The sequence below is a fragment of the Bufo gargarizans genome, unplaced genomic scaffold, assembly GCF_014858855.1.
Source record: "Bufo gargarizans isolate SCDJY-AF-19 unplaced genomic scaffold, ASM1485885v1 original_scaffold_1519_pilon, whole genome shotgun sequence".
In the NCBI taxonomy this organism is placed as follows: domain Eukaryota; kingdom Metazoa; phylum Chordata; class Amphibia; order Anura; family Bufonidae; genus Bufo; species Bufo gargarizans.
The window spans coordinates 2,696-74,784 of NW_025334394.1; the positions used below are offsets into that span (position 1 = coordinate 2,696).

At 43.9% G+C, this 72,089-nt stretch overlaps 1 protein-coding gene across 1 annotated transcript; it reads right to left on the reverse strand.

Moving 5' to 3' along the window:
* Nucleotides 1–6,354: 6,354 nt before the first annotated feature.
* On the reverse strand, nucleotides 6,355–38,156 carry LOC122923370 (E3 ubiquitin-protein ligase TRIM63-like). The gene is made up of 9 exons (XM_044274160.1): nucleotides 37,831–38,156; nucleotides 37,412–37,575; nucleotides 37,111–37,282; nucleotides 30,972–31,067; nucleotides 19,799–20,032; nucleotides 19,002–19,024; nucleotides 17,762–17,886; nucleotides 17,614–17,682; nucleotides 6,355–6,832 (listed from the first exon to the last, which is right to left on the reverse strand). The coding sequence occupies exons 1-9, from the start codon at nucleotides 37,987–37,989 to the stop codon at nucleotides 6,822–6,824; spliced, it is 1,053 nt and encodes a 350-aa protein (XP_044130095.1). The 5' UTR covers nucleotides 37,990–38,156; the 3' UTR covers nucleotides 6,355–6,821.
* Between the last annotated feature and the right edge of the window lie 33,933 nt (nucleotides 38,157–72,089).

Below are 72,089 nucleotides of genomic sequence, written 5' to 3' on the forward strand. Positions count from 1 at the left end.
AAAACACATTCCCCAACTTCTCCTGAGTATGGCGATACCAGATGTGTGACACTTTTTGGCAGCCTAGGTGGGCAAAGGGGCACACATTCCAAAGAGCACCTTTAGGATTTCACCAGCCATTTTTTTACAGATTTTGATTTCAAACTACTTCTCACGCATATGGGCCCCTAAATTTCCAGGGCAGTATAACTACCCCACAAGTGACCCCATTTTGGAAAGAAGACACCCCAAGGTATTCCATGAGGGGCATGGAGAGTTCCTCGAATTTTTCTTTTTTTGTCGCAAGTTAGTGGAATATGAGACTTTGTAAGGAAAAAAATAAAAATAAAAAAAATCATCATTTTCCGCTAACTTGTGACAAAAAATAAAAAATTCTAGGAACTCGCCATGCCCCTCACGGAATACCTTGGGGTGTCTTCTGTCCAAAATGGGGTCACTTGTGGCGTAGTTATACTGCCCTGGCAATTTAGGGGCCCAAATGCGTGAGAAGTAGTTTGAAATCAAAATCTGTAAAAAATGGCTGGTGAAATCCTAAAGGTGCTCTTTGGAATGTGTGCCCCTTTGCCCACCTAGGCTGCAAAAAAGTGTCACACATCTGGTATCGCCGTACTCAGGAGAAGTTGGGGAATGTGTTTTGGGGTGTCATTTTACATATACCCATGCTGGGTGAGAGAAATATCTTGGCAAAAGACAACATTTCCCATTTTTTTATACAAAGTTGGCATTTGACCAAGATATTTATCTCACCCAGCATGGGTATATGTAAAATGACACCCCAAAACACATTCCCCAACTTCTCCTGAGTACGGCGATACCACATGTGTGACACTTTTTTGCAGCCTAGATGCGCAAAGGTGCCCAAATTCCTTTTAGGAGGGCATTTTTAGACATTTGGATCCCAGACTTCTTCTCACGCTTTAGGGCCCCTAAAAAGCCAGAGCAGTATAAATACCCCACATGTGACCCCATTTTGGAAAGAAGACACCCCAAGGTATTCAATGAGGGGCATGGCGAGTTCATAGAAAAAAACATTTTTGGCATAAGTTAGCGGAAATTGATTTTTTTTTAGTTTTTTCTCACAAAGTCTCAATTTCCGCTAACTTGGGTCAAAAATTTAAAACTTTTATGGACTCAATATGCCCCTCAGCGAATACCTTGGGGTGTCTTCTTTCCAAAATGGGGTCATTTGTGGGGTGTTTGTACTGCCCTGGCATTTGAGGGTCTCCGCAATCATTACATGTATGGCCAGCATTAGGAGTTTCTGCTATTCTCCTTATATTGAGCATACAGGTAATGAGATTTTTTTTTCCGTTCAGCCTCTGGGCTGAAAGAAAAAAATGAACGGCACAGATTTCTTCATTCGCATCGATCAATGTGGATGAAAAAATCTCTGCCCAAAAAAAAAAGGAGGGGAAAGGCGTCTGCCAGGACATAGGAGCTCCGCCCAACATCCATACCCACTTAGCTCGTATGCCCTGGCAAACCCGATTTCTCCATTCACATCAATCGATGTGGATGAATAAATCATTGCCGGGATTTTTTATATTTTTTTATATATACAAAGTGTTTGCCAAAGCATAGGAACGCCGCCTCCTCCTCAGCTCGTATGCCTTGGCAAACGTATCTGTTACTGCAGAGGAGAAATCTCGTCTTGCAGCGCCGCATACACTGACTTTTGTGTAATCTGACAGCAGCGCAATGCTTCTGTCAGAATGCACATCAGTGCTGCAGCTGCTTGATCGCTTGGTCCACCTAGAAGGTAAAAAAAAAAAAAAAACAGGCCGCAACGCAATAAATTTATTAACATTAACTTTTATAAACTTTTGAAACAGAACAATAACTTTTTTGCTTACCGGTGATTTTTTTTTTTTTGTTTAGTTTTTTTTACCTTTATTGAACAAACCTCTCCTTCCCCATGGGACAATGTGCAAAGCGCAAATCGCCCAGAGATGCGGCGAAGTACATTATGCACTTTGTCCCAGGTGAAAGGAGAGGTTTGTGGCAGCTCTGTGTGAAAGGGCCCTAAGACCCCTGTGTGCCTGTCCTGTGTACGCAATCCCTATGCTAATAGTGTACCTGAGTGTGGAACTTGCGGAAACACTCCCCTATGCATAGGGCAGGCTGGTCAGGACAGTCAGGACAAAAAAAGGTGGTGTCACGCCTTATTCCACCCCTGCTACAGACACGACATCTTTTTCTTGGGGAACGTTGAGTTGGGGTACCAGGATAGACAGACGGGAAGTGTCTGCCATGTAGCCGGCTCACTACATCAGGGCCTTGGGGCACGGACCCTCCTGGATACAGGATTTCCGAAATGATCTCTTCCTGGAATTTTAGGAAGGATCCTGTTCTCCCAGCCTTACTGTAGAGAACAAAACTATTGTACATCGCCAATTGGATCAAATAAACAGACACCTTCTTATACCAGCGTCTGGTTCTGCGGGAAACTAAATAGGGAGCCAACATCTGGTCATTGAAATCCACCCCTCCCATGTGAAGGTTATAGTCGTGGACAGAGAGGGGTTTCACAATGACTCCAGTTGCCCGTTCAATTTGGACAGTCGTGTCTGCGTGAATGGTGGACAGAAGGTAAACGTCCCTCTTGTCCCTCCACTTCACCGCGAGCAGTTCTTGGTCACACAAGGCAGCCCTCTCCCCCCGTGCAAGTCGGGTACTAACGAGCCGTTGGGGGAAGCCCCGGCGACTAGGTCGCGCGGTGCCACAGCATTGAATTCCGACTAGATGTAAGTGCCGAAAGAGGGCCACGCTTGAGTAAAAATTGTCCACGTATAAGTGGTACCCCTTGTGGAGTAAGGGTGACACCAAGTCCCAAACAATCTTGCCACTGCTCCCCAGGTAGTCAGGACATCCGACCGGCTCCAGTTTTGAGTCTTTTCCCTCATAGACCCTAAAACGATATGTATAGCCTGTGGCCCTTTCACAGAGCTTATACAGTTTGACCCCATACCGGGCGCGCTTGCTGGGGATGTACTGTTTTATGCCAAGGCGCCCGGTAAAATGTACTAGGGACTCGTCTATGCAGATGTTTTGATTAGGGGTATACGCATCTGCAAATCTGGATGACAAATGGTCTATGAGGGGTCGAATTTTATGGAGCCGGTCATAAGCAGGGTGGCCTCTTGGATGACAGGTGCTATTGTCCGTAAAATGCATAAAGCACATGATGGCCTCAAAACGTGCCCTAGACATTGCAGCAGAGAACATGGGCATGAAATGTATTGGGTCTTTAGACCAATATGACCGCAATACATTTTTTTTAGTTAGACCCATGCTGAGGAGAAGGCCCAAAAAAAATTAAACTCGGAAACGGTGACTGGTTTCCACCGGAAAGGCTGGGCATAGTAGCTTTCCGGATTGGCGGTAATAAACTGTGTGGCATAGCGGTTGGTTTCTGCCACAACTAGGTCATAGAGATCCGCGGTGAAGAACAGCTCAAAAAACTGAAGGGCCGATCCTAAATGAGCCGTCTCCACGCGAACTCCAGACTGGGCGGTGAAAGGGGGCAATACGGGTGCGGCGGAATCAGGGGATTGCCAATTAGGATTTGCCAGCACCTCTGGGAGACTAAGGGTTCTACGGGCCTGTGAACGCGGTGGCTGCGACGGGGGAGTTATTGCACGTGCCACCGTACCAGCTGGAACTGCCCTTCTGGTGCTCGCCACTTCACCAGGGAATACGGCAGTGCTGGTAGAAGGTCCAGGCTGTGCTGCGCTGCTGGTGTATGCCGCACCATAAACAAGATCAGCGCTAGCACCACTCTGCTGCAAATGAGGATCATCATGCAGGGTAGGCAGAACTCTTACATGGGATCGGGTACGTCTGGCCGTAGCAGGGACCTCTACCTCGTCATCCTCACTAGCCGTTAGAGTGCCACTGCTGTCTACAGGTTCATATTCTGAACCACTGGATTCAGCGGATGAGGCGTCCCCATCGCTTTCATCCATCACGGCCAGAATCCTGTAGGCCTCTTCAGCGGAATACCCCTTGTTTGACATTTTGGGTTCACTAAATTTAGGGGGTATTCCTCTGAGACTACCCGGGAAAAAGAGCAAACCTACCTAGTAAAAAGGAGTGCTTGCGAAGTAAAGCTGCGATCGCTAATAAAGATCCAAAAAGCTCAAAAGTGATCTTTATAGCGGCGCAGCGATTTTACGGTGTTTTTGCAGTGATCAGAAAAAAAAAATTCTGTCACTGCGGCGGGGCGGACTGAACGCAAGTGTGCGCACAAGATCAGGCCTGATCGGGCGAACACTGCGTTTTTTGTAGAACCTAAGGTGACCCTAATGTACTTATATAGATCTGATTGCGATCAGTATTGATCACTTACAGATACTATATAGTACTAGTGCTGATTAGCGACAGCGATGACGCTAATCAGCGACTAATCGGTGACTGCGGTGCGGTGCGGTGGGCGCTAAACTACCTAGCAAGTAGCTAACTACCTGGCAGGGATGAGGGACCCTTACAGGGGGGGTGATCAATGACAGGGGGGTGGACAAGGGGGTGATAAGGGTGATCAGGGAGTCTAATATGGGTCATCAGGTGCTAAATAAGGGGTTAATAAATGACAGGGTAATATCTAATGTGTAGTGTGGTGTTTGGTGCTACTTACTGAGCTGCCTGTGTCCTCTGGTGGTCGATCCAAGCGAAAGGGACCACCAGAGGACCAGGCAGCAGTTATATCAGACGCTATTTTCAAAATAGCGTCTGACATAACCATTTTATTGGACGATTCAAAAATCTACAGCCTGCCAGCCAATGATCGCGGCCGGCAGGCTGCAGATGAACTTGTGAACTGCGCGATCCTGTGAACGCGCGCTCCTGTGAGCGCGCGTTCACAGGAAATCTCGGCTCACGCGAGATGACGCCGATCGGCGTTAGCGTAGCCTGGGAGCGCCGCAGAAATGACGCCTTTCGGCGTTAGAGTAGCGGTAAGTGGTTAAGTAATCGCACGCGCCTTCTCCAACTTCCCACTTAGGCTTCGGCCTGGTGCACCTGCCCTACCCCTATGAAATGGCCTGCCTCCTCCTCTGCCTGTCATTTTTAAAATTACCCTGTACCTAAGTCCCTAGAGACGAGCAGAATTTGTGGAAGCAGGTATATCGCAGGCCTCAATCAATAATTGGTGGAAACAGGTATATCGAACCCCTTAATCAGTATTTTGTGGAAGTAGGTATATCGCAGCCCTCAATCAATATTTGGTGGAAGCAGGTATATCAAACCCCTTAAATCAGTATTTTGTGGAAGTAAGTATATCGTACCCCTCATTCAATATTTAGTAGAAGCAGGTATATTGAACCTCTTAATCAGTATTTTGTGGAAGCAGGTATATCACACCCCTCAATAATTTTTTTGCCACAACAGTTATATCACACCACCCTGTTTATTTGGGGCAACAGGTATATCGCAGACCTCAATCAGTATTTTGTGGAAGAAGGTATATCATACCCCTCAAGGTTATATCACACCCGTTGCAATTAGTTGTTCCAATAGCGTTTGGCCCTCTATATAGCTGTGGTATCGCAACAGAACTGCACACAACTGCCGCACAATACAAATGCACTATAATATACTTTCTATGTTAGAAAGTATATTATAAGTATATCACACCCATTGATAGCACACCTATACCAGTCCTTAAAAGGATTTTTGTGGCCCTATTAGCTAGCGTTAGGTATCCCTAACAGTCTGTCCCTGCTCCACAAAGCAACCTCTCCCTGCACTGGCAAAGCACAGAATGTAAAATGGCTGCCAGATCGGATTCTGTTAAAGGGTGGGGGTGTGTCCATGTGCCGAAATGTCTAAATTGACTGTTCTGTCCCACCTGATGGATGTGTCATGGGTCAAAGTTCGCCGCAATGCAAAAGAATATGGCACCGGCGGACATCGACATATGTTCGCATGTTCAGCAAATCGCAAATGCGCAAAGTTCGCCGTGAAACAAACGCCAGGAGAACCGCAAGGCCATCTCTACTTATAAAGGTATAAGCCAGACAGGAACCAGGTTTTGCTAAACAGCTTTATTAAACAATAGGCTGTCTGGTCATGCTCCCAAATGTTATCTTAAAAATATTAAAGTTAACAAATTTCTGCAGGGAAAACAGCCAAGCATGCTTATCCATTGCCTCCCACAAACTATAATGGAGAGTGCTTTTGCATGCATGGCCAACTTGGGATTGGTGGGGTTTCCATCCATCAGATAGTTACTCTCTACTATCACTCTCTACTGTTGCACCATCCCTGTGCTGTGTGCATGATACTCTGCTGAGTGCACAAGGCCTTTCACACTACAGTCTTCTCTCAGTGAATAATCAGAATGGAAATGTAACCAGCTTTACTTGTTTGTACAAGCTTTACTGTTCTTTTAGAGAATAAGTCATTGTAAAAACAGTGGATTTGTATTACTATAAAGGCTGACAGTCATGTAGCGTGGCATCACACTTTACATCTCGGGAATGTATCACAACAAAATAAACATTTTATTCAAGTCATTACATCTAAAACACACTTGTAAGAATTGTGTAACCTAAATCCCATCACAGGACTCTTGACCGTGTGCAGATCAACCCACATGCAGAGTCATCACATCGAACATACTTAAAAATTCCAGTTGAACAATTATATACACCCTGGTCAGCTGACCCACAAGAAAGGTCCTCTGTGACTGGCAGCAGTCCTGAGTTCTATCGCCTGCAGGATCTTCATCCTCCTGACTCATGTGATGCCCTGTTTCCATCCTGAAGATTGGGCCATGCTCTTTACTTTCTCCTTCTGATTATTATTTTTTGCATGCTTTGAAATTATTGCTGCCCTGTAAACAGACAAGAATTTTACAATGTCAAAAAATATTAATATATAATAGTAATACAGTCAGTCCAGTCTGTACATATACCGTACATATAGATATGTATATAACCAACCATTTTGTTGCAGGATGGGGAGGGGGGAGGGATATGGCAAACCCAGCTTCCCAACGATGTGTCCTCACTCCTTCTCCTCCCAGCCTGCTGCTGTCCCTCATTGAAAACATCTGATTTGATACTGCCTGCAGCGACCTGCTCCCCTTACATCATGACAAGTGGTCATATGATACAAGGAGATCTGGTCATCACAAATCGGTTGTTTTCTATTAGGGAGCATAGCGGAGCATCACAGGCAGAAAGAAAAGGAGCGGGAGGCAGGTAAGTAAGCTTCCCTTTACCCCCCCCCCCCCCCCCACTCCATTCTTGCACCTTTAGGGCTTCCTGTACATTACTGTACTTTTTATCTGTGTGCTATCCACATTTTTTACAGACAGCACACTAACCCATTCATTTCCATGGGGCCATGCTGCAAATTAAACAGTTCATGTCCTATTCTGGACTGCATTGCAGATAAGAATAGTCATTTATATTGATGGGAGAGGGAAAAATGCAGAGTGCACATGAAAGGCATCCGTATTTTGCAGATCCATTTATAGATCAACATACAGACAGTCGTGTACATAAGGCCTTATAGTAAGGGTGCATGCACACTGTCTTTTGCAGTGTACATTTGCTGCATGCACTAGGAAAACGACACATGCACATAGGAGAAACTTATCCATAGGCTCCCTTCACCCAATGGAGGCAAAAAGATTGTCCTTTTGGCCTCCATTGGGCTGTTATATGCAGTGTACCAACTCCTCTATTTTATTAGAGTCTGGCTCCGACTCCTTCATAAACGGCCAATAATTAGCAATACATTTCCTGTAGTAAAATGGTAATATCGGGGGTTTTCTCACCATTATATCAATAATCAGGCTGCTTTGATAGAACATAAAGCAGATTTGTTGGCATACAATTTCTGAACAGATAAATAAAAGGATAACTGTCACATTTAGACCCTAATTTAAATTTTCATATATGTAGTTACTAATAACATGATATTCCAGAATCAGTTACTATTAGACTGACTTACCCCATATTTAATAAGATTCAGCCCTTAGCAACCAGTCTGCAGAAAACTGCAATTTCACTATTCGGTTAAGATGGCCGCCACTGCCCTCACCCTGAGGCTAATCCCGCCTGCCCTCACTAGCCAGTAACAATAGCCCCCTAAAAGTGTCAGTAACCAGAGCCCTCCCCCCCTTAAGGGTTAATCTCCTGCAGCACAAAGGGGTCCTCTTACCACACGTTGCTTTCATTTATACACTGAGCAGACGGCAGATCTCCCTTCCCTGGTCTGCACTGCTTCGACTCTGCATTCTCCAGCTCTGCTGAGTGAGGGAGCGTCTGCCAAGCGCAGGGACAGGGAGAAGTGCACACAGCCCAGGCACTGTTATCAGCTGCTGGGGAGGACCTGGCTTTAATTATTTACTTACAGTCCCTGGCTGTCAGGAATGTGACCTTGCACGCTGTGTGCTCCGTCCTTCAACAGATAGACGGACCATGCCTAGCAACCCTATTTTAAGCAGAGGTAAAAGTAGGCAGTACAGGGAACAAAACTTTGGAATTAAGGAGTAATTGAATACACAGTGAAAAGTTTAAATGGGGCCACCAAGGTGATATTAATCACCACAATCCAATACTCCAAAATATATATACAACAGTTATACTTTAAGGGAAAATTTCAACTTAAAAACCACAAAGCAAACTTGTGACATGGCTGGATAGGGATGAAAGCAGTTAGACTATATAGACCTTTGTACTGTACTTGTCAATGGCCGCAATTATGTAAAAAATGCTTTTTGGTGCTGCTGTGATGGGTCAAAGAGGTGTGAATAAGGCACTTAAAGGGTTATTCCCATATTGAAAAAAATGGATGCAGGGATGTCTCCGGCCCCATCGTCCCACCCGGGAGGCCGGAGAAAGCCAAAGCCCCGGAAGCTATGCTGTTGACAAAACTCTCTAGGGCCTCCTGGTGCCCTTGGTCAGAACAAAGAGGCCGGAGAGACCCCAGCAGACATGTTTTTTCACTCTTTAAGTGCTCCGGCCCAACACCTCTGTTGGCATTGCTACACCACACATCTTCTCCCTTCATGATTGATAGACAGAGCTCTCCGAGCCCTGGTGAAAATCTGTCCATGCACCATTAGTGACAGACAGATACAGCTTGTCAGTGACTGTGCGCAGTAAGAGCGGGTCGAGAGCAAGCGGTGTCCAGGGCACATCAGTGCCTCATTAACACCTCTTTGACCCTTCACAGCGCCAATAAAAAATTTTTTTTAGAAGGTTGCAGCAATCGAAAAGTACAATAAAGGCATGTATAGAAGCTATGTAGCCATGTGACTAGTTTTGTACGTGTTTTCTAGGTGACAGTTTCCCTTTAAATCCCTGTAAGTAAATATGCACTAACTGGCAAACTTTGTTATGCTTTTAATAATAAGACATCTATGTATTTACCCTCAGAAAAAGAATTGCCTTAGGGCTCATGCACACGACCGTATGTATTTCGACCATGTAACATCCGTATTGCATCAGTTTTTCTTTTTTCAGATCCATTGTAACAATGCCTCTCCTTGTCCGCAAAATGGACAAGAATAGGACATGTTCTACCTTTTTAGCGGAATGGCCATGCAGACATACAAAAATTAACATACAGGCCCCCCCCCCCCCCCCCAAAAAAAAAGGAAAGGACAAAAAATACATTTGTGTGCATGAGCAAGTCCGTTCTACAAAAAAATAGAACATGTCCTATTCTTGTCCATGGTTGTGTGCATGAGCTCTTCATGGATGCCTTGAGAGCAGAGAATAACCCCTCTACTACATTCTGTTGGTGGTAAAGCAGTGACCACATGGGCAACATCTCTGACAATCAAATAAGAGCCTTAGGCTACATGCACATCATGCGTATGCAAAATGTGGATAAGCAACAGTGTGACATCCGTGTTTAATCCATTTTTTTTATTTTTGCGGATCTGTTGTAACAATGCCTATCCTTGTCCACAAAACGGACAAGAATAGGACATGCTCTATATTTTTTGCGGGATTACGGAATGGACAAACGGAATGCGGATAGCACACGGTGTGCTGTCTGCATTTTTTGCAGACCCATTGAAATGAATGGGTCCACATCCTATCGGCAAAAATAACCCGGAACGGACACGGAAACAAAATACGTTTGTGTGCGTGAGGCCTTAGATTGATAGAACATAAATATATTTTATTATTAACATTTCTAAACTTCCGAAGAAAGTTAAATTAATTGTAATTAATAAGAGATTTTTTTTTTTTCATGCTGGAGTCTAAGTTGGTCCCTTTTTGTTTTGACTACAGCCAAAAATTGCCCGACTCCACAACTCCGACTCCACAGCCCTGACTATAGGTTTGTATATCTTTTTTCCTGTCTGGAATTTTAATAAACAGCAAACTAAGCTGCAAAAACCAGTGTCAGGCAGCTGCTGCCAAGGCCAATAAGATAATGGGTTGCATCAAAAGGGGCATAGATGCCCGTGATGAGAACATAGTCCTACCACTTTACAAATCATTAGTCAGACCACACATGGAGTACTGTGTACAGTTCTGGGCTCCTGTGAACAAAGCAGACATAGCAGAGCTGGAGAGGGTCCAGAGGAGGGCAACTAGAGTAATAACTGGAATGGGGCAACTACAGTACCCTGAAAGATTATCAAAATTAGGGTTATTCACTTTAGAAAAAAGACAACTGAGGGGAGATCTAATTACTATGTATAAATATATCAGGGTTCAGTACAGAGATCTATCCCATCAGCTATTTATCCCCAGGACTGTGACTGTGACGAGGGGACATCCTCTGCGTCTGGAGGAAAGAAGGTTTGTACACAAACATAGAAGAGGATTCTTTACGGTAAGAGCAGTGAGACTATGGAACTCTCTGCCTGAGGAGGTGGTGATGGTGAGTACAATAAAGGGATTCAAGAGGGGCCTGGATGTATTTATGGAGCGTAATAATATTACAGGCTATAGCTACTAGAGAGGGGTCGTTGATCCAGGGAGTTATCTGATTGCCTGACTGGAGTCGGGAAGGAATTTTTTATTCCCCTAAAGTGGGGAAAATTGGCTTCTACCTCACAGGGGTTCTTTTTTTGCCTTCCTCTGGATCAACTTGCAGGATAACAGGCCGAACTGGATGGACAAATGTCTTTTTTCAGCCTTATGTACTATGTTACTATGCTTCCATACAGAGCCATCCAAGTAAAAAGTATACCCTGTGGTATACATTTTTTCAAAATGAGAGCTAATGGAATGGGCAGCAGGTCACAAAAACATTGACCCATATTTTATTCACAGTTGATCACAGAAAACTGAAAGTGAGACATTTCACAATTTCATGAAAAAACATTAACTCGTTTAGAATTTGATGGCAGCAATGCATCTCAAAAAGGCAGGCCGCGTCTACCATTGAGTAGTATCCCCTCTTCTTTTAACGAGTCTCCAAACGTCTGGGAAGTGAGGAAATTAATTGCTGGAGTTTTGAGAGAAGAATGATGGAGGATTCTAGCTGCTCTACAGTTCTGGGTGTTCTCCATTGGTGAAAGCTCTGGAGTGTAGGCAGGCTAGTTCAACACCCGGACTCTTCTTCTGCAAAGCCATGCTGATGGGCGCAGTATGTAGTTTAGGCTACTTTCACACTGGCGTTTCTGGGTCCACTTGTGAGATCCGTTTCAGGGCTCTCACAAGCAGCCCAAAACGGATTCGTTTAGCCCCGATGCATTCTGAATGTCTAAGGATCCGTTCAGAATGCATCAGTTTGACTCCGTTCCGCCCCCATTCCACTCTGGAGGAGGACACCAAAACGCTGCTTACAGCGTTTTGATGTCCGCCTGACAATGTGGAGCCAAACGGATCCGTCCTGACTTATAATGCACACAATATGGTGCCATTGAAAACGGATTCGCCTCCCATTGACTTTTAGTGTAAGTCAAAACGGATCCGTTTGCATTATCATGAAATTTTGTTCATGGTAATGCAAACGGATCCGTTCTGAATGGATACAAGCGTTTTCATTATAGGTGCGGATTCGTCTGTGCAGATACCAGACGGATCCGCACCTAACGCAGGTGTGAAAGTAGCCTTAGCATTGTTTTGCTGAAATATGCAAGGCCTTCCCAGATAGAGATGCCGTTTGGATGGGAGCATATGTGCTAAAACCTCTACATGCTGTTCAGCATTGATAGTGCCTTTCCAGATGTGTAAGCTGCCCACACCATAGGCACTAATGAAGCTCCGTACCCTAACCCTGGGTTCACACCTGAGCGTTGCGCAAACGCGCGTTTTACGCGCGTTTTGGTCGCGCGTTTTTATGCGCGTTTTTTGTAATAGTAAACGCGCGTTTGACACGCGTTTGTGTCATTGACTGCAGTGTCCTATGGCCACAAACGCGCGTCAAAACGCCCCAAAGAAGCTCAAGTACTTGTTTGAGCGTCGGGCGTTTTACAGCGCGTTCGTACGCGCTGTAAAACGCCCAGGTGTGAACCATTCCCATAGGGAAGCATTGGATTTCATGTCTTGAGCGTTTTACAGCGCGTTTGAACGCGCTGTAAAACGCTCAGGTGTGAACCCAGGGTAAGAGATGCAGGCTTTTCCAACTGTATGCTGATAACCAGCTGGATGGTCCCTCTCCTCTTGAGTCTCTAGTACAGGCATCCTCAAACTGCGGCCCTCCAGCTGTTGCAAAACTAAGACTCCCAGCATGCCCAAACAGCCTACCGGTATCAGCCTACAGCAGGGCATTGTGGGAGTTGTAGTTTTACAACAGCTGAAGGGCCGCAGTTTGAGGATGCCTGCTCTAGTACATGGTGTTCGTGGTTTCCCAAAATAATTTTCAATTATTATTCATCTGACCACAGAACAGTTTTTTCATTTTGTCTCAGTCCATTTTAAATGACCTTTGGCCTAGACAAGATGGCTGCGGTTCTGGACCGTGTTTATATATGGCTTCTTCTTTACATGATACAGCTTTAACTTGCATTTGTGGTGTTGCACGGCAAACTGTGTTCACAGAAAATGATTTCTAGAAGTGTTCCTGAGCCTATGCAATGAAGTTTTTTTTTATTGCAGTTTAGCACCCGGATCGGGTGTGACCCTAGACCCCCCAGGGGTGCTGCAGCTTGCCCCCCGGCCCCCACATTTTTTGCATGCGCTGACTGTGGCCGGCACTCTTAGCGTTCGACCACTGTTAGCACATCGCCCAACCCCACCACTGATCAGCGCATTTGAATAATTTTTTTTGGGGGGGGGGGATTTTCACTTTTTTTTTTTTTCTGTTAGGTATAGGGCAAAGTCCGTGAACACCTGTCCCCCACACACATTCAAACTAAATAAAGTTTTCCACGCACACACACACTCCCCTATGGCTCGCCAGATGTTCTCGGCCGAGGAGGCATACGCCCTGCTTGCCTCCGAATCCGAGAGTCCCAGTGAGGACGAGGATGACCCCACTTTCCTCTTGTCATCCACGTCCTCCTCATCATCTAGCCCCCAAGGCGGCGGAGACGCCACCAGGAGGAGCAAGGGGACCGCCATGCCAGGGATCCTGTGGCCCACACTAGTACGAGCAGCTCTGGGGATCATACTAGTGAACTAAGTCCACCTGAGCCCCCTACCGGTGAACTTGTCTAGTGTACCCCAGAGCATTTTGAGCCCGTGATTCCTGATTTTGTTGGCCAAGCAGGAATCCAGATTCCCACAGTGGGCTTCACTGAATATGACTATTTTAGTCTTTTTTCCAGTGACCACTTTGTGAATCTGATGGTGGAGCAAACGAACCTGTTCGCCCAACAGTTCATTGCTCAACACCCGGGCTCCTTTTTGGCTAGGGCCGATGGCTGGACTTCGGTTAGTGCGGCCGAGATGAGGACGTTTTGGGGCCTCGTTCTGCACATGGGCCTAGTAAAAAAAACTGTGTCAGGCATTACTGGAGTAAGGGCGTCCTCTACCAGACCCCACTTTACAGTATGGCCATGACACGTACCCGGTATGAGGCCATCCGGAAATGCCTGCATTATGCAGATAATGCAGCATGTGTTCCCCTCCAAGGTGATCCTACCTATGACCACATGTACAAAATCAGGTCGGTCATCGATCACTTTGGGGCCAAATTTTTGGAGGCCTATGTACCTGGAAGGGAGGTCGCGGGTGATGAGTCTCTCATTGCTTTCAAGGGGAGACTCATTTTACGCCAGTATGTTTCCTCTAAGCAGGCGAGGTATGGCGTAAAGCTGTACAAACTTTGTGATAGTACCTCAGGGTACACTTACAAGTTTTGTGTATACCAGGGGTGAGATTCCCATATTCAACCCCCAGAATGTCCCCCCACTCTGGGTGTTAGCTGGAAACCTGTGTGGGACCTTATGCACCCACTGCTAGATAAAGGTTACCACCTGTACGTGGATAACTTTTATACTAGTATCCCCTTGTTCCAGTCCCTCACCGCCAGATCCACGTCCGCTTGTGGGACCATATGGAAAAATCAACGTGGCCTCCCTACCCACCCCCTCCAGTTCCTATCCCCAGGGGTGAGACCCGTGCCCTTACCAGTGGAAACCTGTTGCTGGTCATATATCAGTACGAGAGGGATGTCCTTGCACTGTCCACAATTCACGGTAACGGCATCACCCTTGTACCTGTGCAAGGTACCGCGGCAACGGTCCTCAAGCCCTATTGTACTGTCGACTACAATTGGTATATGGGAGGAGTTGATCTCTCTGATCCAGTCCTCAAGCCATATAACGCCATGCGCAAAACCCGGGCATGGTACAAAAAAGTTGCGGTCTACTTGGTACAGGTTACCTTGTACAACTCTTTTTTGCTGTCCTGGAGTGCTGTCAACACAGGGAAATTCCTGCAGCTCTATGAGGCAGTCCTCAAGGACCTGATCTTTTTTGACCAGGAAAGAGCAGGCCGGTGTACCTTGGGAACTGGAGGCGCCCAGATCGTCCCTGGCCAACACTTTCTGGGTGTGGTCCCCCATACTGGAAAGAAGGGACGGTCCCCCAAAAAGTGCAGAGTGTGTAACAGGAGGGGAATACGGAAGGACACCACCACTCAGTGTGACCACTGCCCCGATCATCCAGGCCTCTGCATTGACGGTTGCTTCAGGGAGTACCACACTTCCATGGAGTATTAAATTTATAATCCTCTTCCCCAATTTTAATTAAATTTAGCCACTGACAATAAAAAAAAACTAAGGTTCTCAGACTTTAGACACTAAAACAAAAAATAAAATTGACTCTTAGACTATGGAGATACTAATATAAATTTTTTTCGTTTATAAAATTATAATATAATGTAAAACCTAAATAAAATTAAAAAAAGTTGACATATTAGGTATCGCCACGTCCGTAAGAATCTGCTCTATAAAAATACCCAATGAACTAACCCCTCAGATTAACACGGTCAAAAACACTGCCAAAACAACTATTTAGAAACTCCAGAAAAGAAACGACACCCTTCAAGGTATTCAAAACTTATTTTACAAACTTTATTAACCCTTTTGGTGCTCCTCAACATTTTATGGCGAATGAGATGAAATTTCTGAATTTCTATTTTTGGTAACCTTGCCTCACAAAAATCTTATATAGAGCAACCAAAAATCATATGTACCCTAAAAATAGTCCCAACAAAACTGCCACCTTATCCCGTAGTTTCTAAAATTGGGTCACTTTTATGGAGTTTGTACTCTAGGGGTGCATCAGGGGGGGTTCAAATGGGACATAGTGGAAATAAACCAGTCCAGCAAAATCTGCCTTCCAAAAACCACACGGCGCACCTTTCCCTCTACGCCCTACCGTGTGCCCGTATGGGGTATTTCTGCAAACTACAGAATCAGGGCAATAAACATTGAGTTTTGTTTGGTTGTTAACCCTTGCTTTGCTACTGGAAAAAAATTGATTAAAATGGAAAATTTGCCCAAAAATTGAAATTCGGAAATTTCATCTCCATTTGCCAATAACTCTTGTGGAACACCTAAAGGGTTAACGATGTAAAAATCAGTTTTGAATACCTTGAAGGGTGTAGTTTCTTATATGGGGTCACTGTTATGGAGTTTCTACTCTAGGGGTGCATCAGGGGTCTTCAAATGGGACATGGTGTAAATAAACCAGTCCAGCTAAATCTGCATTCCAAAAACCACACGGCGCACCTTTCCTTCTACGTCCTACCGTGTGCCCGTACAGTAGTTTACAGCCACATATGGGGTGTTTCTGCAAACTACAGAATCAGGGCAATAAATATTCAGGTTTTTTTTGCTGTTAACCCTTGCTGTTTGCTGTTAACCTTTTTGGGATTAAAATGGAAAATTTGCCCAAAAAATCAAAATTCTGAAATTTTATCTCCATTTGCCATTAACTCTTGTGGAACACCTAAAAGATTAACAACGTTTTTAAAATCGGTTTTTAATACCTTGAGGGGTGTAGTTTTTAGAATGGGGTCATTTTTTTGTGGTTTTTATTATGTAAGCCTCACAAAGTGACTTCAGACCTGAACTGGTCCCTAAATTTCAAGATTTGCTTCTAAACGTCTAAGCCTTCTAACGTCCCCCAAAAAAAATATGTCATTCCCAAAATGATCCAAACATGAAGTAGACATATGGGGAATGTAAAGTAATAACTATTTTTGTAGGTATTACTATGTATTATAGAAGTAGAGATATTGAAACTTGGAAATTTGCAAATTTTTCCAAACGTTTGGTAAATTTGGTATTTTCTTATAAATAAAAATTTATTTTTTGGACTCCATTTTACCAATGTGATGAAGTACAATATGTGATGAAAAAACATTCTCAGAATGGTCTGGATAAGTAAAGCTTTTTTAAGTTATCACTACATAAAGTGATACTGTTCAAATTTTGCAAAAAATGGCCTGGTCCTTAAGGTGAAAATTAGCCCGGTCCTTAAGGAGTTAAAGGGGTTGTCCGGGTTCAGAGCTGAACCCAGATATATCCTTATTTTCACCCCGGCAGCCCCCTTGATGTTGGCATCGGAGCATCTCATTCTCCGATGCGCTCCCTTGCCCTGCGCTAAATTGCACGGGCTCTATTGTTTTCAATTAAACACTGCCGGGTGGAAATTTCCACCCGGCAGTGTTTTCGGTGATGTCACCGGCTCTCATGGGCAGGCTTTAGCACCGTTTTACTGGCTAGGGCAGCACTAAATCCCGCCCATCAGTGCCGGTGACGTCAGCAGGGTTCCTGGCAGCCCCATGGAGAGCCTCGTTATGTCACCGGATCTCCAAAAAATGCCTTTGCTAAATCGCGCAGGGCAAAGGAGATCATCGGAGCATGAACTGCTCCAATGCTTATGTCAGGGGGGCTGCCGGGGTGAAAATGGAGGTATGTCCGGGTTCAGCTCTGTACCCGGACAACCCCTTTAAGCCGAAGGGAAGCTGAGCTGGATAGCCACACATATGTGGAGCGGACCTAACATCGCCTTTTTATAATCAGTCATGTGACTTAGTTGCAAATTACACATCCAGCTATTTTTTTTTTATTAGTTCCACTTACCTTTTCCAGACTTTTGTTGCCCCTGTACCAACTTTTTATTTTAGATGTGATGCTGCCAATTTCTAAATGAGTTAATTTTTCTTATTGAAATTTTATTCGGAGTCCCAACTTTTTGTGAATTTTGGGTTGTACATGAGTGATTCAATGTCTTACCTTTAGGTCTCTCCTCTTCTGGCTCCTCATATTCCTCTATATCCTCCTCTTCCTCCTCATATTCACAGCCTGCATGAGATGTATTAATAAACCAAACAGAAAAGCAATGTAGTATTCTCACCCCTCATACCTTTTTTGCCACACTTACATGTACTAAAATCAAGCCTTTTCAAGCATTCAATGACATACTCAATGTCCAAAGTAAATTGGTCCATATTTTCAAAACCCGGTTCTGTCTTCTCAAGCTGGGAACCTTTAGAGGCTTCCAAGATTCTACAAGAGGAGAAATGGATGATCAATATTATTACAAAAAACAAAATTGCTGCACACCGTTATATATACAAACAATAGAGCTCTATTGTTTGTATATATAACGGTGTGCAGCCATTTTGTTTTTTGTAATTATGTTCGCTTCATGGATATGCACCTGTGATTTTGAAGGTTCTAGTCTAAATTTTCTTGCTGATCAATATTATTGTCATGCTTTAATATACTGTATACAGGATGTTATGTATTTAATTTGGCCCAAACTATTTGCATTGTAAATGTAATTGTGCAAACTTAATGCATATTTCCTGTATTCTGTTTTGATCATATCTGGCTCCTTTATGCCTAGATCTATTTTATATATACCATGGATCTTATTGAATCTTGCAGACTGGGATCCTAAGTTTGAATCCAACCATGGGGAACATCTGAATGGAGTATGCTCTAACTGTGTTTGTGTGTGTTTTCATTTCATACTCCAAAGACATACTGATAGAGAATTTAGATTGTGAGCCCCACTGGGGACAGCTAGTGAGAATGTCTGTAAAGCGCAATAGAATATGTAAGTTAGTAAAATAAATATCTACATCTTTTACACTGTCTTTCCCATGTCTGCAGCAATAATTGTCCAGGAATGCTTCTAGATTTTGGATCTCTCTGCTGTCCCTTCCAGCCTTGGCTTATCTGATACTGCTCACTCACTAGTAGAGTGACCTGAGGAATGTCATCTGTCTGTGGAACACAGCCAAGCCAAGTCAAGGGAAGCTGGTAAATGCTGCCCACCTGTGAAGATTCCACCCTTTACATGACAAAAAAGCTACTATTCAAGCTATGCTGTTGGGTAGTAAGTGTCTCATGGTACCTTACTATTCTATAATATTATAAAAGTAAAACTTCTAGAAGAGTCGCAAATAGGATAGCAGTGTCACCCTCAACTGAGTGCTTGGTTTTCCTGTTGCCTTGGCTGCCCTACTAAATAAACAGCCTGATTGTTTTTCTTATAGCATGCATATGACTAAACTGCACTGCAAAATTGGTACAAGTACTTCAATTCAGTTTTCATTGATTTCTTTATATGAATATATTTAAACATGCTTGTATAAAATTCAGAAAACACTCACCTTTTCATTAGCTGCTTGGACGTCTGTAAAAACAAAAACATTGGAAAGTTAAAAATAGCTTAAAAGATACTAATGGCACATACTGTACACACTAAGGGTCCATTCACACATCCATAGAATGGGTCTGGATCCGTTCCGCAACGTTGCGGAACGAATTCGGACCCATTTATTCTCTATGGGGCCGAAAGAGACGCAGACAAAACACAGTGTTCTGTCCGCATCCGCATTTCCGGAGCGTGGCCCCAATCTTCCGGTCTACGGCTCACGAAAAAAAAAAAACATGTTCTATTCTTGTCCGCAATTGCGGACAATGATAGGGAGTTCTATGGGGGTGCCAGACGGGTGTATTGCAGATCCGCAATACACCACGGACGTGTGAATGGACCCTTAGGGGGCTGAAATACGCTTAAATTAAACTCACCGCTATCTGCGACTTCACCTCACTCACGACGGGTCTAAAATTGTGCATGTAGCGTAGGTGGGGAAGGGGAGGGGCCGGAAGGCCCATCTCACTCATCATATTCTGTGCCTGGTTTAGGCATAGAAAATGGTCTAATTGTAAGCTAGAAAGCTGTCTTACATTTAGAACTAGAGCTGGATGTGCCAAAGTTATGGAGAGCCCTGCGCTATGGGGCTTTATTAAGACAGCGCCTAAAACGCTGGTCTTAATAAATGTGACCCTAAGAGCTAAAGAATCTTTTGTGTTAGTGATTCTGATGGTATATAAAATCACTGCTCTCTAGTGTTAGCTTTTATCATCACTATATCAGGTGATAATATGGTCTGCAATAACTTACCAGAAGGAAAGTAGCATGACCAGTCTGTTCCACCATTTCAAGTGCACTTTGCAATAGATTAGATGCGGATTGAAGTTGCTCCTGGTATTTAACAACGAGGGAACGTGCAAAACTCAGCTTTTCTTCCTCAGCTTCAGATATCCGCTGTATAAGATCTGCCCTTTTCTCCTCCATCACTTTGTTCAGTTCCACAAATAATTCATTGACAGATTCCCTCTTCCTTTGACTGCTGTCCTGTGCATTAATTAAAGAGAAATCTTTTAGATCCTGAAAATTCAAAGTACTTCAAGGCCAAGCACATCTTCTGCTCAGTCTAGAAGGCTCAACTGAACTCAATGTGGAAAATTAGGACCACACCTCAAAAAAATACCTAAACCCCCCCCAAAACAGAAATCCAACTTCCAAACATAAACTCAGTAATGAGTAGCTCCGCCGTTATTGTTTATCACTTCCAAAATTTGTTTCGGCATGCTTGATGCAAGCTTTTCCATGAGGTGAGTGGGAACATTTCTCCAAGTGGTGAAGACAGCCGCACGAAGGCCATCTACTGTATGGAACTGTTGTCCATTTTTGTAAACTTCCCTTGCCATCCATCCCCAAAGGTTCTCAATTGGATTTAGATCAGGGGAACGCGCAGGATGGGCCAAAAGAGTGATGTTATTCTCCTGGAAGAAGTCCCTTGTCCTGCGGGGATTGTGTACTGTAGCGTTGTCCTGCTGATAAACCCAGTTGTTACCACATAGACGAGGGCCCTCAGTCATGAGGAATGCTCTCTGCAACATCTGGACATAGCCAGCGGCTGTTTGACGCCCGTGCACTTACTGAAGCTCCATTGTTCTACTTAAGGAAAAGCACCACAGACCATTATGGCGCCCCCTCCACTGTGGCGCGTAGAAAACATCTCAGGTGGGATCTGCTTGTCATGCCAGTAACGTTGGAAACCATCAGGACCATCAAGGTTAAATAAAAATAAATAAAAACTTTCTTCCACCTTTGAATGTCCCATGTTTGGTGCTCTCTTGCAAAGTCCAAACGAGCAGTTCTGTGGCGTTCAGAGACGATGTCTTTTTGTTTTTGAAGCCCTGCAGTCTCAGATGCCGTCTGATGGTTATGGGGCTGCAGTCAGCATCAGTAAGGGCCCTAATTTGGGTCGAGGATCGTCCAGTGTCTTGACGGACAGCCAATTGGATCCTATGGCTCAGTGCTGATGAAATTTTTTTGGGTCTTCCACTTGACTTTTTTGTTCCATAACCCTCAAGATCATTTAAGAAATTCCAAATGACTGTCTTACTGCGTCCCACCTCAGCAGCGATGGCGCACTGTGAGAGACCCTGCTTATGCAGTTCAACAACCCAACCACGTTCAAAAAGGGAGAGTTTTTTTGCCATCACAACATGTGACTACCTGACAGAAAATGACAATGAATCCACATCTTTGCACAGATTTGGCCTATTAAAAGGCATGTGGTCCTAAAATGTGGATCAGCTGAAAAACAGCCTGTTTCAGTTTAATCGTTATTTTCAATTAATTGAATGCTCAAAAAAGGTTTTGTCTGACTCTCATTTCTTCTCGTTGCATGTTGAAGCTCTACTTGGAACCTTTCGGACTATACAAATGAAGGTATCAGACCGCAATAGGTCTACCTTGTAATATCTGTATGTTTAATGGAATCCCTATCAGCTGGTAGGACTCTATTAGTCAAAAGTATTGACAATATAATGTCCTTCCCCGTTTCCATTTATTCTCCCACAATATTAATCCAACCCTCTTTAAAATCAAGTTATATGTGCATCACTTGACAATCTTTTATCGAAAAACGCCCATGGAGTATGTATCTTTAAACTTCAAATAGCATCTCTTTGTTGTTTTTTACCAACTACTCCCTTCCATGTACGTTTATTCGCTGGTACCTCCTCTTGGAGCGCATATCGTATGCGCTCCAATGTTCCGCACATGTCACTTCCGGTGTGTGTGACATACTTCCGGTGTTCATGCGGTTCACCTACGGCTTGCGTTCCACCGCCGACCAATAGCAGCGGTCGGCGCACGCGACCTGACGTACTTCCGGTTTTGCCTGGCCGGCGGTGGAGCGCACGCCGAGGATCATACACACCATGAGGTAACTAATTCATTTAATGTTTGTCCAGTGTATTTTAGCATATATATAGAGGTGCAGTCACAGGGAGTTCTCTGGACTGCATCATCTAGTTGGATTTATCAATAGAAGAGCCATTGTTGCTGAGGGCTATTGTGCCACTGCTATATAATATACCTACATCTTCTCTTTTTCCCCTGATGAATCCGGTCACAACTGAACTGGAGGAAACGCGTTGGGAATTTCAAATCTTTTCAATTTTTGGCTGTATGGACACTGGGAGCAATTTTTTACAGGGATAGGATAATAGGGAAAGCCACCGATAAGTGGGGTCGCCTCCTCTGGAGGTGATTCTCCCGCATTTAGGCGGGAGATTTCTCCGCTTTTAGGCAGAAGTATATAGTCTGATAGGGAATCCTTCTCCCCACCTCCTGCCTTTTTCCATCCTGCAAATAGAAGTACTGCTCTATTTTAAATTTTCTCAACAAAGATGCCAGTGGACCATCCCACTACACCTGCTCTGCTGTGGCTCATTTCCATATAAGAAAATATCATCAAACCGTGAGTGGGACTCCGTGGGTCCAATTTTGAGCACATGAGACTATTTATGTATTTTGCCTCTGTGTCTTACCTTACCTAAGTCCATATTGTTTCATTGTGCAGTTATCTAAATATACACATTGTATCTTGTGGGACTTATTTTTAAATAATAATCACTAAAAGTTATGTTTTAAGTAGGATAATTATTCAGTGACACGCAGTTTATATTCCTACATTCTATCAATATTTTCTACTGTGAATTCATTTCTTGTTTAGAATGGCTAGTTTCTTGTCTGGTCCGATTAACACTGACCAATGGTTGGCTGAGGCTACTCAAGTTTTTTCAGATCAAAATATTGACTGTATAGATACACCAGGTAACCTCAAATCCGTCTTTAAAGAACTATACGTGTGTTATAGGGACAATATCAAGTCCTGGTGGGAGACTCAGTCTCTAGAAAATTACATAAAATCTGAAATAGTCCCCAAAGGACTACGAATTTTTATTTCCCCTGCCATTAGATCCCAAACACCAGAGCTATTATTAAAGTGGGAAAAAACCCTGACAGAAAGCTCTCTCAATCTTATGCGTTTACTACTGACAGAGGAACGAGGAACCTTGGAAAGAACCTCTGCCAGATTAAACACTGCTATTGAGCAAACTCTTAAATTCAAGGAAGATCCTGACTTCTCTAGAAGAGAGAACAACTTACAGATCTCTGTTGAGAGATACCATACCTCTATAAAAGAGAGGAAACATAACCAATATAAAAAAGACCTCCTTGAATTTAAAGAAAAACGGGCATATAATAATCTAGGGGAAAAGCCCAAATCGGCAACAAAAGAAATCTCTTCCTCAGAACTAGATACCTCGGACACAGATAGATCTGCTGACTATAGTTCCCGAGGGAAGCCCAGATACAGAGGATCAAAAGGACCTAGAGGTCGCAGGGGAAAATACCAAAAATGGGGAACCAATACCAGAAACGACCCACATACTACATACTCAGAAGCATCTTGTTCATCTGGCTCTGGCTTGCCTTCCAATTTTTTAGGGTCAGGGGGGATCCCGTACGACCTCAGGGACCGACCCCGATTAGCCAAATAGATACATCCCAGAAAGGACAAATTATTAATCTCACCGACTATACCTTTTCAGATACAGAGATAGACATACTCACTAGGGGTACCTCCTTCGTGCCAACTACCAGGTATAATTCCTTTTCTTGGGTGAAGGACCTACACCTGTTCTGTCGTAAACTAAAATGGCAGAAATTTTTAAACACAGTGATATGGAGGAAAGTGTAAAACTTGGGATTCCATTGAATGAACTTCCTCTGGTCAGAAATTTGGCCGACCTTATGTCAGAGGGGGAAAGAAAAATAGGGGAAGGTCCCTTCACCAACCTTAAACCAAAAAGCACCAAACTCCCTCCCCCAACAGAAAATAGCTCCATTGACTTGTTTTTGACAATAGTAACCAAAGAGCTAGAAAAATTAGACAACAAACAGCCCAAAAATGGCTCAAATTTGAATAAAAATGAAATAGAGGCCATGATGCAAATTCAATCAAACCATGATATTATTTTAAAACCATCCGACAAAGGTGGCAATTTGGTGGCTATGAATCACCAAGAATATAAACGAATGTGTAATACCATCCTAAATGACAAAAATTACTATCAGATTCTTGGAGCCGACCCTACAGATATTTTACTAGGGACCTTGAAATCATCTTGATAGAAGCCCTAGAGAATAAAGTAATATCAAATGATGAAGTGAAATTCATACTAGTACCATACCCCCAAATTGCCACCTTTTACACTATTCCTAAAATCCATAAAGGACTAAGCCCATTAAAAGGACGCCCTATCGTCTCAGGTATTAATTCCCTTACACAAAATGCGGGTATCTACATTGATAAGATCCTGAGAGATTATGTCACAGCCCTTCCCTCCTACATTAGGGATACGTCCGATCTATTGAGCAAGATAGACGGTATACATCTTGAAGACGATATTCTCATAGCCTCTATTGATGTAGAGGCCTTGTATAGTAACATCCCACATGATAAGGGACTGTGTGCCATAAACCATTTCCTCAGGAGCCGTGGTACACAATATCATGCGCATAGTAATTTTGTTCTTGAATTAATGGATTTCATTCTCAGACATAATTACTTTCTTTTTGATGCCCGTTTCTTCCACCAGCTCAGGGGCACGGCAATGGGGAGCGCTTGTGCCCCCACTTATGCCAATTTGTTCCTGGGCTGGTGGGAGGACACTGTAGTCTTTGCAGATGAATGCCCTTGGACGTCGAGAATAGTCTTCTGGGGCCGCTATATCGATGATATACTGATATTTTGGAGCGGCCCCAGACGACTGTTCTCAGACTTTCTGGCCGATCTAAATAAAAACGATGTAGGTATGCACTTCACCAGTGAGGTGTATAACCAAGGTCTGGCCTTTCTGGATCTTTTTATTACCCTACAGAATGGGACTATTACTACAAGGACTCACAGAAAACCTACTGCAACCAACAGTTTGCTGAGGTGGGAAAGCCATCATCCTGAAAATCTGAAGTGTGGTATCCCTAAGGGACAATATTTGCGAGTCCGCAGAAACTGCACTACCCAGAGCGATTTCTTCAGCCAAGCTAAAGACCTAAAAAACAGGTTTAACCAAAGAGGGTATCCCGATTACCCCTTAAAAAAGGCCTTCAAGTCAGCCCTGAGTAAAGACAGATCGGATCTTTTGTCACCCACTCCCAAAAAAACAGATATGAATCCCATCTTTCGCATCATTGGGACATATGATACCTGTAGTAGAGAAGTTAGAAATATCTTCCAAAAATACTGGGACATGCTCCTGCTGGATCCTGACATCCATGATATACTTCCATCAAAACCAGCCATAACATACAGGAGGGGTAGATCTTTAGGTGACCGCTTTGTCCATAGTCATTACACAGCGCCCAAACAAACAGGCACTTGGCTAGATAGAAAACCCCTGGGTATGTTCCGATGCGGATCATGTATAGCTTGCTCATATATATACCAAACCAAAAACTTCACAAGCTACACTACAAACAAAACCTATAATATCCGGGATTTTGTAAATTGCAAAACAACTGGGGTAGTCTATCTCTGCGTCTGTGTATGTAAACTTCAGTATGTCGGCAAGACAAAACGTGAACTCAGAAGACGAATTGGAGACCACCTTGGAGACATAAGGCACAAAAGGGACACTACCATCTCTAGACATGTGCATGATCTCCATGGTGGAAATCCAAAATGTCTTAAATTCTGCGTTGTTGAGGTCATTCGTCCATCCCCCAGAGGAGGAGACCTCGACAAGAGAATACTACAAAAAGAGTCCGAATGGACTTACCGTTTAAAAACGGTGAGCCCCTCCGGACTCAATGAAATTTTGTCATTTAGCTGCTTTATCTGAGTATGGCCTTGAATGGCGTTACTTTATAATATCTAGTCTTATATATCATCGATTCTACCGTGTTCTCATAATAATTTTGTGGACATGATCCAATTGATATAAAATATAGGACATTCATTTTTGATAACTTGATAAATCTCATTGCATTGATCAGAACTATTGTTCACCAATTTCGGACTATACAAATGAAGGTATCAGACCGCAATAGGTCTACCTTGTAATATCTGTATGTTTAATGGAATCCCTATCAGCTGGTAGGACTCTATTAGTCAAAAGTATTGACAATATAATGTCCTTCCCCGTTTCCATTTATTCTCCCACAATATTAATCCAACCCTCTTTAAAATCAAGTTATATGTGCATCACTTGACAATCTTTTATCGAAAAACGCCCATGGAGTATGTATCTTTAAACTTCAAATAGTATCTCTTTGTTGTTTTTTATCAACTACTCCCTTCCATGTACGTTTATTCGCTGGTACCTCCTCTTGGAGCGCATATCGTATGCGCTCCAACGTTCCGCACATGTCACTTCCGGTGTGTGTGACACTACTTCCGGTGTTCATGCGGTTCACCTACGGCTTGCGTTCCACCGCCGACCAATAGCAGCGGTCGGCGCACGCGACCTGACGTACTTCCGGTTTTGCCTGGCCGGCGGTGGAGCGCACGCCGAGGATCATACACACCATGAGGTAACTAATTCATTTAATGTTTGTCCAGTGTATTTTAGCATATATATAGAGGTGCAGTCACAGGGAGTTCTCTGGACTGCATCATCTAGTTGGATTTATCAATAGAAGAGCCATTGTTGCTGAGGGCTATTGTGCCACTGCTATATAATATACCTACATCTTCTCTTTTTCCCCTGATGAATCCGGTCACAACTGAACTGGAGGAAACGCGTTGGGAATTTCAAATCTTTTCAATTTTTGGCTGTATGGACACTGGGAGCAATTTTTTACAGGGATAGGATAATAGGGAAAGCCACCGATAAGTGGGGTCGCCTCCTCTGGAGGTGATTCTCCCGCATTTAGGCGGGAGATTTCTCCGCTTTTAGGCAGAAGTATATAGTCTGATAGGGAATCCTTCTCCCCACCTCCTGCCTTTTTCCATCCTGCAAATAGAAGTACTGCTCTATTTTAAATTTTCTCAACAAAGATGCCAGTGGACCATCCCACTACACCTGCTCTGCTGTGGCTCATCTCCATATAAGAAAATATCATCAAACCGTGAGTGGGACTCCGTGGGTCCAATTTTGAGCACATGAGACTATTTATGTATTTTGCCTCTGTGTCTTACCTTACCTAAGTCCATATTGTTTCATTGTGCAGTTATCTAAATATACACATTGTATCTTGTGGGACTTATTTTTAAATAATAATCACTAAAAGTTATGTTTTAAGTAGGATAATTATTCAGTGACACGCAGTTTATATTCCTACATTCTATCAATATTTTCTACTGTGAATTCTTTTCTCTACTTGGAACCTTGTTAAGATCCAACAATGTAAAATAAGATTTTTTGCCATTTTTCAAGTGGTCTTAAACTTTTGATCAGGACTGTATATATATATATATATATATATATATATAAGGACGTATGTGTGTGAAAACTCCAACTCAAAAACCCAATCATCAATTTCAACGAAAGTTGGTATACACATCCCTTGCTACCTGGAAAGAAATCTTGCGTGCGGGGTCTCAGCTCTCTAGGACGTACTGTTCCCGAGATATTCCAAAAAATACACACGGTCACATGTCCCTTATTAGGTAATAGAAGCTCGCAGGTCCTACTCCAGGTTGACATAACAACTGATCACAGGTTTTAGCAGTTCACAGGTCCTGAAATAGTCAATCATATGACAAATGACGGCACAACTACACTGATACATGCATGGGGGCAAGGGCCACTATTAAACGGACGAGCGCTGTGGAGTTCACTGTTAAAGGGGCGGCCACTGTGAAAGTCACTGTTAAAAGGGTGGTCACTGTTAAAGGGTCGGCCACTGTCAAAGTTACTGTTAAAGGGGCGGCCACCGTGAAAGTCACTGTTAAAGGGACGGCCACCGTGAAAGTCACTGTTAAAGGGCAGTTACCGTTAAAGGGGCGGCCACCGTGAAAGTCACTGTTAAAGGGGCAGCCACTGTGAAAGTAACTTATTTATTATAAAATTGCAATAAATAAATACCCGAGCAACGCCGGGTCATCAGCTAATATATATATATATATATATATATATATACAGTCATGTGAAAAAATTAGGACACCCTTTGAAAGCATGTGGTTTTTTGTAACATTTTTAATAAAAGGTTATTTCATCTCCGTTTCAACAATACAGAGAGATTAAAGTAATCCAACTAAACAAAGAAAACTGAAGAAAAGTCTTTTCAAGATCTTCTGTAAATGTCATTCTACAAAAATGCCTATTCTAACTGAGGAAAAAGATAGGACACCCTCACATGTATTCCCTCTTAAATTGGCTCAGATCTCACACAGGTATATCACACCAGGTGCACATAATTAGTAGATCGTTACTCTGCATGTTGAATGAGGCTTGCCCTATTTAAACCTCAGACATTTAGTTTGGTGTGCTCCTGACTGTTGAAGTGAGAGTGAGCACCATGGTGAGAGCAAAAGAGCTGTCAGAGGACTTCAGAAAAAAGATTGTAGCAGCCTATGAGTCTGGGAAGGGATTTAAAAAGATCTCAAAAGATTTTGAAATCAGCCATTCCACTGTCCGGAAGATAGTCTACAAGTGGAGGGCTTTCAAAACAACTGCCAACATGCCCAGGACTGGTCGCCCCAGCAAGTTCACCCCAAGAGCAGACCGCAAGATGCTAAAAGAGGTCTCCAAAAACCCTAAAGTGTCATCTCGAGAACTACAGCAGGCTCTGGCTACTGTTGATGTAGAAGTACATGCCTCTACAATCAGAAAGAGACTGTACAAGTTTAACTTGCATGGGAGGTGTGCAAGGAGGAAACCTTTGCTTTCCAAGAGAAACATCGAGGCCAGACTGACATTTGCCAGAGATAAAGTTGACAAAGACCAGGACTTCTGGAATAATGTTCTTTGGACAGATGAGTCCAAAATTGAATTATTTGGACACAACAGCAGAGGACATGTTTGGCGTAAACCAAACACAGCATTCCAAGAAAAGAACCTCATACCAACTGTGAAGCATGGAGGTGGAAGTGTCATGGTTTGGGGCTGCTTTGCTGCAGCAGGACCTGGTCAGCTCACCATCATAGAATCCACGAAGAATTCTACTGTGTATCAGAAGGTGCTTGAAGAACATGTGAGACCATCAGTTAGAAAATTAAAGCTGAAGCGGAACTGGACCATGCAACATGACAATGACCCAAAACATACTAGTAAATCAACCAAAGATTGGCTGAAAAAGAAGAAATGGAGAGTCCTGGAATGGCCAAGTCAAAGTCCAGATTTGAATCCCATTGAGATGCTGTGGGGTGACTTGAAAAGGGCTGTACGTGCAAGAAACCCCTCAAACATCTCACAGCTGAAAAAGTTCTGCATTGAGGAGTGGGGTAAAATTTCCTCAGACCGATGTCGAAGACTGGTAGATGGCTACAAGAACCGTCTCACTGCAGTTATTTCAGCCAAAGGAGGTAACACTCGCTATTAGGGGCAAGGGTGTCCTATCTTTTTCCTCAGTTAGAATAGGCATTTTTGTAGAATGACATTTACAGAAGATCTTGAAAAGACTTTTCTTCAGTTTTCTTTGTTTAGTCGGATTACTTTAATCTCTCTGTATTGTTGAAACGGAGATGAAATAACCTTTTATTAAAAATGTTACAAAAAACCACATGCTTTCAAAGGGTGTCCTAATTTTTTCACATGACTGTATATATATATATATATGTATTTATTTATTTGAATTTTTTTGCTACAGAAATATAGATGAAAGCGATTTTAGATTTTTTTTTAATAACTCGATAATTAAATTATTCAGGTTAGTACAGTAGTGTGGATATTTTTTGAATTTAATGTGGGCACAATAAAATGTATTTCACACTAAATAATGGTGATTTTTTTTGAGGGGGAGAGTCAGGTAATTGCAATTAAAAATGTATTCTGTTTTTTAAATCTTACAATGGGATTACTATTTTATACGTTTATTATATTCGAATGCTTCTCACGATAATACATTATACTCGGTGTGTCCTAACACTAATGCGTCTAACACCAGGCTTGCATAGACAGTCTGAGTGGGCCCTTCTGAGTAGGTCCTTTGAACTTATGACTTTCAGGCTCCATATCTCACCATCCACTACAGCTTCGAACATGAGACTACCATCATTTTATAGACAATCATCTTGGCTATCTCATACATAAATTGGACTTGCAGATTCTTGTTATGTAACTGCATTGTTACTGTTTTTCTCCTGGAGGTGGAACAATCTTTTTCTTCTTGTATTCTACAAATTACAACCTGTTCTCATATTCCCTAATAGCTCAGTCTGTTATTAGGTTGATTCCCAAGCAAAGGGTCACTGGTTCGTATTGAGGAGCAACCACGAAGAAGATTTCCTAAGAAAAGAGAAACCGCCTCATCCAGCTCATCGATAGTGGTATCTCGCCAAGAAAATTACCAAACTGCATCATGTGAGATGTGATGCCATGACATTTGGAAGAATATGAAATGAAATCCATTCATCCATTCCAAAGCCAAGAGGTGGACGTCCAGGTAAAATATCAGTTACAATGCAGTTACATGACAAGAATCTGCATAACTAATCATATGCTAAATAGTTGCAAGTTCAATTTATGTATGAGATAGCCAAGAGGATTCTCTATAAAAGCTCGAAGCTGTAGGGGATGGTGAGATATGGAGCCTGAAAGTCAAAAGTTCAAAACGTTGTTTCCCTTTTGCTCGGCAGTTTATATGGATTTTTTTTTCTAATGAGAATCAGTGAAGATCTAAACCTAGCCTAATTTCTAAATAACACACAGGGACATATGTTTAAGAATCCTGATGTACAGCTATGCTGTATGACCATCCCAGTCTGGAACTGCATATGTCATATAACATACATAATATGCTGTAGCAGATATTTTGTCATTTCTACCTTTATTGTTTTACAGGAGTCCTCCAGTTGGCTTGTTATAGTCTGAATTCTGTCGTTTCCAGCAACCAGCATTGATATACAGCCATTGAGTTCTGTCTGTGAACCAAATAAAAGTAAAAACTAAGTTAATCTACATGCAAGAGAGTCAAAACATATATAATGTGGGCTTGAAAGTACAGGGAAATTACTGGAGACATGATGGGCACATGAATTCTTGTGCTGCTGCTATGTTGAAATCAGTCCTATGGTAGTAAATTGTATTGAAAATGAATGAGCTGCAGATTCTTTCCAAAAAGGTTTGAATGTTCTACATAACATAATAGCCGTTTCAATTTTGAACCTAGCAGAGGGTCTGATCCTGGAACCCTACTGATGTCACTATGACATGTCAGAGGATTTCCTTTTAATTTTGTTCAGTTTAACACGATTAAATGCATTTGCCTTTTTAAACAAATATAGAGGGGAAAAAAATATCCTGCACATAACCAAAGAATCGACTGATCAGTCATAATCATTTAACAATGTTATGCACATGGTATTTTGATAAGTATTAGAAAAAAATCCAACACGGCCAATTACCTTTTAAATAGGCATAAATCAAATGTCATCCACTAAGAATGCTCCAAGGTAGGAGACTTTAAAGAGGGATTATCACCAGAAATGCACTGTTAACTGAAAACTCATTAGCCAGCCCTCATAAAAAATAAAATAAATGATGTAAATACATTTCATTAATAATGTTAAAAAAAACATTGAGTCTTGTCTTCAGTATTCAGTATGCGTTCAGGCCAGACTTACTGCAGGAGTCAGGTCTAGACTTCCTGGTTTGGAGATCATGACGGTTACAGGCGACAGGGATTTCTCTGTTGCCTTATTCCTGCCTGTTTACTGGTATTGTTGGGGTAGTTGTTATGTAACTTGTACCTGATATTTGGTCAGGTGATTCTTCTTGCTTAGCCTAATTAATTTAGGGAAGAGTTTTGATTGGTTAACCTTCCCTTAAATGCTCATGTTTTATGCTCTTTTGTTTCTGGGTGCAGCGCGTTTGTATCCACAATCCTTGGATAGTTTTCTGGTTTCTTTATGTGGTGTCTGTGTAACTTAGGATCTGTAGTGTTCCTGTATTTCATTGCTGCTAGCATTGAGGTTATTGATAGTTGTTTATTGTCTGTTTGCTAAGTTTGTCTTTGTTTTATTACTTTACTGATCAGGATCAGTGTCTGTTCTTTGTCTATTCTTTTATCTTTGTTTCTGTTCACCTTTTTTCATCCTCTCTCAACCAGTATTCCTTTACTATCTCCCATGTATTTCATTGACGGTCTACCATCTCCTTCATCCATATTCCCATCATCATTTAGTTCCTTTCATCTATCGGTCAGTTTACTTCTTTGTACAAACCGGATTCCAAAAAAGTTGGGACACTATACAAATCATGAATAAATACTGAATGCAATGATGTGGAGGTGCCAACTTCTAATATTTTATTCAAAATAGAACATAAATCACGGAACAAAAGTTTAAACTGAGAAAATGTACCATTTTAAGGGAAAAATATGTTGAATCAGAATTTCATGGTGTCAACAAATCCCCAAAAAGTTGGGACAAGGCCATTTTCAACACTGTGTGGCATCTCCCCTTCTTCTTACAACACTCAACAGACGTCTGGGGACAGAGGAGACTAGTTTTTTTCAAGTTTAGAAATAGGAATGCTCTCCCATTCTTGTCTAATACAGGCCTCTAACTGTTCAATTGTCTTGGGCCTTCTTTGTTGCACCTTCCTCTTTACGATGCGCCAAATGTTCTCTATAGGTGAAAGATCTGAACTGCAGACTGGACATTTCAGTACCCGGATCCTTCTCCTACGCAGCCATGATGTTGTGATTGATGCAGAATGTGGTCTGGCATTATCTTGTTGAAAAATGCAGGGTCTTCCATGAAAGAGATGACGTCTGGATGGGAGCATATGTTGTTCTAGAACCTGAATATATTTTTCTGCATTGATGGTGCCTTTCCAGACATGCAAGCTGCCCATGCCAAACGCACTCATGCAACCCCATACCATCAGAGATGCAGGCTTCTGAACTGAGCGTTGATAACAACTTGGGTTGTCCTTGTCCTCTTTGGTCCGGATGACATGGTGTCCCAGATTTCCAAAAAGAACTTCGAATCGTGACTCGTCTGACCACAGAAAAGTCTTCCATTTTGCCACACTCCATTTTAAATGATCCCTGGCCCAGTAAAAACGCCTGAGCTTGTGGATCTTGCTTAGAAATGGCTTCTTCTTTGCACTGTAGAGTTTCAGCTGGCAACGGCGGATGGCACGGTGGATTGTGTTCACTGACAATGGTTTCTGGAAGTATTCCTGAGCCCATTCTGTGATTTCCTTTACAGTAGCATTCCTGTTTGTGGTGCAGTGTCGTTTAAGGGCCCGGAGATCATGGGCATCCAGTATGGTTTTACGGCCTTGACCTTTACGCACAGAGATTGTTCCAGATTCTCTGAATCTTCGGATGATGTTATGCACAGTTGATGATGATAGATGCAAAGTCTTTGCAATTTTTCGCTGGATAACACCTTTCTGATATTGCTCCACTATCTTTCTGCGCCACATTGTGGGAATTGGTGATCCTCTACCCATCTTGGCTTCTGAGAGACACTGCCACTCTGAGAAGCTCTTTTTATACCCAATCATGTTGCCAATTGACCTAATTAGTGTTAATTGGTCTTCCAGCTCTTCGTTATGCTCAAATTTACTTTTTCCAGCCTCTTATTGCTACTTGTCCCAACTTTTTTGGGATTTGTTGACACCGTGAAATTTTGAAGCAATGTATTTTTCCTTTAAAATGATACATTTACTCGGATTAAACGTTTGATCTGTCATCTACATTCTATTACAAATAAAATATTGACATTTGCCATCTCCACATCATTGCATTCAGTTTTTATTCACGATTTGCATAGTGTCCCAACTTTTTTGGAATCCGGTTTGTAGAAACTGCTGCATGCCAGTGTTGATACATTCTACATAATGTTATTGCGACCATCCAATTGTTATCCATTTCATCCCTACCATCTGTTTACCAGAAGATAGTTACTACATGGGAAAGGCGACTTCTCTAGGTGAAGTTCAGTTCTGGAGTCTTGAGAACAACCAGCATTGCTACAATGATATGCCTAGCTTATTCCCACAACAGCATACAGAGTCAGAACGAGTGTTGTCTCCTGCATCAATACAGCAGTTATAATCATCATCGGCTCTACACTAGGCATGCTACTGTAGAAAATCCAAACCAGGAACTTCAGACCCGACTCCTACAGTCATTTGCATCCTGAATGCAGACCTTGTACAAAAGTTGTTGTTTTTTATGACTTCTATTTACAAAGTTTTTTTTATCATTTTTTTTTTAGGGGAGTGTTCATTTTTCAATTAAAACAGATATTGCATGCCTGGTGATAACTCTTCTTTAATGTGTAAGGCTGGCTGGATAGCTGTCAGTTATCCGCCAACACGTATCTCTGCACACCTCCGCCCCCATGCAAATGTTCGTGGATGCTGAACAGATACATTTTCCCAAGAATCAAAGCACTGGGTAGTTAAAATCCAACTGCCTAATACTTATCTCCCCTGCCAGGGGAAAGTTGGGTTCAGCCAAGATTTATTGAATATGTAGGGCCATCTTAAAGGGGTTGTCTGAGTTATGAAAATGAAATATCTAGCACTGTAAATCTGATGGGTAGCAATATATAAAGGCTACTTTCTCACTCGCGTTTTGGCTTTCCGTTTGTGAGATCCGTCATGGGCTCTCACAAGCAGTCCAAAACAGATCAGTTTTGCCCTAATGCATTCTGAATGGAAAAGGATCCACTCATAATGCATCAGTTTGCCTCCGATCAGTCTCCATTCTGCTCTGGAGGCGAACACCAAAACGCTGCCTGCTTGATTAAACTGAGCCAAACAGATCTGTTCTGGCACACAAGGTAAGTCAATAGGGACGGATCAGTTTTCTCTGACACAATCTGGCACAATAGAAAACTGATTTGTCTCCCATTGACTTTCAATGGAGTTCAAGACGGATCCGTCTTGGCTATGTTACAAATAATACAAACGGATCAGTTCATGACGGATGCATGCGGTTGTATTATTGTAACAGATCCATTTTTGCAGATCCATGACGGATCCGCCCAAAATGTGAGTTTGAAAGTAGCCTAAGCTAAGCAAGTTTTAGGCAAAAAGAAAATCTATATTTCCTCATTTCCCTGGTTCTCTTCTGGCCCTTTGTTTACCTGTAATAACAACAATCTCTGCCCCTCCCCCTGTTCTGCAAAGGTAATGAATACAAGTGCTGCCCTTAGTGACATGACACAGCAGCATGTTGTATTTGTAGGACTACAGTCCCAGCTGTACAATGACACTGCTGATACACACAGGATCTTCCCCCTACCTGTTCTTGTGCAATGCTCTGCAGAACTCCTCTGTCAGCTCCTGTGCCCAGCATTTGTCGCCTCACTGCCTGCAGCTACTCAGTAAAGCCTTCAGCTTTTTCCTCAAGAATCCAGGGAATGAGCAATAAGCAGCAGCTGGCAGTGCAGGGGGGCGTGGCCAGCACAGTGACGTCTCGTGTACAGGCACAGATCTGCTCTCTCAGACTTGTGCACAAAACATCATCAGAGCAGGGAGAGAAGCTGATATCACAGGTCATGTGACCCTCAGTGAAATCTGAGAAAGCAGCAACTGGAGATAAATTAAGTGAAATGTAAAGTACTTTTATTTGCCCAAAGGCGGGAGGCAATAAATGAAAAGATTGAGACATATATCTCAAACAATCTGTTAAGAAAAGATTCTGGGGGGAATTTATCAAGCCTCCAGTTCCAGAAAAGTGGCAACAAAAGGTTGTATATTTTCGTGGATTCCTGCTTTTCACAAAAATGTGCCACTCTTTGCTCGTTTAGGCTACACTCACCACTTTTATAGTAGGTAGGAGGTATGAAATGCCAGTCTTAATGAGTTCCCCTCTCAGTGTCATTTGTGTTTTTTTTCATTTACATTCCTGCTTTTTCTATGTTTAGGAGTCAAATGGGTGGTCCCACTCATTGACTGACAGCCTTCCAAGTATAAGTGTTTAAGTAGAGATAGCTGTGAAGCACTGACAAGATAAATTCGCTGGACTACTAAACTCAGAATTAGGGCTCATGCACAGAAACGTGTGCACCCTGTGCCATGGACTGCAGATAGCGGTCCGCAATGCATTGGCACCGGCTATGTGTCCGCCATTTGCAAATATGGACCCATTCACCTGAATGGGTCAGCGGTCCACAAGTTTCAGTCTGCATCGCAAAAAAAATGAACACATTCTATTTATTTGCGGTGTGGAGGCACGGACCGGAATCCCATGGGAGCGCTCCATAGCTCTTCTGTTGGCTTCCGCTCCATGCCTCTGCTCTGTATCCGTCTCTCCGTATCAACTGAATGGATACGGAGCACACACGGCCGGTGCCCGTATATTGTGGACCCACTCTTTGCAAGCCGCAATATGGGCATGGTTCGCACAAGTGTGTATGAGCCCTTAGCAAGGATTTAAATCAACAAACTACTTGTTACACCAAATATTTTCTTTAAAACTGAATATCAATCTGCTTAGTTTATTCTGCTCTAGAAACCGCTGTCTGCGGATTGGTTACCATGTTCCATATAACAGGTTCCCTCTAAATTAAGTTTAAAAATGGAGAAAGCAATGCAACAGTCTTCAGCTTCAGAGTATCCGCATGTTTTAAAAGTTAGTACACTGATTGTACCCATTTTTATTAGTTTTAAAATAAATTATTTGGGGGATAGCTCCAAAAGAATATTTGATATTAATGCTGTATAACCATTAACGGCTTTCATCTAAAATGTCCCTCTTCAACCTGTTCTGCTTCCCACCCCCGCACAGCTGTGTCCCCTGTGAGACCTGGCTGCAGTCTCAAATCTTTCTAAAAATAATAGGTGACTTGGCTGGGATCTGCTTCTACGAGGCCTCTATTGAAACATTGCAAGAGCTCTCTATAGCACTGTCAGTAGTACAGCAAGACTACATGCATTTGTATGTACGTGCTACATCATACTGTGCATCATACGTCTAGACCGTTATGGGTCACTAACCTTCTGAGTTTGATATATGTTCTGGAGGGGAGAAACTTCGCAGTCTTTATGAGCCCCAAATACTTTGCACATGGAGCAGGTTGCTACTTCGCAAGTTATGCAGTAAATATTTATCCTCTCATCTTCATGCTTTTCGCACATCGGATGATTTTCCTTTTTTTTCTCAGGTCGACTAGTCATTTGTAAAGGAGAACAAAGGCGTTGTTAACAGACATAGAAATGGGATAATACAAAATGTTATGTTAAAAGCATACAGAAATAACAGCTTAGCTTTTGTGTATAATATTCTTGGGATGCTTACCTATTGCAGTCTTGTTTGTAGATATCTATTATGTTCTCTACAAGCAGGTTTCTCTGAAGCCCATAAACTCCATGACGGTCTAAAATGACCTCATGACGACACGTAGGGCAGCGAAATTTTCCACCAGACACAGAAGATCGTGTAGGCCAGTATGGGTTTCCAGCCTACAGTGATAGAACAAGTCAGTGTTAAAAAACAAATCTGTGTGAAAATCTCTATATCATGATAAAACAAAAACAGTATAAATTTCTGTTTGATATCTAAAAGGTAACAATATGTGCATCTGCACAGTGTATAAAAAAGCTATACACAAGGACAAAAGTCAAAACTGTGGTTCACATGACGCATTCATAAAACACATGAAATCTATGATCTATAGAGGATCCATTTTGGTACTAACAGGTCACATATCTCCTTACCTGAAATACATCATTGGCACATTTCCGACACAGGTTGTGTTGGCATGGCAAGATCACCACAGGTTTGTTGAACATTTCAAGGCATATAGGGCAAATTAGCTGTTTCTCCAAACTGTCCATAGGATTATTGTCCCGGATAATGTCTGCATTGTAATCCATAGTCCTTTATAATCCTACAAAGTCTATAGACTTGAAACTTTTTTCTTACTCTGATTTCTGTTTCTCCAGACCTGTGAAGATGTTTCTTCTCCGTATGTGACTTTTGTCGCAGAAGTCCTTCCTATGAATGTCTCTTACTCCAGGGTTAGCTTGTGTTTTCTCTGTTCCCCACTGTGACCATCCTATATATAACTTGTGTGCTGGTCACATGCATATGGTGGGGAAGGACATGTCACACATTCCTTTGTCTGTCCTGTAGGTTCAAGTTTCTTGTGGTCCCTGACAGTTCTCCGAGCTGTCACATGAAGCAATGAGTAATCTGTGGGAGCACATTCTGTAAACAGGATCGCCCTGCATTATGTGAACCTGTTTTTCCTTGCCAAGCATACAAACAGTTCCACAAAGGTCTAGATTTATGGCAACTGCATCCATGATCTTTCCAGCTTCTGATAAGACTGAAAATATATCAATCATTTTAATGAAATCAGTGTTTATATCTCCTGGAAGCAAACCTACATAGCAATTTAGTTTAGCTTTAAGTAGAAATCCCAAATAGTCTTTGTGTCACGATAGGTAGGTAAGCGGGGAAATAACCAAACACAGGAAAACAAACAGAACAAATGACTAGGGGCAAAAGCTAGGGAGAAAAGGGTCACCTCCTAGTGATCCCTAAAAGTTTTTCCTAAACTGCTGTGCCCATGTGCATACCCTAATGGTGGATATGCACATACCCTCGTACCTAAACCTATAAACCCTGGGCAAACCCTAAGCTGTAGGAAAAAGGGAAGAGGCAACTTGCTTCTTCAAACCCAGAAGAAGCAAGTGTCTCCCTAGAGGCCTAGATAAAAGACACAATGGGAAATAACAGAGAGGACTTATCTAGAGCAGAGCTGGAGCAGACGATCCACAACACATCCAGAGCTTACAGGAAAGAACTATAACCCACACGGGCCACTGAGGGAAGGAGGGATTAATAGCCTCACTAACAATCAAACCCAGTACACATAAGGGAAGGTGTATCCAGCTCAAACCCAAACAAAAAGAAACAGAGAAGTTAGACATGTGCAGCCAGTCTGACAGACCTCCGCACATTCACAGAGCAAGGCGTGACACTTTGTTTGGGATAGTAATTACTGTCTTTAGTGTATTATCAATGGAAATCTTTAAGGGTCTCTTATTTTTCTTTTTATGCAAATAAGATTTTAGTTGCACTGTAAGCAGGGGCTATCAAATGAGGGGGAGGCACGAGGTGGCAATTTGGTGTGGTTCACTGTGACACTGTGTTGCCGTGTAGGCTGCCTGCATGCACTCTTGCGTACTGGCTGCGGTTTACGTTTCCTTGTATGCTGGTTGCTTGTGTTTTGCGTACTGGCTGTGGTTTACCTTCCTTTATATGCTAGTTGCTTTGAGTGGTATATCCTGGCTGTGGCTTTCTTAGTATGTGAACTGTGTCCTGTGAATATTGTGCTCCTTGTGTATATATTGCAGTGCAGTTTACTGTGACAGTGTTGCTGTGTAGGCTGGCTGCCTGTGCACTTGCATACTGGCTGCAGTTGAAATTCTTGTGTATGCTAGTTGCTTGTACACTGACGAGCAAAAGGGTAACAAATATACAATGTTTAGAATTTTTGACTTTCAGGCTCCATATCTCACCATTTTACTACAGCTTGGAACGTGAGACTACCATAATTTTATAGACAAACATCTTGGCCATCTTATACATAAATTGGACTTGAAACTATTTAGCATATGATTAGTTATGCAGATTCTTGCCATGTAACTGCATTGTTACTGTTTTGCTCCTGGAGGTAGAACAATCTTTTTCTTCTTGCATACTACAAATTTCAACCTGTTCTCACATTCACTAAAAGCTCAGTCTGTTATTAGCTTGATTCTGAAGCAAAAGTCACTGTTTTGAATCGAGGAGCAGCCATGAAGAAGATTTCCCAAGAAAAGAGAAACCGCCTCATCCAGCTCATCGATAGCAGTATCTCGCCAAGAAAATTGTGAGTGAGTGCCTTGACAGTTGGAAGAATATGAAATGAAGTCCGTCCATCTATTCCAAAGCCAAGAGGTGGATGTCCAGGCAAAATATCAGAGTCAACAAGTCGGCTCATCACAAGGTCTATCAGTTCTGGCATGACAAACACGACAGTAATAGTGAGATCACAAACATCCATGCAAGCACTGTGCGACTTGCATTACACAAGGCTGGAATGTTGAAAAAAAGCAGAAGAAGTCTCAACTTCAATATCGTCATAAAAAGCGTTGGCTCAAGTTTGCAAAAAAGTACTTACAGTGTCAAGTAAAAGATTGGAAACAGGTGATTTGGAGATATGAGACGAAAGTCAATATGGGTCTGGAAATGGGTCTGGGGTGCAAGGGAAAAGGGGGCTAATTGATCGAGAAATGGAAGGAACTGACAAGTTTGGTGAAGGAAGTCTGATGATATGGGGTTGTTTCACAGCCAAAGGCATTGGGTACTTGACCAAGATTGATGGTGGTCTCAATGCTGAGCTATATTTGAGTATCCTGCAAGACGAGTTATTTCATACACTTGAGTACTATGGGTATGAAAAGGACGACATATTGTTCCAGCAAGACAATGACCCGAAGCATACGTCAAGATTGGCAAAGAAATGGTTCAATGACAATGAAGTAGAGGTGCTGGATTGGCCCCCACAGTCCCCAGACCTTAACCCAATTAAACACTTGTGGGTAGAGTTGAAGAAAAAGCTGTATTTGTACCCAAATTAGTCAACCAGTATGCACCAACATTGAGAACACGTAGAAGAGACCTGGAAAAAGATTTAGGTCAGACATACTTGAATCTGATCGAGACAATACCCAGAAGGATTCAGGCAGTGTTGAAAGCCAAAGGTTGATTTATGAAATTCCAACAAAATAATAAAAATAAAAATTTCTAATTTTAGGAGCTTTAACATGACGAGAATCTGCATAACTAATCATATGCTAAATAGTTGCAACTCTAATTTATGTATGAGATAGCCAAGATTATTGTCTATAAAATTATGGTAGTCTCACATTCAAAGCTGTAGTAGATGGTGAGATATGGAAAGTCAAAAGTTCAAAACATTGTTACCCTTTTGGTTGTCTGTGTATGCTGTGTACTGGTTACGGTTTATGTTCCTGTGCATGCTGGTTGCTTGTGTGGTGCATGCTGGCTGCGGTCTTCTATAGTGTGAATGGTACCCTGTGAATTGTGTTTTCCCTGTCTATGTAGGGTTAATGTTTCCCTGTGTTTGTGTCTGATTACCAGGTGGTCAGGATCCTTAATTGACCTGGCTATTTATACCTGTGTGTGGCATGCCTGTAGTTCAGTCAGTATGCTAAATGCAGGGTGCTTGCTGTCCTGAAAAGTGTGTTTTTGTCTCTGCTCTGACTTGTGTGGTCAGCCTGGTTATTCATCAATGTTTTCATGTCCTAGTCTGTCTGGGAATGCCATGCTCCCCATTCTGCATGGGTTCCAGGCTACAGTGGGATGCGAAAGTTTGGGCAACCTTGTTAATCGTCATGATTTTCCTGTATAAATCGTTGGTTGTTACGATAAAAAATGTCAGTTAAATATATCATATAGGAGACATACAGTGATATTTGAGAAGTGAAATGAAGTTTATTGGATTTACAGAAAGTGTGCTATAATTGTTTAAACAAAATTAGGCAGGTGCATACATTTGGGCACCACAAAGAAGAAATGAAATCAATATTTAGTAGATCTTCCTTTTGCAGAAATTACAGCCTCTAAACGCTTCCTGTAGGTTCCAATGAGAGTCTGGATTCTGGCTGAAGGTATTTTGGACCATTCCTCTTTACAAAACATCTTTAGTTCATTCAGGTTTGATGGCTTCCGAGTGTAAGAGGCAGCCCTGATCATCCAGCAACATTTCCAACACATATATATATAGCAGACTGTCATGTTTCCCTCCAGCCACCAGAGGCCACTGTGGCTGAGTAGGACAGTGAGAGGAGTTGTTTCCAGAGGACAAGGAGTTAAGTGTTTTTCCCGGGCTGAGCAGAGAGCCTGGGCTGAAGGTGGCTGAGTACACAGGAAGAAGGACGCTGTGCACTGAGAGGGAGATCCACAGGGAAGATTAGAGCGATTTCTCCCTGCCTGCTGTGACACAGTATCTGTGTGCTGTCTGCTGTAGTGTGAGGCACTTACCAGAGGAACTGTGAGTGAATTCCAGGCCCTGCCTGATTACACGTCCAGAGCTGCTGATTATCTCTAACCAGAGTTACAGAGACTACAAAGAGAGGCCAGAGCTGAGCCACGCTGAAGCAAGCAAGCAAGCAAGCAAGCAACCAGATCGGGACCCAGACTGTATCTGCCTGCATGTGCCGGACACCGAACTGTGAGTGCACTGATGCTAACCTGAACTAGGACATAGTGGAATAGGATTTAGTTTAGTGCACCGTAGAGGTGCACCCCGGGTAGCGGGGACAGATAGGACTATCTAGAAGAGAGTAGCCTGCTATTGTCTGTACTTGTGTTTGTGATTCATTTGTGTTCTTTATGCAAATTTCCATTATCTTTATTGTGAATTCTCAAGCTGTTCATATTGTAAATCTGCTTCTCCGGCAGTTAGAGTTCTCTTTTAATAAAGCCGGTTTCTACTTCAGCCTCCTTGTCTGCTGCACTGTACTTGAGTCCTGCTCTACGGTCTCTTCCTCTGCTGACCGTTACAAGTGGCGCTGCGAGCAGGGTACAGTTACAGAGATGGAGGCGGCTGAAGGCAATGTGCATGATGTTAATGTGAGTACCTCAGGCAATGGTGGAACCCTTGCAAGGGCCCTTCCTATTAGCACGTTGTTCAACTTGCTACCCAAATTTGATGGCCAGAACATGACACTGTCAGACTGGGTGACAAGGTTACAGAGTGCTGTTAGGATTTACAATGTCAGCCCAGAACTACAAGTAGAAATTGCTTTGGCCGCTCTCGAGGGTGAGCCCCGAAGAAATGTTCTCCTACAACCAGAAGCCATGCGCAATACATTGCAAGAGATGGTGAGATTCCTGGAAGAAATATATGGGGAAACAGCCAGTGCAGGGCACCTCCGGGCGAAGTTTTTTTACCGGATTCAACGGGAAGACGAAGGTGTCTCTCAGTACGCTACAGCCCTACAGGAAGTGTTGGCCGAGGTACAAAAAAAAGAGGCAGATGGGGTTACTGGCATGGGACCCATAGACCGGATACTGCGGGAACAATTTATTCTGGGGCTCTACAGCAATCCCCTGAAACAGGCTCTGCGGGAACGAGTCAGAGTAGACCCTACCCTAACCTTTCGACAAATTTTGGCAGAGGCCGTAACGCGAAACAAAGAAGACGGCTATGCTTCTGGAGTAATACGGACCCAGACCGTTACACCCCCCGGGGTTACAAGAAATGAGGAAGCCCTGGTCAGAGTGGTACAAGACTTGCAGAGCTCCCTGAGTGCCATGCACGAAAAGTTGACACGCCTGGAGAAACGGATAGAGTCGCGCCATACTACTGAGGCTGCCTATCCAGCCCGACAACAAACCTATCAGGCGACTCCGTGGGTTCCTACACCCGAATGCCCGTATGCTAGTTTACCATACCATCAAGCCCCTCATTACCCTTCAGTGGGGCCATTCAGCCAAGCTCTGAGGGCACCTCCCACTCGCAGGCTAAAAGTGGGCCGTCAAGGGGCACAGTGTTGGCGGTGTGGAGATCTAGGACATTTCGCCAGAGAGTGTCGGAATAATCCAGCTGGACGCCAAGAGCCGCCGTTAAACTACTGACCCCTGCAGTAGTGGGGCGTACTGCAGGGGAGGTGGAGAGCCAAGTTACCCAGCAAAGCTCCGAACACCTGGTCGCAGGGTGCCCCACTATACGAGCTGAGTTCGAAGGTGTTCCTGTCGACTGCTTAGTGGATACTGGGTCTCAGGTGACAACTATGCCCGAGTCATTCTTCTACCGTTACTTTCAAGCGCTGGCCAAGCCAGAACGAGAGACACTGGTCCGGGTTACAGCGGCTAACCAACAACAGATTCCTGTCACAGGGGTCGTGTGGATGAATGTACGGCTGTGTGGACAGGAAGTGGGGCGTAAAGGTATCTTGTTGGTCCCCGAAACGTTCAAAGAAGATGTGCCGGTGATAATGGGCATGAATATCCTGCGAGAATTGGATCAGATCATGTTCACCAAACGGGGGCCGGGTTACTGGAAACAAGCCACCCCGCACAAACCTACCCAGAAAGCATTTCAACGGCTAATCCGTTTTTGTGGAACACAGAAAAGTGTACCAGCACACCAGGCGGTGGGAACGATCCGAGCGCCAGGAAAGGCTACCTTCACCCTTCCCCCTGGTCGGGAGACCGTGCTGACGTTACCCGTGGGAACTTTCCGTAATCTTGAAGGCATGGAGGTGTTCGTTGAACCAACAGGCCTAGGAGAGCTGGGTCAGGACGTCCTGGTGGCCCGGACACTGGGAGTGGTCCAGAATGGACGAGTACCCATAAGAGCTGTGAATGTGGGATATCTAGAAGTTCCCTTGACGCCAGGGGTGGAACTGGCTCGTGTGTACCTACATCAGGGAGAAATCCTGAGTCAGAGAGAAGTGACTCTAGCTCCGGTAGGGGATGCTGGTCGGACCCTGGCAGTTACTGCCAGTGCAGAAGAGGCGCCGACCCAAGAATGGAATAGGGGAACCATCTTGGATCAAATGGAGATAGATGTTAAGGCTCTCAGTTTAGACCAACAGCGAGCAGTTGAAACCATGCTGTGGGAGAATCAGGCTGCGTTTGCCCGCCACGCCGATGACTTTGGCTGCACGAATGCTATCACACATGAGATACCGACGGGGGACACTCCACCAATTCGGGAGAGATATCGATAGATTCCGCCCAAGTTGTACCAGGAAGTGAAGACGCTATTGAAACAGATGATAGATTCCGGAGTGGTGCGGGGAAGCCAGAGCCCTTGGGCAGCCCCAGTGGTGCTTGTCAAGAAGAAGGACGGCACTATTCGATTTTGTGTGGATTACCGGCGGTTGAATGCTTGCACTGCGCGAGACTCATATCCTCTGCCACGCATCGAGGAGTCTCTGACGGCTCTAGGACGAGCCAAATACTTCTCCACCCTGGATCTAGCAAGTGGGTACTGGCAAGTACCAGTGGCTGAGCAGGACAAGGCAAAGACAGCATTCATACTCCCCATGGGGTTATTTGAATTCAACAGGATGCCATTCGGACTGACTAATGCCCCTGGAACCTTCCAGCGGCTGATGGAGAGATGCCTGGGAGACCTGAATTTTGAAGCCACTCTGATATACCTAGACGATATCATTGTATACTCTGCTACTTTTCAAGAACACTTGAATCGGCTAGGGCAGGTACTCGAGCGACTGCGATCCCATGGCCTGAAGGTAAAGCCAAAGAAGTGTCATCTCTTCAAGAGGGAGATCGAGTACCTGGGCCATAGGGTGTCCCAAGACGGAGTGCTACCGTCCCAAGACAAAGTGGCTGCAATACGACAATGGCTAGTGCTGAGAACACTGCGTGAGTTGAAGGCCTTCCTGGGACTGACTGGGTACTACCGGCGGTTCATCAAAGACTACGCAAAAATAGCGGGCCCTCTGAATGAGTTGTTGAGAGGAACGGCTGGGCAACCCAAGGGCCAAAGTATCCCCTGGGGACAGAAACAGGAAGAGGCCTTCCAGGCCCTGAAAGAAGCCCTGACATCGGCCCCCATCTTGGCTTATGCCGATTTTGATAAACCATTCATCTTAGCTACTGATGGCAGCCTCTACGGACTTGGGGCAGTCCTGTCGCAGGTACAGGATGGACATGAGAGAGTGATCGCTTATGCCAGTAGATCCTTGCGAGATACGGAGCGAAACCCCCATAACTACAGTTCCTTCCGGCTGGAACTCCTTGCCCTGGTGTGGGCTATGACGGAGAAATTTGCAGGATATCTGACAGGAGCTAAGATCTTCGTACGGACGGATAACAATCCCCTGGCCCATCTGGGTACGGCCAAGTTGGGAGCCCTGGAGCAACGCTGGGCGGCTCGCATCGCAAAGTATGACTTCTCAATTCGCTACCGCTCCGCTACAGAGAACACTAATGCTGATGGTCTCTCGAGGGTTACTTTTGAAACTCCAGTAGGGGATATGGATGAACAAAAGGAAGAAGATGAAACTCCTGACTTCCGCAAGTTCGCTCCCCCAACAGTCGCGGCCCAGACAAGTGGGGAGGCCCGTAAGCTACCCAAAGCATTGGGGAGAACTAATGAAGAATGGGGCAGATTGCAAGATGAAGACATTGGACTGCAGCAAATGAAAAGCTGGGTAACCCAGTGCAGGAAACCCAACAAAGAAGAAAGGACTGATCTGGATGCCGAGATGAAGTCCGTTCTACATCAATGGGACAGACTGGAAGTGCATGGAGCTGTTTTGTTCCGCAAGTGGCAACAGCCTGCCGACCTAGAGGCGAGGTGGCAGGTAGTGATACCCAGAAGAATGGCACGGGAGATAGCCAAAGAGGCTCATGAGTTTGGAGCTCACTTCGGGCCAGTCAAGACATACCAGTGGCTGCAGCGTTATGTGTATTGTCCGCGACTGGAGGCCACAGTTGAAGAAGTTTGCCGACAGTGTCGAGTGTGTGAACTCACGAAGAGTACAGAACAGAGAGCACCCCTACAGTCCATCCAGACCACAGAACCGCTGGAAGTGTTGATGATAGACTATCTTCTTGTGGGACAATCGTCAAGAGGTCCACAGAATTGCCTGGTCATGATCGACCACTTCTCCAAGTTTGCAGTAGTCACCCCAACTCGGGACCAGACGGCCGAGTCCGCTGCACGAGCCATTTGTCAAGACTTCATTCGGGTCTATGGGTGTCCAAAGCGGATCCATTCAGATCAAGGGGCGTGCTTTCAAGGAAAAGTGATGGAAGAGCTACATCGACTGTACGGCATTGAAAAATCCAGGACAACTCCTTATCATCCCCAAGGAAACGGAGCCTGTGAGCGCTTTAACCGCACATTGCTGCAAATGCTGAGGACGCTAGAGGAAGACAAGAGGGCACACTGGCCTGACTACCTGCCAGAATTAGTCTGGGCTTACAATAATCGTGTCCACACCACCACCGGTTACACCCCATACATGTTACTGTTCGGTAGGGCTGGTCGAGAGATCGTGGAATTAAACCTAGAACAGCCAGAAGACCTAATAGAGCGATCAACCACCTCATGGGTGAAAGAACACCGTCGGCGTCTCCAGACCATTCGCCGGTTGGCAGGTCAGCGGTTACAGGAGAGAGCTCATACAGACCGTCCTCCAGTTCAGGAGGTTCCATTGCAGCCTGGGGATCGGGTACTGGTACGAGAGAAACGTCCCAGAGGCAAGTTGAGTGAGCGTTGGGAAGTACAGCCGTATAAAGTGATCAAGAGAGTGTACCCTAATGGTCCGGTCTACGAAGTGCAGGTTGAGAATGAGGAATTTGCTTCACGGACTCTACATAGGAATATGTTACGGCCATGCCGGTCCAAAGATCCCGCACCTGTTCAGAGGACACCTCCTCCTGCCCCATACTCAGAACTTGTTATCTCTGATGGAGATTATGGTGAAGACTGGTGGACTGCTCCCAACACTGAAGAAGCCTCCCAGGTTACAGGTGATGAAGGCACTGTCACAGAACCATTGCCAGCCCGTAATGGAGAGGGGCCCTCGGACACACCCGAACCTCCTATTGTGGTGGATGAATCCAGACTGGCAGTTCCTAGTGGAGAGAGTCAGGTCGTAACAGATAGCCAGGACCTCCGGAGATCCAGTAGGCTTACTGCAGGGGTTCCACCAAACAGGTACGCTGCTGTGCGATTTCTCCCTGCCTGCTGTGACACAGTATCTGTGTGCTGTCTGCTGTAGTGTGAGGCACTTACCAGAGGAACTGTGAGTGAATTCCAGGCCCTGCCTGATTACACGTCCAGAGCTGCTGATTATCTCTAACCAGAGTTACAGAGACTACAAAGAGAGGCCAGAGCTGAGCCACGCTGAAGCAAGCAAGCAAGCAACCAGATCGGGACCCAGACTGTATCTGCCTGCATGTGCCGGACACCGAACTGTGAGTGCACTGATGCTAACCTGAACTAGGACATAGTGGAATAGGATTTAGTTTAGTGCACCGTAGAGGTGCACCCCGGGTAGCGGGGACAGATAGGACTATCTAGAAGAGAGTAGCCTGCTATTGTCTGTACTTGTGTTTGTGATTCATTTGTGTTCTTTATGCAAATTTCCATTATCTTTATTGTGAATTCTCAAGCTGTTCATATTGTAAATCTGCTTCTCCGGCAGTTAGAGTTCTCTTTTAATAAAGCCGGTTTCTACTTCAGCCTCCTTGTCTGCTGCACTGTACTTGAGTCCTGCTCTACGGTCTCTTCCTCTGCTGACCGTTACACGAGCATGGACAGCTCTCTTTAAGTCACACCACAGATTTTCAATTATATTCAGGTCTGGGGACTGAGATGGCCATTCCAAAACGTTGTACGTGTTCCTCTGCATAAATGCCTTAGTAGATTTTGAGCAGTGGTTAGGGTCGTTGTCTTGTTGAAAGATCCAACCCCTGCGCAGCTTCAGCTTTGTCACTGATTCCTGTACATTGGTCTCCAGAATCTGCTGATACTGAGTGGAATCCATGCGTCCCTCAACTTTGACAAGATTCTCAGTCCCTTCACTGGCCACACAGCCCCACAGCATGATGGAACCACCACCATATTTTACTGTAGGTAGCAGGTGTTTTTCTTGGAATGCGGTGTTCTTTTTCCTCCATGCATAACACCCATTGCTATGGCCAAATAACTCAATTTTAGTTTCATCAGTCCACAGCACCTTATTCCAAAATGAAACTGGCTTGTCCAAATGTGCTTTAGCCTACCTCAATCGGCACTTTTTGTGCTGTGAGCGGAGAAAAGGCTTCCTCTGCATCACTCTCGCATACAGCATCTCCTTGTGTAAAGTGCGCCGAATAGTTGAACGATGCACAGTGACTCCATCTGCAGCAAGATGATGTTGTAGATCTTTGGTGCCGTTCTGTGGGTTGACTCTGACTGTTCTCACCATTTGTCGCTTCTGTCTATCCGAGATTTTTCTTGGTCTGCCACTTCGAGCCTTAACTTGAACTGAGCCTGTGGTCTTCCATTTCCTCAATATGTTCCTAACTGTGGAAACAGACAGCTGAAATCTAGGAGACAGCTTTCTGTATCCTTCCCCTAAACCATGATGGTGAACAATCTTCGTCTTCAGGTCATTTGAGAGTTGTTTTAAGACCCCAATGTTGCTACTCTTCACAGAAAATTAAAAGAGGAGGGAAACTTACAATTGACCCCCTTAAATACTCTTTCTCATAATTAGATTCACCTGGGTATGTAGGTCAGGGGTCACTAACCTTACCAAGCCAATTTGAGTTCCAATAATTAGTTCTAAAGGTTTTGGAATCAATAAAATGACAACAGTGCCCAAATTTATGCACCTGCCTGATTTTGTTTAAACAATTATACTACACTTTCTGTAAATCCAATAAACTTCATTTCACGTCTCAAATATCACTGTGTGCGTCTCCTATATGATATATTTAACTGACATTTTTTATCGTAACAACCAATGATTTATACAGGAAAATTATGACGATTAACAAGGTTGCCCAAACTTTCGCATCCCACTGTATGTACCACATTTCTATTTTATATGTCTTTGTTTGTCCTGATCTGTTTGTGGGTGCCATGCATCAGTTCTGCATGAGTTCCAGGCAATGTAACATTGTATGTTTTGTGTATCCTGATTTTAATTGGTTCATGGCCATGTGGCTCTGTCTATTATCCAACGCGGATGAGAAGAAAATCAGACCTTTTCCAGCGGCGCTGATGTAGAGGAACTCAGGACCAAGATGGTGTAGGTAAAGGAGTTCTTTATTCAAAGGACTGTCAACGCGTTTCTGGGGCGAACGGCCCCCTTCATCAGGACAATAAAACTTACATATGTTTGTTACTGTTTTATTTATGCAATCATGAGCCTTCTCTGGAGGCTACTGAACCTATTGTATAGATTATCGGGTATGTGATCAATGGGAGTAATATTTAGCACATGTTTATTTTTTTGGGGTGTGGATACACAGTGCCTAGAGAAGGGAGGTATATTGGATTTACCAACTGGACACTCTGACCCCATATGGATTGAACTAGATTAGTGAGACCATCCTATAATCCATACAACTGAATAGAAGAAAAAAAATTCAGACGAAAGAATTAAGCGCTGTATTCTCCAAATAAAATATTGGACACATAGATATCACGCAAATAGGGTCAGACTGTCCTGTCTACTACAGTTGACACTGCCAGTGTCATTTTCATACTGTACCAAAACTTATGGCAACTTAACGAGATATATAAAAAAAAAAGTACATCATGACCCCCAGTATATCATGGGAAAAAAAAATTAGGGGCATCACTAAGGCAACCAAGGGTAACGCCCAATGGTCACAGTAGTAGAAATCAGCCAAATATCCTATATCATAGGATAAAAAGAAAAAGCCCCCAGCTACTTCGCTGGTATCTCTTACATTTTATATTTTTTATATTTCCTTATATTGCTTATATTTTGATTTTAGTATAGCCTAGTATCATTCAGCTAATCCTGAACCCCTTTTATTCATTTATTTATTTATATTCAGCGCCTTTTTATGTTTTATTCTCTGTTCAAGAATCTGGATCTGCCTAATATTTATTTACTTATTGTTAGCATGCATCCAGATTTTAACTTTTGTCCCAAGAGTAGCGAAGTCCTGCATCCGCAGCTCAGGCTGTTACTCTGAGGCGCGTCATGCCGCTGGAACACCGCCCACAAACATCGCAGCCACACTTGGCACATTAGCGAAGGCTGCTCCCACGCTCCAGACACCTCCTATCACGCCCCCCCCTGGACCCCTCCCCCGCCCCCTCACTGGCCGTGCACATCACGCTCAAACAGACAGCATAAATAAAACAGTAACAATCACATGTCTGTTATATGTACGTTTTATTGTCCTGATGAATGGGGCCGTTCGCCCCAGAAACGCGTTGACAGTCCTTTGAATAAAGAACTCTTTTACCTACACCATCTTAGTCCTGAGTTCCTCTGCATCAGCGCCGCTGTAAAAGGTCTGATTTTCTTATCATCTGCATTTCTTCCAATCCCGAAACTCCGCAACCAATGGAAAAAGGGCACAGACCGCGGCAGCAGATGCAGAAAAAACCCAAACGCTGGACGGGAATATACCAGCAAGGCGATTCACAGGCGTTGTGACTTCTCACAACCCTATATGGTAAGCATAAACTGTGATTTTTGCAATAACCAGACAGACGGTTCTACACACGAGGCGCTGCCTCCTGTTCTTTTCTTTTCCCCTGTATATATCTGTCTATAATCCTGTATCCTGGTCTGGTGTCTGAACAGTGTTCTATATTGTATGACCAGATTGCTGGTGCCTTGCACCAGCATCTCTGTTTCATTGCAGGTCAACTGCTAAGTGTACCGGGACCGTCACAGGAGGTAGCGGTCCGGTCATCCTCCTGCGTCATAGACCAGATCCCTGTTTAGGGGTTAAAGAATGTAAACCAGGGGGGCATCAAAATAACCCCCCCCCTGGTCCAAAGTCAAACCAATCAATTGGCACAGTGGTTACACTTCTGCCACTAATTCGTATGGCTTGCTCTGCCATTAGATCCATTGTTCATCTTAGATGCGGTTCTTTCCAGGCCTGGTTTATTCAGATTATTTGTGTTTTGGGACTGATGTTTAACCCCTTCAGGATCAAACAATTTTTCACCTTAACCACCTCCAGACCGCCTAACGCAGATTCGCGTTCCGGAGGTGGCAGCGCTGCGCAGAGTCACGCATATACGCGTCATCTCGCGAGACGCGAGATGACACGCTTTGCCGGCCCGCGCATGCGCATCGCGGGCCGGCAAAAGTTAGAGGGGGGTCACGTCAGCAACCTGCCAGCCAATGATCGTCGCTGGCAGGTTGCTGATTTTTTAAAAATCCAATCAGAAGCCATATAACACATCATATTAGTAAATATGATGTGTTAAATGGCTTCCCTGCTCCTCTGCTGGTCCTTTTCGTCGGTTGGATCCAGCAGAGGAGCAGGCTTCACAGTGAGTAGCACCAAACACTACACTTAGCCCCAGATCACCCCCCTGCACCCCAATTAACACCTTGATCACCCCTTCTTGCCCCTGTCAATCACTAGTGAAAGTGAAAAAAGTGATCAGTGCAAACTGTCACTTTTTTTTTTCACTGGTATTGACTGTTAGGTTTTAGGGATAGTTTAGGCCCCTTAGTTAGGTAGTTTAGGGATCAGTTAGTGCCCAGCCCACCGCACCGCAGTCACTTATTCGCTGATTAGCGTATCGCTAATCAGCTTTTGTACTTTTATAGTATCTGTAAGTGATCAGAACTGATCACAGTCAGATCTATAATAGTATTAGTGTCATCTTAGCTCACCCTCCACCCAAAACGCAGTGTTTGCCCGATCAGGCCTGATCGGTCACCCACACGTGCGTTCACCCACGCCCGCCCCGCCGCAGTGACAAAAATTATTATTTTTTTGATCACTGCACAATCACTTTACACGCGCTGCGGCGATAAAAAAAATCTGTTTTGATATTTTTTATCAACCGCAGCGGCCTCCGGTACTTCGCTAGCCTCCCATTTGTAAGACAGGCTTGCTTTTTTTCTTGGGTAGTCTCAGGGAATACCCCTAAATTTAGTTGCCCAAATGTCAAACAGGGGGTATTCTTCTGAAGAGGCCTACAGGCTTCTGACCCAGTCGGATGAGGAATGGGAACCCTCATCTGATGAATCTAGCGGTTCAGAATATGAACCTGTAGAAAGCAGTGGCACTCTGACCCAAAGTTCGGACGAGGAGGTTGAGGTCCCTGATAGCACCAGGCGTACCCGGCCCCGTGTCGCTAGACCACAGGTTGTGCAGGATCCGCTTCAAGGGCAGCAGAGTGGGGCTGGCGCTGTCGGATTACGTGGTGAGGCATACACCAGCAGCGCAGCCCTCCCTGGACCTAGTACCAGCACTGCCGTAGAACATGGTGAAGTGGCGAGCACCAGAAGGGCAGTTGAAGCTGGTACGGTGGCACGTGCATTAGTTACCCCGTCGCAGCCACCGCACAGACGGGCCCGTAGAGCCCCTAGAATCCCAGAGGTGCTGGCAAACCCTGATTGGCAGTCCCCAACTTCAGCCGCACCTGTAGTTCCCCCTTTCACCGCCCAGTCTGGAGTTCGGGTTGAGACAGCTCAGATCGGTTCGGCCCTGGGATTTTTTTAGCTGTTCTTGACTGCGGAGCTCTTGGACTTAGTTGTGGCAGAAACAAATCAGTATGCCACTCAATTTATATCCGCCAACCCGGGAAGCTATTATGCCAAGCCTTTCCGGTGGAAACCAGTCCAAGTTTCAGAAATAAAAAAATTTCTGGGCCTTCTCCTCAACATGGGTCTAACCAAAAAGCATGAATTGCGGTCATATTGGTCCACGAACCCAATTCATCACATGCCCATGTTCTCTGCTGCTATGTCCAGGGCACGATTTGAGGCCGTCCTGCACTTTAGCGACAACACCACCTCCCGTCCCAGAGGCCACCCAGCTTTTGACCGGCTCCACAAAATTCGGCCCCTCATAGACCACTTCAACCAGAAATTTGCAGATTTGTATACCCCTGAGCAAAACATCTGCGTAGACGAGTCCCTTATACATTTTACCGAGCGCCTTGGCTTCAAACAATACATCCCAAGCAAGCGCGCCCGGTATGAGGTCAAATTGTATAAGCTCTGTGAAAGGGCCACAGGCTATACCCACAAATTTCGGATCTATGAGGGAAAAGATCAGACCCTGGGGCCGGTCGGTTGCCCTGACTACCTGGGGAGCAGTGGGAAGACAGTCTGGGACTTGGTGTCACCATTATTCGGCAAGGGGTACCATCTTTATGTGGACAATTTCTACACAAGTGTGGCCCTCTTCAGGCATTTGTTTCTAGAACAGATTGGCTGCTGTGGCACCGCGCGAACTAGTCGCGCGGGCTTCCCCCAACGGCTCGTTACCACCCGTCTTGCAAGGGGGGAGAGGGCTGCCTTGTGTAACGAAGAACTGCTCGCGGTGAAATGGAGAGACAAGCGTGACGTTTACATGCTCTCCTCCATTCACGCAGACACGACAATACAAATTGAGCGAGCAACCCGTGTCATTGAAAAGCCCCTCTGTGTCCACGACTATAATGCGCTCATGGGAGGGGTGGACTTCAATGACCAGATGTTGTCTCCGTATTTAGTTTCCCGACGCACCAGACGCTGGTATAAGAAGGTGTCTGTATATTTGATTCAATTGGCTCTGTATAATAGTTTTGTTCTCTACAGTAAGGCTGGGAGAACAGGATCCTTCCTCAAATTTTAGGAAGAGATCATCGAGAACCTCCTGTATCCAGAAGGTTCCGTGGCCCCATCCACCAGTGTAGTTAGCCGTCTACACGAGCGACATTTCCCCAATGTCGTTCCTGGTACCTCAACCCAACCGTCACCCCGAAAAAGATGTCGTGTCTGTAGCAGGAGTGGAATAAGGCGTGACACCCGCTATTTCTGTCCTGACTGCCCTGACCACCCTGCCCTATGCTTTGGAGAGTGTTTCCGGAAGTACCACACACAGGTACACCTAGCATAGGGATCACATCTCACCAGGACAGGCACACAAGGCTATTAGGGCCCATTTACACACAGAGCTGCTGCAAACCTCTCCTTTCACCTGGGATAAAGTGCATAATGTACTTCGCCACATCTTTGGGCGATTTGCGCTTTGCACATTGTCCCATGGGGAAGGAGAGGTTTGTCCTATAAAAGGTAAAAAAAAACAACACAAAAAAACCCACCAGTAAGCAAAAAAGTTAAAGTTCAGTTTCAAAAGTTAAAAAAAGTTTATATGTTCTATTCTAAAGTTATTATAAAGTTAATAAATTTATTGCATTGCGGCCTGGTTTTTTCTTTTTTGTTTTGGTTTTTTTACCTTCCAGGTGGACCAACCGATCGACTAGCTGCAGCACTGATGTGCATTCTGACAGAAGCATTGCGCTGCTGTCAGATTACACACAAGTCGGTGTATGCGGCGCTGCAAGACGAGATTTCTCCTCTGCAGTAAAAGATACGTTTGCCGAGGCATATGAGCTGAGGAGGTGGCGGTGTTCATATGCTTTGGCAAACACTTTGTATATATAAAAAAATATAAAAAATCCCGGCAATGATTTATTCATCCACATCGATTGATGTGAATGGAGAAATCTGGTTTGCCAGGGCATACGAGCTAAGTGGGTATGGATGTTGGGCGGAGCTCCTATGTCCTGGCAGACGCCTTTCCCCTCCTTTTTTTTTTTGGGCAGAGATTTTTTCATCCACATTGATCGATGCGAATGAAGAAATCTGTGCCGTTCATTTTTTTCTTTCAGCCCAGAGGCTGAACGGAAAAAAAAAATCTCATTACCTGTATGCTCAATATAAGGAGAATAGCAGAAACTCCTAATGCTGGCCATACATGTAATGATTGCGGAGACCCTCAAATGCCAGGGCAGTACAAACACCCCACAAATGACCCCATTTTGGAAAGAAGACACCCCAAGGTATTCGCTGAGGGGCATATTGAGTCCATGAAAGTTTTAAATTTTTGTCCCAAGTTAACAGAAATTGAGACTTTGTGAGAAAAAACTAAAAAATAATAAAAATTTCCGCTAACTTATGCCCAAATTTTTTTTTTCTATGAACTCGCCAGGCCCCTCATTGAATACCTTGGGGTGTCTTATTTCCAAAATGGGGTCACATGTGGGGTATTTATACTGCCCTGGCTTTTTAGGGGCCCTAAAGCGTGAGAAGAAGTCTGGGATCCAAATGTCTAAAAATGCCCTCCTAAAAGGAATTTGGGCACCTTTGCGCATCTAGGCTGCAAAAAAGTGTCACACATGTGGTATCGCCGTACTCAGGAGAAGTTGGGGAATGTGTTTTGGGGTGTCATTTTACATATACCCATGCTGGGTGAGATAAATATATTGGTCAAATGCCAACTTTGTATAAAAAAATGGGAAAAGTTGTCTTTTGCTAAGATATTTCTCTCACCCAGCATGGGTATATGTAAAATGACACCCCAAAACACATTCCCCAACTTCTCCTGAGTACGGCGATACCACATGTGTGACACTTTTTTGCAGCCTAGGTGGGCAAAGGGGCACACATTCCAAAGAGCACCTTTCGGATTTCACCGGTCATTTTTTACAGATTTTGATTGCAAACTACTTCTCACACATATGGGCCCCTAAAATGCCAGGGCAGTATAACTACGCCACAAGTGACCCCATTTTGGAAAGAAGACACCCCAAGGTATTCCGTGGGGGGCATGGCGAGTTCCTAGAATTTTATTTTTTTGTCGCAAGTTAGTGGAATATGAGACTTTGTAAGGAAAAAAAAAAAATCAGCATTTTCCGCTAACTTGTGACAAAAAATAAAAAATTCTAGGAACTCGCCATGCCCCTCACGGAATACCTTGGGGTGTCTTCTTTCCAAAATGGGGTCACTTGTGGGGTAGTTATACTGCCCTGGCATTCTAGGGGCCCAGATGTGTGAGAAGAAGTTTGCAATCAAAATATGTAAAAAATGACTGGTGAAATCCGAAAGGTGCACTTTGGAATGTGTGCCCCTTTGCCCACCTAGGCTGCAAAAAAGTGTCACACATCTGGTATCGCCGTACTCAGGAGAAGTTGGGGAATGTGTTTTGGGGTGTCATTTTACATATCTCCATGCTGGGTGAGAGAAATATCTTGGCAAAGACAACTTTTCCCATTTTTTTATACAAAGTTGGCATTTGACCAAGATATTTATCTCACCCAGCATGGGTATATGTAAAATGACACCCCAAAACACATTCCCCAACTTCTCCTGAGTACGGCGATACCAGATGTGTGACACTTTTTTGCAGCCTAGGTGGGCAAAGGGGCACACATTCCAAAGTGCACCTTTCGGATTTCACCGGTCATTTTTTACAGATTTTGATTGCAAACTTCTTCTCACACATCTGGGCCCCTAGAATGCCAGGGCAGTATAACTACCCCACAAGTGACCCCATTTTGGAAAGAAGACACCCCAAGGTATTTTGTGATGGGCATAGTGAGTTCATGGAAGTTTTTATTTTTTGTCACAAGTTAGTGGAATATGAGACTTTGTAAGAAAAAATAAATAAATAATCATCATTTTCCGCTAACTTGTGACAAAAAATAAAAAGTTCTATGAACTCACTATGCCCATCAGTGAATACCTTAGGGTGTCTACTTTCCGAAATGGGGTCATTTGTGGGGTGTTTGTACTGTCTGGGCATTGTAGAACCTCAGGAAACATGACAGGTGCTCAGAAAGTCAGAGCTGCTTCAAAAAGCGGAAATTCACATTTTTGTACCATAGTTTGTAAACGCTATAACTTTTACCCAAACCATTTTTTTTTTACCCAAACATTTTTTTTTATCAAAGACATGTAGAACAATAAATTTAGCGAAAAATTTATATATGGATGTCGTTTTTTTTGCAAAATTTTACAACTGAAAGTGAAAAATGTCATTTTTTTGCAAAAAAATCGTTAAATTTCGATTAATAACAAAAAAAGTAAAAATGTCAGCAGCAATGAAATACCACCAAATGAAAGCTCTATTAGTGAGAAGAAAAGGAGGTAAAATTCATTTGGGTGGTAAGTTGCATGACCGAGCAATAAACTGTGAAAGTAGTGTAGTGCAGAAGTGTAAAAAGTGGCCTGGTCATTAAGGGGGTTTCAGCTAGCGGGGTTGAAGTGGTTAAAGGGGTTCTCCAGGAATTAAGAAAATACAATTACTAAAAATACTTAAATATTACTTTATTATAAATATATTCCCAAATACTTTTCATAAGGACAGGCTTTGTGTGCACTAATAGGATGCAGCCATTTTATGTCCCCTGATTGCTTCCTATACAATATGAGCCATTATAACTAATCAAAGGTATTTGGGAATATATTTATAATAAAGTAATATTAAATATTTTATTTCCATAATTCCTGGAGAACCCTTTTAAAAACCCGTCAAAATTTTGCAAATCTGACATGTAATTTTATGTGGTAATAACTTTGGAATGGTTTTACTTATCTAACGGATTCTCATGACACATCATGCTTCATTTAAAGTGGTTATCCGAGTTATGAAAAAAATAAAAAATAAAACTCATCAGGACTTACATATGCATTAGTTAAGCTTGATTTCTTAAGAAAGAAACCCATATTTACACCTTTGCATGGTTCTGTTATTGCTGTTTTTACATGCTGAAGTACATGCTGAGGGGGCTTGTAACAACAATGCCTGAGCTCTGCCTCATGAATATTTGTGGGCGTGAACCTTCCCCTCACTCTGCTCTGCACATCCTAACTTTGCATAAACCAGTCACATAAACATCTCCTAGCTCACACAGACAAATCATTCTGTCACATTGCAGAAACACAGGCTCTATGTATCTAAGCTCTATGGCATCTCTGTGTATCTAAGCTCTATGGCATCTCTGTGTATCTAAGCTCTATGGCAGCTCTGTATCTAAGCTCTATGGCATCTCTGTGTATCTAAGCACTGTGTTTCTAAGCTCTATGGCAGCTCAATGTATCTAAGCTCTGTGTATCTAAGCCCTGTGTCAGCTCTGTGTATCTAAGCCCCGTGGCAGCTTTGTGTATCTAAGCCCTGTGTATCTAAGCCCTCTGGTAGCTCTGTGTATCTAATATAGCTTAGATAAATATAGGTATCAGATAGCTTAGATACATAAAAGGTGTCATATATGACACCTATATCTATCTAAGCTATATTACAGCCTTATCTAGGTTGATTATACACTATGTAGTCACTGTCCCCCCCTCCCCCATACACAATGCAGTGTCCCCCACCCCCACCCCATACACACAATGCAGGGTCCCCCACCCCATACACACAATGCCGTGTCCCCCACCCCCACCACATACACACAATGCAGTGTCCCCTACCCCCACTCCATACACACAATGCAGTGTCCCCTCCCAGCCATACACACAATGCAGAGTCCCCCTCCCTCCCCCACCCCATACACACAATGCAGTGACCCCTTCCCCACCTCATACTCACAATGCAGGGTCCCTCACCCCATACACACAATGCAGTGTCCCCCACCCCCACCCCATACACACAATGCAGTGTCCCCTCCCACCCATACACACAATACAGTATCCCCCTCCCTCCCCCACCCCATACACACAATGCTGTGACCCCTTCCCCACCCCATACACACAATATACACAATGCAGTGTCCCCCACCTTCCTCTTCCTGGGAAACCTAAAAGCCCAGGCAGAAGCACATGTCTTTACTCTCCGGTGTAAACTGCAGGGAGGGGGGGTATTTCATCTGATTGGCTGTCCTGACTTGCCTTCTCTTTTGTGTATGGTAAGGACAGCCCTGCTGCGCTATTGTTATGCTAATGAGATCACAGCAGCCAGATACAGGGAGAGAGGGGGTGGGCACCAAAGGCTCTGGTGTCTCGTTTATAGAGCTGGGCCACTCCCTCAAGCTGGGAGAAGCTTGTAAACAAGACGTCAGTGCCAGAGAAGGGTTGATGACGTCGGGGGTCACATGATCCAAATCAGCAGTGTGGAAACAGCGCAAAATCAATAAAGTGAGTACATTATAAATGTATCTTTAATGATGTATAAAGCAGCCCTAACGCATATTCGTTTTAAGTCGGATAACCCCTTTAAGTGGTAAGTTTTACCTTAATGTATAAAAAAATCCGAAATTTACAAAAAATGTTGGAGAAATATGCAATTTTCTAAATTTGTAATGCTCTGTTTTTACGACAGATAGTAGTACCTCACAAAATAGTTATTACTTAACATTTCCCATATGTCTACTTTATGTTGGCATCATTTTGTAAATGTCATTTTATTTTTTAGGCCGTTAGAAGGTTTAGATGTTTAGAAGCAAACATTTCCAAAACTCATTTTTCAAAGGACCAATTCAGTTTTGAATTTAATGAAAATAGAGAGAGACCTTTCAAAATGTCACCTTTTTTTTTTGCTAATTTTCCATTTCAAACCAATTTTCCTGTAAAACAGCAATGTTTTACTACCAAACAAACCTCAAAATATTTATTACCCTGATTCTGCATTTTACAGAAACACTCCATATGTCATTGTGAACTGCTGTATGGCCACACCGCATGGTTCAGCAGGGAAGGAGTGTCATATCATTTTTGGAGGGCAGATTAAACGGGAATAATTTTCTGGGCCCATGTTGCATTTGAAGACCCCCTGATGCACCCTTACAGTGCAAACCTACCCAAAAAGTGACCCCAAGGAATATTTCAAGGGAGGTAGTGAGCATCTTGTTTCATAGAAAAAATTAACATTTGGCTGTGAAAATGAAAAAGTATATATTTTACAAGAATATTTAACTTTAGGCCCACATTTTTCATTTTAACAAGGAGTAACAGGAGAAAATGCACTCCAGTATTTGTTATCCATTTTCTCCTGTATATGGCAGCATCCCATATGTGGCCATAAACTGACGTATAAGCACACTGAAGGGTTTAGAATGAAAGGAGCACCATATGGCTTTTGAAAGGCAGATTTTGCTGCAATGGTTTTTGGATGCCATGTCCCATTTGAAGAGACTCTAAAGTACCCCTAGAAATGAAACCACCAAAAAGTGATGGCATTTTGGAAACTACACCTCTCAAGGCAATCGTTGAGGGGTGTAGTATGTGTATTGACCCAACAAGTGTTTCATAGAATATAGAAACACTTGGATGTAAAAATAAAACATTACATTTTTCTGAATAAAATGTTGCTTTAGCCCCAAGTTTTTCATTTCCACAAGGAGTAACAGGAGAAAATGCACCCACAACTTATTATACATTTTTTTCCTGAATAAGGAATTAGTGATTGTAAACTGCTGTTTGGGGGCACAGCCGCGTTCAGAAGGGAAGGAGCAACATTTGGAATTTCTAACATGGAATTTGCCTGAATTGTTATTAGGAGTCATAACTTTTTTTTTATTTTTTTGATGACTGAGCTGCATGAGGGCTTGTTTTTAAGGATGAGCGAATTTCATATTTTGACATTCGTTTTCGGTTCGTGTTGTGGTACTTACTTAACTGTATTATATATTCCATTACCAAGAACCATAAAGCAATTCTATTACGGAATGCATAAAGGCATTCCGTTACTCATTCCATCATAATAGAAGTCTATGGCCTGCATTGTCCGGTTTCCATTATGCTGCAGTCCTCTCCTGCATAAGGGAAACCGGGCGGATCTGTTATGCAGGCCATAGACTTCTATTATGAAGGAATTCTGCTTTCTGTCATGGAATTGCGTTATGGTGCTTTGTGACTGAATCCAGAACGCAATTCAGTAAATACCACAACACAAACCGAAAATGAATTTCAAAATTTGAAATTCGTTCATCCCTTCTTTTTTTATTTTTATTTTGTGAAAGAAGCTGTAGTTTTTGTATACCATTTTGGGGTACATGACTTTTTATCACTTTTTATACAATTTTTTAGGAGTTGAGTTGGGCAAAAATTGCAATTCTGTTGCAATTTTGGGGGGTTCTATATGTGGTATATAGTATATGATAAGGGGGAGAAATGGAAGAAGGGACTAGATGTCACCGCCAGATCTCTGAGAAGCTCTGACAGACGTTCTTCAGTACCTCTTGCTTGAGGTTCTTTTGTTTTGGTTTCGTTTTGTCATCTCGTTTCCCTCTCTCAGCTGGTTCCTCAGATAAGTGTGTTCCTTTATTTGTGTTTTCCTGTTGGCTTGATCCTAGGTGACCCTGACTCCCTCCGTATTAAGTGTAGAGAGCTGGTGGTCGTGTCCCCTCACTATTATAGGGTTTTCAGGTGTCACACAGTCTAGGTACGAGGGCATGCAATTATCTATCATAAAGATCTTTGCATGGGCTGAGCAGTCAGGGAGAGCTCTAGGGTTTTTATAGGGCTCACCCTTATGTTCCTTAGTTTGGGATCAAGTCAGTCAGATCTTTATTTGTATCTTCTAGTTTTCTGCAACACCATCTGTGACATTATAAACCGCCAAAACCATCTTAAGCATGGATCCGGTTTCACTGTTGACTGAACGCATGCAGCGTCTTTCACTGGAGGTAGCAGATCTCCGTAAAACTGTATCTCACTTTCAGGTGACCGGTTCAGCTTGCGTTCATGGAGTTTGTTCTGAGCCTAAGATCTCGCTTCCAGATACGTTCTCCGGGGGTAGTGAGAATTTTGTTTGTTTTAGAGAGGCTTGCAAACTCAATTTTCGCCTACTTCTCTATTCCTCTGGTGATTAGGAGCAGAGGGTGGGGATCATCATCTCGCTGCTCAGGGATAACGCTCAGTCTTGGGCCTTTTCGCTGCCGGTGGGGGCACGGCCCCTCCGATCGGTGGATGAATTTTTTGCAGCCCTGGGTCAGATATATGATGACTCGGATCGTATTGCTCTGGCTGAATTTAAACTGCGTCTATTATGCCAGGGTAAACAGTCCGCTGAGATATATTGTTAAGAATTTTGGAGATGGGCAGCTGATACTGGTTGGAATGATGCTGCACTCCGAAGTCAATTTTGCTATGCTCTTTTGAAGGGATTGAAAGATGCATTTGCCTTTTATGAGAGACCTGCCTCCTTGCAGTCTGCCATGTTTCAGGCTGTTCGTATTATTAGGCATCTTAGAGAGAGAGGAGAGATCACTCCTGCCTGTCATATTCAGTCCAAGGACAGTGGGGCGGTCTCATTCAGTGCACAGGGGTCTCAGTCTCTTTCAATCCCCTCTGAGCAGGAAACCATGCAGATGGGCTTGCTTGCCTCTGATAGTAGAAGATTCGGCTCTCAGGGCAGAGTTTGTTTCTGTTTTGGAGGTATAAATCATTTGGCAAATGTTTGCCCCTCTAGAAGATTCAGGGAGAATTTTGAGGGTAATAAAGAAACTAAAAGAAAAGAATCCTCTAAAAACTTTCCATCTGTTACCATTGGCAAGGTTGATGCGGAAATTGAAGCTTTTTCGTTTGCTTGTAGTTCCCGTTTTATCCTACCTGCCAGGGTGGCGCTAGAGAGCAAGAACATTTTTTGTGAGATTTTTGTAGATAGTGGAGCGGCTTTCAATCTCAGTAATAATCAATTTGCTATAACACATGGTTTCCAGGTATGCACTTTGGGAAAAGATATACCTGTTTTTGCTATTGATTCCGCTCCACTTTCTCAAAGTTAAAGGGCATAGTTCACAATATCCGTTTGACTGTGGGTGATGCTCATGTTGAGGATGTCTCATGTACTAAGCGGATTACCTACGCCTCTAGTGTTGGGGCTACCCTGGCTCACTAAACATAATCCCACCATTGATTGCCAAGCAAAGCAAATAAATGATTGGAGTGACTTTTGCAGAGAGAATTGCCTCTCAGTGTCTCTTTCAGAGGTTTCTACCAAGACTCTACCATCTTTTCTCTCTGAATTTTCGGATGTGTTTTCAGAGAGTGGTGTCCAGGAGCTGCCCCCTCACCGGGAGTGCAATTGCCCTATTAATCTCATCCCAGGCGCCAAGCTGCCTAAATCTCGTTTATACAATCTCTCCCAACCTGAAAGGGTCGCTATGCGTACGTATATCTCTGAGAGCCTGAGAAAGGGACACATCCGACCCTCGAAGTCACCTGTTGCCGCTGAGAAAAAAGATGGTTCTTTAAGACCCTGTCTGGATTTTAGGGAGCTGAACACTGTCACAATTCGTGACCCTTATCCGCTTCCTCTGATCCTGGACCTGTTTAACCAGATTGTTGGGGCTAAAGTTTTTTCTAAGTTAGATTTGAGAGGGTCATACAACCTGGTCAGGGTCAGGGAAGGGGATAAATGGAAGACTGCCTTCAATACTCCTGAGGGCCATTTTGAGAATTTGGTTATGCCCTTTGGTTTGATGAATGCTCCAGCCGTCTTCCAACATTTTGTGAACAGCATTTTTTATCATGTAATGGGGAAATTTGTACTAGTGTATCTAGATGACATTTTGATTTTTTCTCCTGATTTCAAAACTCATAGGGACCACCTACATAAGGTCTTGCTCATTCTGCGGGAGAATAAATTGTACGCTAAACTGGAAAAATGTGTGTTTGCGGTACCAGAAATTCAATTTCTGGGTTTTCTTCTCTCCGCTTCTGGTTTTTGCATGGAGCCTGAGAAGGTCCGCGCGATGCTTGATTGGGAGCTTCATGAGAATCAGAAGGCCCTGATGCGCTTTTTGGGTTTTGCCAATTATTACAGGAAGTTCATTTGGAATTATTCCTTTGTTGTTAAGCCAATCACTGATATGACTAGAAAGGGGGTGGATTTTTCCTCCTGGTCGGTAGATGCGCGTAAGGCCTTTTCTAGTATCAAAGAGAGTTTTGCTTCCGCTCCCATCTTGGTACAACCTGATGACTCTCTACCTTTCATTGTTGAGGTCAGGCACGGACTGGCCCACAGGGGTACAGGGGAATCCCCCGGTGGGCCCCTGAGTAAGGTGGGCCCCTAGTCTTCCACCCCCTGCACAAGTGGCACATAACACAGTAGATTTACTGCTCTACAAACATGTATTCAATGCAGAGCACCTCAACCAGCCTATGTTCATATAAAAAAAAAACTTGGCAAAATACAGGGAGTGCAGAATTATTAGGCAAGTTGTATTTTTGAGGATTAATTTTATTATTGAACAACAACCATGTTCTCAATGAACCCAAAAAACTCATTAATATCAAAGCTGAATATTTTTGGAAATAGTTTTTAGTTTGTTTTTAGTTTTAGCTATTTTAGGGGGATATCTGTGTGTGCAGGTGACTATTACAGTGCATAATTATTAGGCAACTTAACAAAAAACGAATATATACCCATTTCAATTATTTATTTTTACCAGTGAAACCAATATAACATCTCAACATTCACAAATATACATTTCTGACATTCAAAACAAAAACAAATCAGTGACCAATATAGCCACCTTTCTTTGCAAGGACACTCAAAAGCCTGCCATCCATGGATTCTGTCAGTGTTTTGATCTGTTCACCATCAACATTGCATGCAGCAGCAACCACAGCCTCCCAGACACTGTTCAGAGAGGTGTACTGTTTTCCCTCCTTGTAAATCTCACATTTGATGATGGACCACAGGTTCTCAATGGGGTTCAGATCAGGTGAACAAGGAGGCCATGTCATTAGATTTTCTTCTTTTATACCCTTTCTTGCCAGCCACACTGTGGAGTACTTGGACGCGTGTGATGGAGCATTGTCCTGCATGAAAATCATGTTTTTCTTGAAGGATGCAGACTTCTTCCTGTACCACTGCTTGAAGAAGGTGTCTTCCAGAAACTGGCAGTAGGACTGGGAGTTGAGCTTGACTCCATCCTCAACCCGAAAAGGCCCCACAAGCTCATCTTTGATGATACCAGCCCAAACCAGTACTCCACCTCCAACGTGCTGGCGTCTGAGTCGGACTGGAGCTCTCTGCCCTTTACCAATCCAGCCACGGGCCCATCCATCTGGCCCATCAAGACTCACTCTCATTTCATCAGTCCATAAAACCTTAGAAAAATCAGTCTTGAGATATTTCTTGGCCCAGTCTTGACGTTTCAGCTTGTTTGTCTTGTTCAGTGGTGGTCGTCTTTCAGCCTTTCTTACCTTGGCCATGTCTCTGAGTATTGCACACCTTGTGCTTTTGGGCACTCCAGTGATGTTGCAGCTCTGAAATATGGCCAAACTGGTGGCAAGTGGCATCTTGGCAGCTGCACGCTTGACTTTTCTCAGTTCATGGGCAGTTATTTTGCGCCTTGGTTTTTCCACACGCTTCTTGCGACCCTGTTGACTATTTTGAATGAAACGCTTGATTGTTCGATGATCACGCTTCAGAAGCTTTGCAATTTTAAGAGTGCTGCATCCCTCTGCAAGATATCTCACTATTTTTGACTTTTCTGAGCCTGTCAAGTCCTTCTTTTGACCCATTTTGCCAAAGGAAAGGAAGTTGCCTAATAATTATGCACACCTGATATAGGGTGTTGATGTCATTAGACCACACCCCTTCTCATTACAGAGATGCACATCACCTAATATGCTTAATTGGTAGTAGGCTTTCGAGCCTATACAGCTTGGAGTAAGACAACATGCATAAAGAGGATGATGTGGTCAAAATACTCATTTGCCTAATAATTCTGCACTCCCTGTATTTATTATATTTGAATGTATCTGTACGGTGGGCCCCCCAAAATTTTTTTACTGGTGGGCCCTAGGTATCCCAGTCCGACACTGGTTGAGGTGGACACTTCAGAGGTGGGTGTGGGTGCGGTCTTGTCTCTGTCACGATTATGGTCATGGTCGTGACTCCTGAACCGCATGCTGTTGTCTGCGATCTGGTTTGGTTGTTCAACCACAGGTGAGGGCCGCTAGTTTGTTGCCTCACTTGTGGTTGCTGCTGGCAACATGTTGTTAGTCGCAGTATAGCAGCCTGAGCTGTTGCGAGGCAGCTTGCTGTGCAGTGCATGCGGTTGCACCTGGCAACCTGTCTTTGTAGGTGTGCCTTTTGTCTGTTTGGTGTGCACGGGATTTATGTATGTGTGCACTTTCCCTGTTTGTTGTGCACGAGGTTTATGTTTCATGATGTTATTTTATGTTTATGTGGTGTCTATATTTATTTCAGCTATGGTTCTGGGTTCCTGTGTGTTTATGTGTGTGTGCTGTGTCCTATTATGTTTGGGTGTGGACACCAGCTTGTGAGCACGGGATCCAGTCAGTGTGTCTGTGGCAGGAAGGTGTGTAAGTTCTTTTCACCCTCCTGCCATATCCATAGGCTGTTGATGTTTTTTCTTCCCTTACAGCTTGGCCAGTTTAGACTCCTGTCCGTCCGTATCCAGGAGACACAGGTTGTCTACCCAGCTCCTAGCTCAGGGATCTGCAGAGGGTTAGTAGGGATCTGAGGTTCCTGAGTATAAGCCCTCCTACCATCAAGGTCGGCTCATACAGCTAGGAGTCAGGGTCAGATTAGGGATGCGCTAGGAGGTGACCTGCTCCCTAACTCTGTTGTCCTGGTCAAGCAGCTTCCACTTACAGTAACATCACATGGATTAGAGTTACCCCCATTCTAATCTGTGACAGTGTCAGGGTCCCTCTCCTGACAAATGGCGACCGTGTGCCTTTTTCTCAAAGAAACTCTCCTCCACAGAGAGAAATTATGATGTGGGAGATAGGGAGTTGTTGGCAATCAAATTAGCTTTTGAGGAATAGCGCCATTGGCTAGAGGGAGCCAGACACCCTATTACCGTGTTTACCGACCATAAGAATCTGGCCTACTTGGAGTCAGCCAAGCGTCTGAACCCGAGAGAGGCCAGATGGTCTTTATTCTTTTTAAGGTTCAATTTTGTTGTCACGTTCCGCCCTGGGGTTAAAAATGTGAAGGCCGATGCCCTGTCATGTTGTTTTCCGGGAACTTTGAAGACACGGGTCCCATTTTGGCTGAAGGGTTGGTCGTCTCTGCTCTTTACCCTGATTTGGAGGCAGAGGTTCAGGCAGCCCAGGCAGAAGCTCCTGATCTTTGTCCTCCTGGGAGGTTGTTTGTGCCTCTTGCTTTACGACACAAGGTTTTTAAGGAGCATCACGATACTGTCCTTGCTGGGCACCCGGGGAGCAGAGCCACTGTGGATCTCATTGCTCGGAGATTCTGGTGGCCGGCTCTTCGTAAGACGGTTGAGGGTTTTGTGGCAGCCTGCGAGACCTGCGCTCATGCCAAGGTCCCTCATTCACGGCCATCGGGTCCTCTCCTCCCGTTACCCATTCCTTCCGGTCCTTGGACACATCTGTCCATGGACTTCATTACGGACCTGCCTTGTTCCTCGGGGAAGACTGTGATTTTGGTAGTGGTAGACCGTTTTAGCAAAATGGCGCATTTTATTCCTTTTCCTGGGTTACCCAATGCTAAAACGCTGGCGCAGGCATTTGTTGATCACATTGTCAAACTGCATGGCATTCCTTCAGACATAGTCTCTGATAGGGGCACGCAGTTTGTTCTGGAAGGCCTTCTGTTCTCGCTTGGGGGTTCGGTTGTCGTTCTCTTCTGCTTTTCACCTGCAGTCGAATGGCCAGACAGAGCGCGTCAATCAGAATCTGGAGACATATCTGTGCTGTTTTGTGACTGAGAATCAAGAGGATTGGTGTTCTTTTTTGTCCCTTGCGGAGTTTGCTTTAAATAAGCGTCGCCAGGAGTCCTTGGATACGTCAAAATTTTTGGGTGCATATGGGTTTCATCCGCAGTTTGGGACATTCTCTGGAGAGGGGTCTTCTGGTTTACCTGATGAGGAGAGATTTTCCTCGTCTTTGCCATTTATTTGGCAAAAGATTCAGGGTTATCTGAAGAGGATGAGTGAGAGATATAAGCGTGTGGCGGATAAGAGACGTGTGCCTGGTCCGGACCTGAATGTGGGTGATCTGGTGTGGTTGTCTACTAAGAATATCAAATTGAAGGTTCCCTCCTGGAAGTTGGGTCCTAAGTTTATTGGGCCTTACAAGATTCTGTCCGTCATCAATCCTGTTGCCTTTCGTCTTGATCTTCCTCAGACTTGGAAGATCCACAATGTTTTTCACAAGTCCCTGTTAAAACCTTATGTCCAACCCACTGTACCCTCCTCTTTGCCTCCTCCTCTGATTGTGGTTGATGGTAATCTTGAATTTCAGGTCTCTAGGATTGTGGATTCTCGCATTATCCGCGGTTCTCTCCAGTACCTCGTTCATTAGGAGGGTTATGGTCCTGAGGAGATGATGTGGGTCCCAGTGGCGGATATTAAGGCCACTCGTCTCATCAGGGCTTTCCATAGGTCCCATCCTGAGAAGGTGGGCTCTGAGTGTCCGGAGTCCACTCGTAGAAGGAGGGGTACTGTCACCGCCAGATCTCTGAGAAGCTCTGACAGACGTTCTTCAGTACCTCTTGCTTGAGGTTCTTTTGTTTTGGTTTCGTTTTGTCATCTCGTTTCCCTCTCCCAGCTGTCATCTAGTTGCACTGATTGCATCCCTTTATATCCCTCCCATACTGCATCACTTTGCGGTTTATACAACTTCCTGGATTGTGCTCACTGCTAGATGCTGCAACTGCTGGTTCCTCAGTTAAGTGTGTTCCTTTATTTGTGTTTTCCTGTTGACTTGATCCTAGGTGACCATGACTCCCTCCATATTAAGTGTAGGGAGCCGGTGGTCGTGTCCCCTCACTATTATAGGGTGTTCAGGTGTCACACAGTCTAGGTACGAGGGCATGCAATTATCTATCATAAAGATCTTTGCATGGTCTGAGCAGTCAGGGAGAGCTCAAGTCAGTCGGATCTTTATTTGCAACATGAGTGGCATAAGCTGTAACTGCCCAACCTGGAAACACATGCTCCCTGCTGAGGTGGTCTGGTGCATGACAAAATCATTCACTGCTTTCTGCTGCTCATACAGACACTCTAACATGTGCAATGCTGAATTCCAATTAGTTTTGAATTCCAAAGAAGAGTAGCTTCAGACTGTTCTGTCGCTGCAACTCCAGGAGAGTATTCACCACGTTAGAATGGCTTAAATGCACAGTCTCTGGAATATTGCCAGCACCTTATGCAAACCAGTGCAATTTAAAAAAAAATTGGTGTTGCCACGTCCATAACAACCTGATCTATAAAACAATCAGCTAATGGATCTTGCTGCCTGCCCTGTAGCTGTTGGGGACCCACAAGGAGAAACTCCTGTGGAGGAGGTGAAGTTGGAGGAAGATGATGAGTAGTGATACCAGCCACGACACCCAATTTTCTTGAGTTGGAAAGAACTTGCTCTGGGCACGCTAGCCAGAATGGCGACCTGTATGCTCGCTTGTTTACGCACTGATAAATGTATCATTGACATCAAGCAGTCTGATGATTACTGAACAGTCATGTTTTTAGACCCTCGCTATCAAAGCAAAATGGGGGAATGTTTTCCTTGCTCCGAAAGGAAGACCAAACTATGTTATTACCAGGAAACACTGTGTATGCAGCTTTCCAAAACTTTCGGCGAGCAGACACCTGCCGCCAGCATGTCTGAAATAGTCACCCACCTCCTGCCGCCACAAGCCTCAGAAGCCGAAGCAGCAGCAAGTTCAGTCTCCTCAACATGATGGAGCATTTTTTTCATGTGCTGTGCCAGACTGAGGCAAATTAAAAAGCCAATACCTCCCACCTCAATGCCCAGGGTCATGCTTACCTAAACTCTGACCTGTCTCCAGCACATACTCTATTTCCTGACCCCCTGGACTTCTGGGCATGCAGAGTGGAACAGTAGCCTGAACTGGCACTCTGTCTTCTTTCTTGCCCAGCCTTCAATGTCATCTTTTGTTTAGCACCTTAGGGGGCATGGTGACCCCTAAACAGACCAAGTTGTCCTATTCCAGTGTCCCAAGCATCACTTTTATCAAAATGGACAAAGTCTGGATTTGGGAGCATTTTCACATTCCTCTGGCTGAGGTCGATGAATAGATTTTGCTGATGGTGCCCCATCTTGCCACTGTTGATGTCCGTCTACCTTAAATTATGTTGCCTGCCTACCATCATGTTGCATACAGTTGCTGCTGCCTAGATTATGTCACTGCCACCTGCCTGCAATCAATTCAATATGGCTGCTGCTGCCGCTTCCATCATGCCATTGCCGCCATCATACCACTGCTGCTGCTTGTCTACCATCAAGTGCTGTATGGCTGTTGCTGCCTCCATGATGCCACTGTCGCCATCTTGCTGCCACCTGTCTGACAAAATGTACCATATGGCTACTGCCACTATTATTAACGGTACACATCTGTCACTACTACTACCACCCCTAGACAGTTGATGTGCTGTCTTGTATGTTCCATACTATACTGTTTCTGCTGCCGCTACTATTGTGGCCACGTGCCTCTAATACCCCACACTTTCCACATCCCCACTGGACAAAATTAGCATTCTGTACCTATTGAGTTATTCCTCTTATTCCAGCTAGACTGTAAGAATAATATAACAAAGACAGGTGCACTCTGCGGTCTTACTAACTCTTGTACTGGTGTAAAATTGAGAATTAGCCAACATATCCTACTTGGAGGACATTGTGTTAACAATGTGACCCATCCTGTATCAGCAGTGTCGGACTGGCCCACCAGTGTAATTGATTCTGGGGGCCCACCTTAGGGCTCCTGTACACTAACTTATTTTTATTTTTTCATGTCTGTACCGTTCACTTCACTTCAATGGGGCTGCAAAAAATAAAAAATAAAAGTGACTCCTTGTGCATTCCGTGTCTGTATGTCCGCATGGCCGTTCTACAAAATGATAGAACATTTCCTATTATTTTCGGCATTACAGACAAGGATAGGACTGTTCTATTAGAGGCCGGCTGTTTTGTTCCACATAATGTGAAATGCACACACCCGGTTATCCATGTTTTGCGGATCTGCAATTTGCAGACTGCAAAACATCCAACGGTCGTGTTCATGAGCACTTACAGTGTTAACAGAAATAGTATATGGATATCCTGCACTTAAGTCAGTCAGAAACAAGAGACACATGCAGCGCACACCAATCACTCCTTGGACAGATGTGGGATACAAGACACTTATACATGGGTCACATGCCACTGATGCATATGCCACATACTGCACATACACCACTGATACATAGAACATATATAGCATACACAGAACTTATCCATGGTTTTGACCACTCTATCACATGACCTAACCCCTCAGATGAACACCATAAAAACATTTAAATAAAAACTGTGCTAAATAAACCATTTTTTGTCACCTTACATCACAAAAAGTATAATAGCAAGCGATCAAAAAGTCACACGCACCCCAAAATAGTGACAATAAAACCGTCATCTCATCCCGCAAAAATCATACCCTACCCAAGGTAATCGCCCAAAAACTGAAAAAATTATGGCTCTCAGACTATGGAAACACTAAAACATGATTTTTTTTGCTTCAAAAATGAAAT

Coding starts and splice junctions, on each gene's coding strand:
- LOC122923370 (XM_044274160.1), bottom strand. CDS start 37,989: ATGGATTACAATGCAGACATTATCCGGGACAATAATCCTATGGACAGT. Junction 37,576..37,830: donor GTGCCAATGATGTATTTCAG/GTAAGGAGATAT, acceptor CTATCACTGTAG/GCTGGAAACCCATACTGGCC. Junction 37,283..37,411: donor TACAAACAAGACTGCAATAG/GTAAGCATCCCA, acceptor ACAAATGACTAG/TCGACCTGAGAAAAAAAAGG.